Source organism: Lontra canadensis, unplaced genomic scaffold (assembly GCF_010015895.1).
Source record: "Lontra canadensis isolate GAN:19392208 unplaced genomic scaffold, GSC_riverotter_1.0 scaffold7, whole genome shotgun sequence".
NCBI lineage: Eukaryota > Metazoa > Chordata > Mammalia > Carnivora > Mustelidae > Lontra > Lontra canadensis.
The window spans coordinates 12178335-12246332 of record NW_022631001.1 but is presented as its reverse complement, the minus strand read 5'-3'; the positions used below and the strand labels follow the sequence as shown (position 1 = coordinate 12246332).

The 67998-nt window shown below is 37.8% G+C and overlaps 2 pseudogenes; both read right to left on the bottom strand.

Annotated features, from left to right (window-relative positions):
- Nucleotides 1-22664: 22664 nt before the first annotated feature.
- On the bottom strand, nucleotides 22665-23752 carry LOC116865254 (annotated as a pseudogene).
- Nucleotides 23753-31212: 7460 nt separating this feature from the next.
- Nucleotides 31213-31314, bottom strand: LOC116865442 (annotated as a pseudogene).
- Nucleotides 31315-67998: the final 36684 nt, after the last annotated feature.

Here is a 67998-nt window from a genome sequence, read left to right as displayed (position 1 = left end):
ATGTCTATACTGCCTAGAGCAATCTATACTTTTAATGCCATTCCGATGAAAACTCCACCGGTATTCTTCAAAGAGCTGGAGCAAATAATCCAAAAATTTGTGTGGAACCAGAAGAGACCCCGAATCGCTAAGGAAACGTTGAAAAACAAAAATAAAACTGGGGGCATCATGTTACCTGATTTCAAGCTTTACTACAAAGCTGTGATCACCAAGACAGCATGGTACTGGCATAAAAACAGACACATAGACCAGTGGAACAGAGTAGAGAGCCCAGATATGGACCTTCAACTCTATGGTCAGTTAATCTTCGACAAAACAGGAAAAAATATACAGTGGAAAAAAAGACAGTCTCTTCAATAAATGGTGCTGGGAAAACTGGACAGCTATAGGTAGAAGAATGAAACTCGACCATTCTCTTACACCGTACACAAAGATAAACTCAAAATGGATAAAAGACCTCAATGGGTGACAGGAATCCATCAGAATCCTAGAGGAGAACATAGGCAGTAATCTCTTCGATATCAACCACAGCAACTTCTTTCAAGATATGCCTCCAAAGGCAAAGGAAACAAAAGCCAAAATAAACTTTTGGGACTTCATCAAAATCAAAAGCTTCTGCACAGCAAAGGAAACAGTCAACAAAACAAAGAGGCAACCCACGGAATGGGAGAAGATATTTGCAAATGACAGTACAGACAAAAGGCTGATATCCAGGATCTATAAAGAACTTCTCAAACTCAACACACACAAAACAGACAATCATATCCAAAAATGGGCAGAAGATATGAACAGACACTTCTCCAATGAAGACATACAAATGGCTATCAGACACATGAAAAAATGTTCATCATCACTAGCCATCAGGGAGATTCAAATTAAAACCACATTGAGATATCACCTTACACCAGTTAGAATGGCCAAAATCAGCAAGACAGGAAACAACATGTGTTGGAGGGGATGTGGAGAAAGGGGAACCCTCTTATACTGTTGGTGGGAATGCAAGTTGGTGCAGCCTCTTTGGAGAACAGTGTGGAGATTCCTCAAGAAATTAAAAATAGAACTTCCCTATGACCCTGCAATTGCACTACTGGGTATTTACCCCAAAGATACAGATGTAGTGAAAAGAAGGGCCTCTGTACCCTAATGTTTATAGCAGCAATGGCCATGGTCACCAAACTGTGGAAAGAACCAAGATGCCCTTCAACAGACGAATGGATAAGGAAGATGTGATCCATATACACTATGGAGTATTATGCCTCCATCAGAAAGGATGAATACCCAACTTTTGTAGCAACATGGACGGGACTGGAAGAGATTATGCTGAGTGAAATAAGTCAAGCAGTGAGTCAATTATCATATGGTTTCACTTATTTGTGGAGCATAACAAATAACATGGAGGACATAGGGAGATGGAGAAGAGAAGGGAGTTGAGGGAAATTGGAAGGGGAGGTGAATAAGGAGAGACTATGGACTCTGAAAAACAATTTGAAGAGTTTGAAGAGGTGGGGGGGTGGGAGGTTGGGGGAACCAGGTGGTGGGTATTAGAGAGGGCACGGACTGCATGGAGCACTGGGTGTGGTGCAAAAACAATGAATACTGTTATGCTGAAAATAAATTTAAAAAATGATTAAAAAAATACAAAAATACTAATTCAAAGGGATACATACATCCTGATATTTATAACAGCAATATCTACAACAGCCAAATTATGGAAACAGCCTAAGTGTCCATCAACTGATGAATAGATAAAGAAGACGTGGTATATATATATAAGAAGGAATTTTATACAGACATATAATCTTGCCATTTTCAATGACATGGATGAAGCTAGAGAGTATAATGCTAAGCAAAGTATATCAGCCAGCAAAAGACAAATACCGTATGACTTCACTCTATATGGAATTGAAGAAGCAAAACAAATGGGGCACCTGGGTGGCTTAGTTGGTTAGGCGTATTGGCTTCAGCTCAGGTCATAATCCCGGAGTCCTGGGATCAAGTCCTGTATTGGGTTCCCTGCTCAGTGGGGAGCCTGTTTCTCCCTCTCCCTCTGCCTCTTCCCCTGCTCATGCTCTCTGTCTCTCAAATAAATAAATAAAATCTTTAAAAAAAAAAAAAGAAACAAAACAAATGAGCAAAGGGGAAGAAAAAGAGAGAGAGGGAAAACTGAGAAACAGACTCTTAACTATAGAGAACAGACTGATGGCTGCCAGAAAGAAGACGGGTGGGGGGATAGATTAAAAAATTGATGGGGATTAAGGAGTGCATTTGCTGTGATGAGCACTGGGTGTTATTTCACTACATGTTATCTAACTGTAATTTAAATAAAAACTTTTAAAAAAGATTGAAAGAAGATAACTATGTAGTTAGATGTAGGTCATTGTCAAAGTCCTGGATTATGCTTTCAGTGATGGATTTGCAGGTGTTTTTTAAATTGTCAAACCAACCAAATAAATGAAACCATGTAATTCATAAACCAATGTTGGCAATATGTCATAAAACAAGGGATACAATTAATAAAATTGTATGTTACTGAGTTGAAAAGGAAAAAATTAAAATGGATTAATGAAGCAGAATAAAATCTAGCAACAAACTTAGGTATACAGATATAACAGATGACGAAAATGACATTTCAAATCACTGGGAAAGAATAAACTATTTAACAAATAGTATGTAGCACAACTGGTTATTTATTATATATTATCTCACAATATACAACCAAATGAGTATAGTCAATGGTATTTTAATAGCCTACAGTGATAGACAGTAGCTACACTTGTGTTGGGCATAACTTAATCTATAGAATTGTTGAATGTTATGCATCTGAAGCTAAGTTAATATTATGTGTCAACTGTACTAAAAGTAGTAAAAGAAAAAACTTTAAAAATATTTTTAATGTTTCAAAAAGCAAATAGTAAATTTAAAAAATTGAGGATAAAATAAAACTTAAAAAATTAGGGACGTTAATATGATTTTTGGAAGAGCCTCTAAGCAAGACAAAAAAATGTGTCAACTACAGAGAAAATGATTGACAGATGTCACTAATAAAATTTTAAAACATCTATATGACACTACCATAAATAATATTTCAAGAAAGGAGGTCACTTAGAAGAATATATATTCACCTTATATAACAAAGGATGTATGAAGACCATCTGAAAATCATATAAATGATCTAATAAAAAAAGGAAAAATGTACAGTAAAGCCACAGAAGAAAAATTATAAATGGTCAAACATATATGAAAAATGATCAACCTACCTATTTATCAGATAATTCTGTTTGAAAAGATATTATTTTTTACTGTATTTTGTCAAATGATAAAATTGTTTATAATATTTTTGATAGAGAGGAGTTTGCTGTGTTTTAAGTTGGTAGTTGTTTAAGTTTTAATTTGGGAGGGCAATTTGTCAATATCTATAATAATTTTAACAGTTCATACCCTCCATGTCTGACACATATATGTCTAAGTATCTATCAGCAGCATCAGTAAGATATCTTTTGGTTGTGATCAACAGAAACGCTAACCTAAAATGCTGTGGGCAGAAAAAGGAAATGTATTGGTTCATATAACTATAAATTCTAGGGCTGCTTCTTGCTGGCATCACAAACATCTTGTTTCAGGGATTGACATTAGGTCGAAAGGACTTCCTTCTCTCTCTACTTCTTGGCTCTGCTTCCTTACTTTGGCTCCATTCCCAGGTAGGTTCATTCATAGCAGGAAGGTGGCAGCAGTTTCAACATTGTATCGTATCTGACTAAGAATAAGTGGAAGATAATGTTTCTCTTCTAAATTAAATTAAAGCCATCATGCTCATGGGGATGAAATGAGTCATTTTGAATAACATCGAAGAGTTGTGGAGGAGATTCAAACGAAAGTCACTTGGATTTCATTATCTAAAAAAAAAGAAAGGATGCTAGATGGGCTAATACCTGTAGTACTCACTAGTCTGTAGTAAAGAAAGATACTCACCATAAAAAAGAAAGAAATCCTGCCATTTACCACACCATAGATCAACCCTGAGGATATTAAGCTTAGCAAAAAAAAAAAAAAAAAAAAGTCAAGCAGAGAAAGACAAATATCTTATGATCTTACTTACAGGCGGAATCTAAAAGACAAAAATAATGAAACAAAATTCATGGATACAAAAAACAGAGTGGTGGTTGCCACAAGGGAGAGGGGTAGTGGTGAGAGAGATGGGAGAAGGGGATCTGGAGGTATAGACTTCCAGTTTTGAAATGAATAGATCATGACTTGGGGTGCTGCACAGTGATTGCCGTCAATGGTACCATAGTGCACATTTGAAGGTTCAGGAGAGTACAGCTAGAAAGTTATCTAAAGCAATGGAGCCAGAATTAAAAACCAAGTTGGAAAAAGAACTAGGATATCCAAAGCCTAAAAGGAGTGGGGATAGAGGAAGAGAGACTGAGAGTCACTGAATATCACCAGCATATTGAGAAAATGTTCCATAAGAAATAAATAATCAAGATCTCTTGGTCACGAGATGTGCATTGCCTTTAATTTGTGGCAATCTCTGGCAAGCCCTGATGCTATGCAATGGGTAGCATCTTTCAGCTGAGTCACCTTCAACACCATCGCTTTCTGTGGCTTGCTTGACTTGTGTCTCTGCAAACAGAAATAAGAACAAGTCAATTCACTCAGAAAATAGACCCCTACTCTGAAGAAAAACTTCTAGGGTAGATTTCTAATTGAACAGGGAGAGAATGTTGATGATAAAGAAGTTTCAAGTTTTACCGTGAGATGAGATGAGCAAAGGAACAACTTTAGTGAAAATTATCATAGAGAGGAGTCATATTATTTTCTCAAATACATTCATTTTGAGAAATTTCAAACTTACAGGTCTTCAACTAAAATGGCAAATTATTACTATTTTACCTCTTTTGCTCTCCTCCCACACCATATTTTTTCCCTCAAATCACTTGAAAGTTTCACATATAAAAATATCTGAACTCTGAGTATTTCACAGTTATCTCCTAAAAATAACTACATTCTACCATGTATTCAAAAAACCTTTGTTACACTTTATTATGGATATGCTATCCAACAATATGTGGCCCATATTTAAATATACCCATTATTCCACCATAGTCTGTTTAGCCCTTACTACCTAGAGTGCAGTCTGCAGACTGAGCAACTGTATTACCTGGGAGTTTGTTAGAATTGTAGAACCTCACACTCTACTCATTTAACAGGATCCCAGTGATTCTAAACACATATAAGTTTGGGAATCGATGTTGAATCTTTTTTTTTTTCTTTTCAAATCTAGGACCCAGTTGAGAGAATCACATAGAATTTAGGTGTCTTACCTCTTCAGTATCCTTTAATGCAAAGTTCCTGACTTTTTTATTCTAATGACACTGACATTTTTAAAGAATCCAGCCCAATCATCATATAGAATCCCCCACATACATATTTGTCTAATCGTTTTCTTATTAAAATCATGAATCTTCCATTTATCCAAAGATATTGCAAGGCTTTCATTAATACTTATTCACAAACCATGCTTCCTTCTATATTCTCAGAACCATCTATAATAGCAGCTGACATTTAAATTTGCACTTTTATATGTACCTTATTTGTTCTCCATAATCCTATAAAGAGCCAGTATTTTTAGCTTTCATTTGACAGAAGAAAGAGAGGTCTGGTGAGGTCTGACAACTGCCCAGAGTCACCATTACGAAGCAGTGCAATGGTCCGAGTGCTTTCCCCAGTGCATTCTGTGAAAACCTCCAAAAGTTTACGATGTAAATGGAGGAGGAATCAGGGATCCAATGATTATTGACACGACAATATACCTTAGTTACAAAGTGGATTTTTACCCTATCTTTACTCACTAAAAAGATCATTTCAAAGTAACTAATTGCTTAGATAACAGGAAAGACTAACTAATACCTACTTTCTTCTGAGTATAAATCTTGGTTAGGAATGAGACACAAAAGATGCTTTAGAGCCTGGCCTGGGCGTCTCTCCCATGCAGAACTTTGGTGGAGGGAACCACGGGGCAGTAGTGCTGGGCAGCTCAGGTAGCCCACAACTAGTAAATACGAATGAGTTGAACACCAAAACCTACTTTGTGACGTTTTTTGTGAATCGAATCCCTCCAAGCTTCAGTTTCTAAGTCAATGGAGATCATCTGTCTCAGGCTAAATTTCAGGATTAGGTGAGCACTGTAGTAACCAAACGGGTGTATATTACTTTTAAAGACTAAAATTTTATCTCCATTAGGTAATTTTAGCCTCAGTCTTTGGAGTGTGGGAGACAGCAGATAGGAGATGAAAAAGACAATGCCATAAAAAGAAAGGGCTTGGTCTAAATGTCACCCACTGCCTCATTGGAATCTCTTTCATATAGTAACAGAGGCCACTCTTAAGCTTTTCTGGAAATTGGTTATAGGCAGAAGACATTATTAAATTTCCTGACATTGAGGAAGAATTGAACCTTATATCCCAAACCACGCAAAAGTAGGATACAGCAATTTGGAGCTATGGAAATAAACAGAGAATGGAAAACAAAATTGATAGAATCCGAAGTTGAAAAAGGCAGCCTCTGTCCTTTGTGACTAGGAATACTTCATAGTTAATGAGTCCCCATCCTGTATGGAAGCTATTCTGAGTGATCTGAACGTATTAGCTCTTGGAATTATTGAAGAATTCTAAGAGGTGAGAAACATTACTATTTCTATTTTACAGGTGAAGAAACTAAAAGCCAGAGCTCAGTTCACTGAGCAAGTAAGTAGTAGAGACAAGTCTCACACCCACGTTACATTGCCTTACCCAGCACAGTCTGCAGTGCCACACCCTGTAAAAGGCAGACCACTGGAGTTATGGACACAGGTCCCAAAACCCTCTGCAGTGGACATGTCAGAGCAGACACAAGGAAATCACCAATCTGACATGGACTATTTGGAAATTGAGGACATTATGGTACAGAGACTATGACAATAGAAATTAAAGAGTGATCCAGATCAGGGAGAGGGTGAGATAGAGAAAATGAGAGAGAAAAGAAAAGAAAAGATAATTTGGAGGCTAGGCATACACCTGGGCCATATACTCCTTGCAGAAGGCTTCTCTGCTCCTGAGTAGTCCCCACTGAGGAAGGATGGGAGTCAGAGGGACATTGTTGTTGGTGCTCTGCTCCTATCTCCTTCACTGGCTGGTACACCGCAACCCACTGGCTTCAGGTATTGCCTCCTTCTCAGGAGAACTGCCCTCTACTAGGCAGCAATGCTCCCCAGCCCAGTCCCATCTCCTTTAGATCATTACATCATGGCCAACAACTCAGTGACTGGGCTGGTAGCAAAGACTTCCTCCACTGCCCCAAGTGGAAACCAAGACTATTGGATTGTTCATACTTCACAGCTCCCCACTTGGAAGAGACCGAAGTGAGTCCAAACCTGAGATATCATTGTTGATTCACTTTTTCCCACTGTCCTATCCTGTTCTCTTCTATCAGAATCCAGGAAAGTAAAACTACAAAAAGCAATCCTTTTAAATGACATTATTGCTTAAACTTACATTCTTGTGGCAAATTGTCTTTTACTATCTTCTCCTACATGATCATTTGCTTTCATCAACCAATTAAGTTCAGCTACTATTTCTTACATTATTAATTTTTCTCCAGGCACTGGGATAAGCACCCAACATAGTATTTCATTTAATCTTCTTAAGAAATCATGGGGCACCTGGGTGGCTCAGTTGGTGAAGTGACTGACTCTTGGTTTTGGCTCATTTCATGACCTCATGGGTCCTGGGATTGAGCCCAGCCTCAGGCTCCAGGCTTAGCAGGGAGTCTGCTTGAAGATTCTCTTCCTTTGTCCCTCCCCAACTTGTACCCACACACACACACTCTCTCTCTTTTACATAAATAAATAAATAAAGAAAGAAAGAAAGAAAGAAAGAAAGAAAGAAAGCTTGGAAAAACAAACAGAGTTTTAGAGGGAAGAGGAGTGGGGGGATGGATGAGCCCGGTGGTGGGTATTAAGAAGGGCACAGATTGCATGGATCACTGGGTGTTATACGTAAACAGTGACTCTTGGAACACTACATCAAAAACTAATGATGTACTGTATAGTGATTAACATAACAATAACAAATAAAATGACCACTCACAGTTATTTAGCTTGGGAACCCCAATGTGACTCATGAACATTTACCCCACGTTAGTGTCCTGCTCACCCCTTACAAAACTTCTGTAAGCAGGACTGAATTAACAAAAGTATCAATTCTCCTTGGAACTTGCAATAGTTTTGTAGTTTCGGACATACCACAGAGGCAATGTTAGAGTGCTGTTGTTATAGACTTTATATCGGGTATGTATTTCTTGTATTTTCAGTGATTTTTAAGGTCAAATATATGTGAAGGATTTACTGGAAAAACCCATGGGGATACATTCCAGATTATCTCTAATAATTTCACAACAGTGTGTATTCTGTTATGCTTTGCTGAGTGGGAGACAGCCCATAACCCACAACCCTCCTATCTATGCAACACAGCTCAACCAATTGCATTCTTACCCACCTGTTCTCTGATGGGTATCAGTGAGGGAGGTATGCAGGACCCTTCTGTAACTAAATTCACAAAAACATGTGAATGTTACCAAATCAAAGGCAACTAGACTGAGCTAATACCACGAAAAAAAAAATGAGTACTACATAACATGAGCTGAAAGTCAAAAATTCTGGACCACCGCGGTGTCTCAGTTGGTTAAGCAGTTAAGCATTGGACTCATGGTTTTGGCTCAGGTCATTCTCTCAGGGTCCTGGGATCCAGCCCTGTGTCGGGCTCCACGCTCAGCACACAGTCTGTTTGTCCCTCTCCCTCCCACTCTGCTCCACCCCCCACCCACTCTCTGTCTCTCAAATAAATAAAATCTTTTAAAAAGAAAATCAAATCCTATTATTCATCATAATTTTAACAAAATAAATTATGTGCTGATCCTGAAATGATAGAAAATTGTTCCTCTTAATAATACCTGTGGAACAGAAGCCTGAGGGAAAAAAAGGCCTTTCGAGAATTAATAACTTCAGACATGATATTATTTAGCCTTTAAAGTAAATACTTATTTGGTACTGATTTTATTATTCACATGCTGACAATAAATATTTTTTATGAGTGCTTCATTGAAAAGAAAAGATTTCTCTGGAGCTGTTTATTGTACTTCCTCACAAAAGCTTTTACAGTTCCATGAAAAAAAATCTGTATAGGCTCAGAATGTCAGACATATAAACATTATCCTCTATGAGTCATTGTGACAATGGGTCAGAAACATTGCTGTACAGGGTTATATAAAACAGTTGCAGCCCAAAGTTGAAATAGGCTTTATGCTTATGACGCACTAGGGTGCTCACATCTATTCTTAATTCAGGTTTTTTTAATGCCTTATATTAAATAGAAAAAAATCATAAAAAATCAATCATGGCAGGGTCTACACACCTATTGTCACCAGGGCCCCATCACTTCTCTTTACTACGGCCTTTGGCTCTGCTGGCTTTTTTGGCCATTCATGTTTCTTTATTCTTGTCTTTCTTTTTGCAATCACATACTAGGTTAGATAAAAGATACCATCCTTTGTATTTGCTAATAACATTCCACATAAAAAAAAAGATGCCCACATAAATTGCAGAATGAAAATAACCTGAGCAAAGATGTTACACAATGGCTCCCATTCTCTGCCCAAGCCAGGTTAGACCTTTCTAAAACTAATAGCTTTGGTTTAGATTAGCCATGATATTATTTAGCCTTTTAAAGAAAACACTTATTTGGCACTGATTATTATTCACATGCTTGAAAGTGACAGCCTCAGAATCATGTGGGATTTTTCTCAGTCTGGTGTTTGTGTATAGAATAATTATCATAATCTGTATGTTTGCACTTTGTGCTCAGACCAAATAAAAATGATGGTTTTTCAGTTGTAAGACAACTATTCAATCCTGTATTTTATGAGATTGAATTTTTTATACCATTCATAGCATTATGTTGTGTCTTACTTTATTATGCAAAATGTTAAAATGGTTTCATAACCATATTTTATGTACAAACCGTTCCATTTGTTCCAAACTTTAATCTGGATCCAAATGCTGGGTTTAATATATAATATGTAAAAATTAAACAAAACAATTTTGAGAAAATCATTTTTGTGTTTAGTTGATTTCACCTGAGAGTCCAAATATGATTCAAGTTTGTTGTTAGTTTGTTTGTCAAAGCATGTCATTGTGTATTCTGACTGCCTTCAGGACAAGCTGTGATATGTCTAGATTCCAGAGAAGCAGACTGTGATCCATTCACAACAACCCCTCCCCACCTTCTGCCATCAGCTCCTGTAAAGCAGGGATCAGAATTTAGCCAGCTCAGCTTAGGTAAGATGTCAGGCTTCATGTGAAAAAAAGAAAAAAAAAAAACTACATTTACAAAACAGATCCCCAAATACATGCTGTGTGCCTGGCTTTGGAAGTTGATCCAGAAGTCTGGGGTGTATACACACACACACACACACACACACACACATGCATTTTAAGTCCTTTTTAACATCTTCCAATAAAGATCATGAATTAGTCTATAAAAAAATCGTGGGCATTTTTAAGTACAATTTCATAGAAATAGACATGGAGAAAAATGGACAAATCATAAGCGTACAACCAATTCATCTTCCTGTCTCTTCCCACCAACCTTACTGAATGAGCTCCTTTTGGCTACTAGTGTGGCTTTCACCCTCACAGCTGATATCCTCAGTGAGACCTATTTTTCCACCCAGGTCTCTGTAGTAGTAATAAAATCACACTCTCCTCCTCCTACATCACCCTGTGCTCCCAGATTCTCCCCTAATTTTATCCCCTTCTTGAGTTCCTGGCCCATACCTATAACTGCTCCATACCGTAGTGTCTACTCTGTTTCATACGCTGCATGCATTACTTATCGTTATAACATGATGCAAAAAAGTGTTATTCCCATTTTGCATAGAGGGAAACTGAGCCCAAGAGAATTTAAATAAATTCCCTATAATCCCACAGCTGGCTTCGTTTTGCCTGACTAAAACTTAGGCTTTGCCCATTATACTCTCTCTCTCTCTGTTTTTTTTTTTTTTTTTGTTTAATTGTTCTTGTGTCCCCAATGCTTAACACATGCTCAAAGAAGTATTTAATTTGAGTTAAAAGATCTCAGTTTCTTACTTGTGAACCCCCTGGTTATGCCACTCAGAAAACAGCAGAGGATGGTACACAAGCTTCATAACATTCCAGAAAGTACACAATAAAACTGCAAAATGATGAGGAAGCCTTCCATGGTTTCCGGAAGAATTTATCCCAAGGCAATGTTGAGCATGTCGAAGAATGTTTTCATCAAGCATAATCTCAGTGTTAGAAAAGCAATTCCCATTGCTGACAGTGAGGCTATGCTAAAAATTGCATTTCCCACTCCCCAGTTTTAGCTCCTCTTTAATTCATGTACGACCACATATGGGTAAGCAAATCACAGCAGTTAAAGCCAGCTGCGTGCCACTTACATCTGCACAAACAGTGGGTTTGCTAGGTGAGCTCCTTGCTCAATCCACCTCTTTAATCCATCCCACAGAGAGAAAAATGAGATTTTGGCTCAAGGATGAAATTGTTACCCCGCCTCATTGTACCATTCTCATTAAATTGGTTATTTCCACATTATTGCAATGGAAAATATCCAAGTTGAGTATCCTATCCTAGCTGGGCTTCTCTAATTTGCAGAGCAATTATCGAATCTTTTTTTTTTTTTTTTTTTTTTTGCCTCAGTGGGAAACTTACATTGCCTAGGAATTTAAATTCTGGCAAAGGAGCTGGAAAGGTGGGAAGGCAGGTCATACTAAAGAAAGGCAGAACTCTAGCTTTTTTTTTTTTCTTTTTTACCATGGAAAGATAACATTTTTATATTAGGGATATCATAAATATAAATTACATTGTTTACTAATTCCCACATCAATCACTAAAATAATAAATTACTTGAGCTGAGCATAAAATTTCTTATTTACTTGCAATGGGACTGTATGCATTCACAAATATTTTCTTATTCGTTTATGTGGCTGTGTAACCACATTGCCAGGGCACAGCACATTCTAGCATAAGGGACAGATTTCAGAGGGAACACCTGCTTTGCTCTGCTTTGTTTCACTTCTCTTTCTAGGAAGGGAGGGTGGGTGAGGGGTAATAAGATAAATTAGAGGGAGGAAGAGAGAGAAAGAGAGGGATAGAGAGAGGAGTTTTGCAGAGACTGAAATTTCTTTAAGTTGTGACTACAAAAAACAAAAAGACTTGTTTAAAAAGGTAGCACCCATACTCTAGAATGGGAATTCTGGGAGTTTTGTTTTTCAGTGCAGCGGACTGAGAGGATATACAAAGGGTTCTGCTGTGCTCTCTAGTTCTTCATTAAGGACCTGGTGAGAACCTCTGTGTTGTCATGTCATGGAATCGTCTGATTGTTTGTCTCATGTGGGTTTTCTCCTGAGAGGTTTTTTTTTTTAAGATTTTATTTATTTATTTGACAGAGATCACAAGTAGGCAGAGAGGAAGGCAGAGAGAGAGGGGGAAGCAGGCTCCCTGCTGAGCAGAGAGCCCGATGTGGGGCTTGATCCCAGGACCCTGAGACCTGAGCTGAAGGCAGAGGCTTAACCCACTGAGCCACCCAGGCACCCCTAGTCTGAAAGTTTAAATTATTTTTATTCTGGGATAAAACCATCCAGCTCTTATTTTGAAAAACTTTCATTACCAGGGCTAATCATTGCTTATTCTATTATGCAAAGCGCATTAATTACTGTGTGACCTTGAGCAAGTTGCTGTCTTCTCTAAGCCGTAGTTTACCCAGCCATAAAACAACAGTAACAGTGTCTATGTCTTAGCACTGTAAAAAATAAATACGATAATATCTATAAGGTGCTTGTACTGCTTAAAATATCAGTAATTATTATTTTAAAATATAGCTTTTCAACATGTCGTATTTCTCTATCAAAGCACTCATCTTACTTCATAATGGCTCTTTCTTCCTCCTTTCTGGAGAGTGGAAACAGTGGTACAAAGTAACAATTTCATATATACCCAGTGATCGAGTTAACTAATATCTGACTATTGGATCTTTATCAAAGGATTTTTATTATTCTTTTAACCAGTCCACATTTATTTATTTATTTTTAAAGATGTTATTTATTGATTTGAAAGAGTGAGCACACATCCACTTGGGGAGGGCAGGGGTGCAGAGAGAGAGAATCTTGAGCAAACTCCCTGCTAAGCGCAGAGCTCAACTTTGGACTTGAACTCAAGACCCTGAGATCATGACCTGAGCTGAAATCAAGAATTGAACACTTAACCAACTCAGCCACCCAGGCACCCCACAGTTCACGCTTATTATCAAAGGGTTTCTTTGAACTATTTTATTTCCCATCTGTATTTTCTATACCTGTCAGCTATGGCTAGAAATACCACTATCCTTCTTATTTTTAAACTCAGTGTTGGAAATAAAACATGAGACAATGCCATGTGTGCACCAAACCACTTAATCTTCCTCCTTGGCACACAAGATGACTACAATGTGCAGACCTCTTACAACTCACCGACACCATGCAAATGGAATATGGCTGGAAGCCATGTACATCACTTCAAGTCCTGGCCATGACATGTCACACATAGCTTCCCTGCTCTGTCTATCCACATTTTAAAGCCTTGAAAAGAAAGATTTCAAGATGGTGGAGCCGCAGATAGAAAGAGCTTAGATCCCCAAGTCACAACCCACAGAGAACCACTCAAGGGACTGTGATATGAAAAACAAGTTATTTGTTATTGTGTTAAGTGGCTAAACTGTGAAGTTTATTTTTACCACATTTAGCCTAGACTCCACTGACTAGTATGTTGTTTGAAGCTGAGAGATTTTATATTCTATTTCGGTGTGAAGAGTCATTTTCTGTTTGGTGTGAAAACAGTAAGTATATATCTTATATGACCAGCCACACTATTCTTTCTAGGATTTATCCTCGATAAACTATCCCCCCCAGACAATGTTCAAAAGAAACTCAGAATTTCCTGCTTAATCATCTATGTCTACTCATATTTTTCACTCAGTCATTTCTTCACCAACTAATAGTTGACGAGTCGGGTTTACAAAAGGCATTGAGAATAGAGTGGTGAACAAGAAAGGTCCTTTCCCTCACAGAGCTTACTTTTGTGTAGGGCACTATTTCAGACAGTTGAAAATAATGAATTATTAGTAAAATATCAACTAGCATTGTGTACTCTGTTGAAAAATAAAACAGGGATGTTTTCTTATTTTAATGGCATCGCCAACGCATAAGGACACTGGTGCCTACAAGACGCAGAAGGGAAGGAAATGCTGCAGGCTAAGTGGGGGAAACACTGTCCCTTTTGCCCTCATGTTCACAGCTCAGGCCATTTATTGAGTCATATTTTATGGATAGTGTTGACTTACAAGATGGATTTCCGACTAGGCACTAAGGTATTGGATACTTGTTCACTTGTTAATAAGGCAGTCCTGGGTCTTTCATTGCCTTTTCCTTGTCTACCTTTTTTTTTTTTTTTATCTGGTTCTCATTATTTTTATTTCTGTCCATATCTTCTGGACATAAACTCATATTGACTTTAGAAACTACATCATGTCACTTAGTATTGTGTTTATTATCCTTTTGTAAATACTTATTTGTTATTCTCGTTGTTTAATTGTAACCAAGGTTTTTCTAGCCATACTATGAGTAAGAACAGAACTCAAAAGACAACAATATTTCTGTGTTGTAGGTATTTAAGAATTATTGGTGGGGTGTTTCTTATGAGAGCCATAAATCAGCTCTCTCTGTGATCAAGTTTTTTTTTTTGCTCTAGTTTCCCCCATTTTCTGCACTAGCTTTGTGGTCACATTCCTGTCACCCACCTGGGTGGCTCATTAGTCAGGCATCTGCCTTTGGCTCAGGTCATGATCCCGGGGTCCTGGAATGGAGCCCCACATCAGACTCCCTGCTCAGCAGGAAGCCTGCTTCTCCCTTTCCCACTCCCCCTGTTGTGTTCCCTCTCTCACTCTCTCTCTCTCAGCCAAATAAATAAAATCTTAAAAAAAAAAAAAAAGGCAAGGACTCTAGTTTTGCTCCTGCTAAAAGTATACCAGCCAAATCATGTGAGTGGCACTCATGCTGCTGCTCATGCCTCAGAGTCTACAGCAAGAACACAGCTGCTCAGCATACACAGGGCTGACTGGGGTCGGGTCACGCAGCACCACCTTCAATGGTAACTGCCACTAATCTTCCATTCCTGCCATAAGTTTGCACTGTCCTGGGAGAGGGTGGTGGGGTTATGGACACTGGGGAGGGTATGTGCTATTGTTAGTGCTGTGAAGTGTGTAAACCTGGTGATTCACAGACCTGTACCCCTGGGGCTAATAATACGTTATATGTTAATAAAAAAAATCTTTTTAAAAGTTTGTCTTTGAGCCAAATCAACCCTTTCCAACCACCATCTTTAACACAAATTATTACCTATAATTTATAACTTAGTGGATTTACTAATTATTACCTACAATTTACAAGTTTCCTAAGACAGACAGATTTGAGTTGTACAGATAGCTTTAGTTTTCCAGAATAATTTTATGTTTGAGAGATAGGGATCATCATTCTGGTATCCCTGACTTCCCCTGGCCCAGTTTGGGGCACCTAGGAGGCCCATAATGAAGGAAAGAAATTCTTCCTGTGCTTTTTCACAGGGGTTATTAACTTAAATGTGACTTTGGTCAAATGTGAGTCTAGCATGCTGCCTATGGATTTGTGTATAGGAATAACCATTGGTTCTAAAATTTGTGTGCATTTCAGAATCCCTTGCATGGCTTTATAAAAAATACAAGCATCTGGGCTTCCTTGTAGATTTATACTTGAGAACCTCTATGAGAACTATAGGCAACCTACATTTTTCAGATCTCCTCTGGTGATTTTAGATCTACCAGTCCACAGCTTACGTTGAGGAACCACTCCACCCGGATAATGTAATATTCAGTGGCATTCTACCAACACTGATGAAGCACATACTTCCTGTTAAACACTGGGCTAAATGATATGGATTCAAATTAAATAAGTTGGTTCCTGTCCTCAAAATACAATAAAGGGGGTGAGGTCTGAAATGTAAAGGAACAATTAGCATAAGATGTGATCATGAAACAAGATGTCTCTACAGCTACATTCATTTTGTGCTCTTGGTCATGGTCACTTTTTCCTGTTGGCCATAGAATCTTAACATCATGGACCATTCTCATGGAAACACAGTTAACCTATTTTCTTAAGGAGTGTCTGGGTTATTTTTCAGAAAATGGCTTTATAAAGCATGTTTTTTAAGCTTTCCTTTCTCCCCAAGTTGACAAAAAATCTGGCTGAGATTGAAGGTGGAATTTACTCTATTTTCCCTATATTTATTGCTCTGTAAGACAGCTTCAAGTTCTAATAAAGTTATTTGGAGAGAATTCATTTAATTTCCACTGATTTTTTTTTTTTTTACATTTGTTTTTCTGTGGGTGACTGTGGTGGACAAAGCTTCATGAAATCACCCTAGCAAAAGCCTAGAAACAGTCTTAGTGGATTTACTCTAATTACTGGGTGGTAAGGGGGGATGTCACTACTGACCAGATATGCCCCTCGAGTCAATTTTTGCTTTTTAGCATCCATTCTAAATCACACCATGCACCTCAGAATAAATCGTCTTCCACCACCACCACCACTACAGCAATCACCTGTTTCCATGGAAATTCTCTACTAAACCAGGGAGCTGGTTTACTGAATCCTTGACAGTGGAGACAACAGAGGGAGATGGATAAGAACACAGACTCGGGAATTAAATGACTTCAGCTCAAACCTGTCAAATGCTGGCTGGCTAGGTCACTTTTGGCAAGTTCACCTCTCTGAGCCACAGTTTCCTCATCTGCAAAGTGGGGATAAGAGTCTGCATATAGTGGTGTTGCTGAGAGGATAAGTTAATGCACAGAAAACATAGTAAATGGCTTCCAGTTGTGGTAGGCAAAAAAAAAATGGCCCCTAAAGATCTCCACTCTCAAATCCCTGGAACCTGGGACTATGCTACCTTACATGGGAAATCAAGGGAGGGGCCTGCATGCTCTCAAGGTCAGGCAAGAGAAACAGCCATCAGTGAGTGGTGCACTGGAGCTGCCTGAAAGATTTACACCATGGAAATCATCAACCACCACACCAGAGATTCCCTCCCCGCCGTCCCCCTGGACCAGAGAGCCCAATGTTAAGCATTTGCCATCATTTGATCGGTTGGTTTGCAACTAGTGCAACTAATTTGATTCTGGCTAGTGGCTCAATTCTACCCAAGGCTGTCAAGGTCAGAGGAACTAGCTATTACACTAACTCCTTCTTAGTGGAAAACATTAACTCTCCCAATCCTTACAGCTGCCCTGGAGAAACGACACTATTATTCACTTCACGTAAACAAGGTGAGGTTCAGGATAATGAGCTGATGATTGTCCACAAGTATAACGTGTGAAGGAGCCAGGGTTCTCACAAAACACCTTGATGCCAAACTCTTGCTTTTTTTTTTCTTTTTATATTGATGCCTGGCCCACTGTATGGCCTATCACTGTGCTGAATGAATATGTATTGAATAAATAAAAGATTACATGTGCCACCCAGTTTGGGAGCAGATGAAATAGAAAATAATTTTCCTTAGCCAGTTTAACTTTCTTAAATAAAAAGGACTAAGACTAAAATTAGATTGAGATACTCAGCCCAAAACTAATTCTACGAAAAGGGAAAAGAGAACTGTCTCCCTATGGTGACTTTGCGCTAGTCAGTGTGCTAAGTGGACAAAAATCACATTCATCATTTCCTCTAAGGCAATCAAAAACCCTGCTGACTTGTGATTATCATACCCCTTTTACATAAAAATGAGACTCTGAGAGGCTACTTGACTTGCCAAGTTCTTGCGGTCCATGAGTGGCATATTAGAGATTCAAACCTAGGTATGTTTGACTCCAAAGTCTGCCCGATCCCCCTATGCTGTAAAAAAGCTGGGGGTCTTAATCACTCACTGTTGCTCTGGCTACTCTTGCCTTCTTGCTCCAATGGGCAAAACAGAAATTTGTTATTTAATTGGCCAGAAAATGACTAGTACTTGCATGTGCTCTGCAAAGTGCTGTACCTCAAGGGTCATGTCCAGAAATTTTTTGAAATATAATAGAATGTGATTTTTAACAGCAGGATCGTTAAGTCTGAAAACCCTGGGTTAAAAATCCCATCGCTTCCTAGCTGTATGAATGTGGGCAAATTATATAACCTTTTTAATTCTAATTTCCTCTTCTGTAAAATCAGGAAGATAATAACTACTTGACAAGATTGTTGTTAGGATTAAAGCATACAATTTATGCTGCAGCACACCACTGGAAGACAATAGGATGTCAAAAACATGGTGGCTAGTTTTGTCATAGCCAGACTTGTTATGGGAAACACATCTGGCTAAAGTGAGACAGCAAACTCATGAATGAATCCGAGGACCATGTGGGGTCTGTTTCAAACATAGATTTTTAGCATATAGCAATTTACAAAATAAGAAAATAAAGGAACTTAGTAATACAAGCAAAAATATAGTAGCAATATGAGCACAACCAGTTTGACTATTCTCAGTAATTTTGGTCTAAGAATCTTTGTAATTACCGCTTTTCTGTACAATATTCTTGTGCAATCAAGGGCGTTGGTGATGCAACATTTCTGAAAAGTGCTCTAATATTTTCTTTGAGATTTTCTCCCAAGCTCCAGACTCTCTTTCTACATGTCATAATGGTAGCAATGGTATGAGGGAAGGTTTTCAGAAAACAACTAAGACCCATCCTTTCACTAAATGTTCCTTAAGTGACTTGTGGTAAAAACATCAAGTAGACTGCCATCATTAAATTGTGCTTTAAGAACAACACCCAAGTTTGTGCACACACAGGCAATGACATCTAACTCTCTTTTGCTAATAGCAACTACAGCATACTATATGTCCTTTTCAGATAGGCTCATAACATTAAAAATAAAAACAAAAACAAAAACAAAAAATGTGTCTTGTAATTGATGAAATACAGTACGTTATGAACAGCCAGGGAAAGGAGAGAGTACTGTGATAATGAAAAGAGTATCAGCTGTCGAGTTAGACAGCCTGTGTCTGAATACCAGTCCTACCACTAGCCTTGTGACCATGGACATACTGCTTAGTCTCTCTGACCCTCAGTTCTCTCTTTGTTGAATGAGGATTAGAATGCACACCTTGAAGGGAAGTTAGGAGGAATGAATAGATCGTGCATGTAAAGGCATCACTGTTACATAAACATGCTTTCCCTTCTTCATCAGCTGCCTTCTGGTAAACCTTCAAGAGCAAGGTGTTTAGAGAAGAGCCTTCCCTACCTACTCCTTCCCCACATCTGGCATCATGTAAGGAATAAGACCCAGCATTGCTATAAGGGAAGGAGGAGGAAGAGGCTTGGATTGTTTCAAAGATTACTTTGTCCCACATGTAATATATTAGAACTAACTTCTCAAATACTTAGTCCCATGCATTAGTAGCCTGACAGGTGGAATTAAGTACTGCACCACCCAACTGATAGAACAAAAGGACAACAAAGACAAGGGCTATGTAGAGGGAGATAACCACTAGCAATTAGTGCTGTCTGCAAGTACAGGGTTGCAGTGCTCGAAGTAGACAACACTACTTTAAGGAAAAGATTTCTCCCCAATTAGCTCTCATGTAGCTCTAAAGGGAAAACCACACAGAACATAGCACTCACTAATAGCTTTGTTTTCCCCTTACCAACAATAGTTTCCAAAGTCTGAAAATATATGTGTAAAAAGAATATGACCTTATGTTTTTCTCCAAATGAAAGTACTCTTGGTTGTTAGGTCAGGAAATCACTGCGGAGGCCTCTGCCCGGTAAGTACAGAAGGAAGAAAGAAGACGCAGGCAGAGGAGCCTCTGAGCTCACTCCGGCCTCCGTCTGCTCTCGTAAAGATTCCTGCAAGGAACTTTCACTTTGCTGGAGCCGAACAGAACTACCTGCCACCAACACCCACAACCTCCCAAAATGCATGTGCTCTTTCCTCTGCCCTGGATTAATGATCTGCTCTTTCCTGCCTTATTTCTTCTTACCTTTCAAGAATCAGCTCAAGATCTACTCATCTGAAAAGCTATTCCTCACTTGTTCAGACTAGACTTTTTCCCAACTGCGTGTGCGTTGGTAGTGATATTAATAATGATAGGATTTCTGCGCACCTGCGATGTGAGTGGTTAGCATGTATCATACAGTATAATCCTCATAACGTTTCTGAAACAGAAGTATAATCTCTAATTTTGTAAAAGAAGCATACAGAAAAGCCAAGTGAGCCTTCCAAGCTGACAGAGTAGCTAAATACCAGTGTCTAGATTCGAACCCGCATTGTTCTGATTCCAAAGCTCATAATCGTTCTCCTACATCATAGCAACCTCATACATGACAATATTCTATACTCTGTGTGTGTATTTGTTTTTCTATTATTTTTGCTGCCAGAATATGTTGTTCTTAAGGGCAGATAGCATATCTTTCCTCCAAAGTCCCACTAACTTATAGAACTTGATAATATTAAAGGCATAATGAGTATTTATTGGCTATAATAACTATATTAAACATATAAATTATGAGTAATAGAATATTATATTTTTTATTTATTTAACAAATATGTGTTAAAGACTTTGTATGTACAGGACATTACTCTAGGTATTAGATACAGAAAAATGAAGAAGAAAAAGTACCTGACTTCTAGGAGCTCACAGTCATGTGGGATTATAGAGAGAATCATTTTTATATATTCTTACATAACTTTACATAATCTAAAAACCTATAAAATCATGGAATCTTAAGACTAGAAAAGGTTTCAGAGATCATATAATTTAGGCTATTTATGGTACATATAAGGAAGTCAAGCTGAAAAAATTAAGTATATTGCCTAAGACTAAATAGATTTTATTTTATAGTGACACTTTCACTTCCTCATAGGTTCCATCTCATTCCTGCATACAGCCTACATCTGGAATTGCATGAGGAGAAATGAGGGAGTTCATACTTGGCCTCCATTTTGTACTGGAAGACATGGCGGACCAGGATACATATGTGAATATATAAAATATAAATACCCATATATATATATATATATATGGTTGTATATATATGTAACATATATGTATATATTACGTTTGTAATATGTATATGCATATGTGTATGTGACTCAGCATAACAGTTGAGAAGGTAATATAGATAAAATGTTTAGTATTATGAAAGATCTAGAACCATAAACATATCGAATTTCCTTTCTTTGCAAAGAAGAAAGGATTATGTAGCTCTGATTATAAATGAGTCTCCTGGAGCAGCCACCAGTTATCAATGTATAAAGTTATTTCAATTTCTGCAAAAGAAATGTACTGTCTTGCCAGCAGCCTCTAGTCTCATTTTGTGGGGTTGATAGAGTTCAAAAGAAATGGCTGCTTGGAGAACAGAATGAGTTTATTTAAAGAGAACAATAAAGGCACCCTCAGGTATGAATTGGGAGTGAATTGCTCTAGTGGGGACCTGGAAAGAAAGCAGCCTGTTTGACTTAAGAGAGTAGCAGCTAAGGTGAAGGCATGAAACATCCCCATCCATATTAGATAAGAGTCAAACAGAGCACAGATGATGGGGCAGGGGAGAAACACTTCAAAATGGCTCTATTCTTGGAGTCAAATGTAGTAGCCAATTGGGAGATGAAAAATAATTATAGGGAATGCAGGCTTGCAGTCCCTGCATGGGATGCTGAGAGAGGACAGTTTGGCTCAGTGAGAGCCAGACTCCTCAAGCCTTTGCTTTGAGGAGCAAGAAAAGAGGGCATGATAGGGACCCCTGAAATTTGTTTCATTCAAGTTTATGATGGGCAACCTAGCTAAGTGTTTCATTTCTCTCTGAGTTCTCTCAACCACTCAGCAAGCAAAGTATTATTAGCTCCATTTCACAGCTGAGCAACTAAGGCACACATCTAGATAAAGGAGAATCTCCTTAACTCAAAAACTCATACGCCTACAGTACCGCCCAGCTTCAGGAGAGGGTAGTGTTCACTGCCCTGCTTTGGCATACATCTATAATTCCAACCCCTGCAGTAAGCACAGTGAGAAAGTCTCTTTGTCCTGGCCACTTGGATTATGCAGAAATGAAACATGGAACATGCTGACAACCTAGTTGAGAAGATAGACTCATTATTATAAACGTATAGCAGAGTATGATGAATGCTGTAAATTAAGGTACAAATGAAGTCTTCAAAAGGAACATTTCTTGTGCACACTATTCCCTCATACCTATTTGGGTCTTTGTACTTGCTATTTTCTTCCCCTATTCCTTCTAAATGATTTAAGCCTGCTTACTATTTTGAAAGTCAGTTAATAATTCAAAAGCTTTTTTAAAATGCTATTTATTTTATTTTTATTTTTTATGGCTCTTTTCAGTTTGTTGTATGAAGGAGTTACACTAGTCCAAGTTAAAAGCAGACCTCAGATGGTTACATTATACAAGCTGTGAGGTTTTTAAGCTTGTGATAAGGGACAGAAGGGAAATTCTACTGATTGCAAGGAGATCCTCACTTAAGCTTCAGTGAGCCAAAGCCACTTAAAACCCATGAGCCTTCAGCTGGTCGTCCTTAGCCAGTCCAGTCTCTATGAGGAACCGGCATATGTTCTTGCGCTGGTCATCCTGTAGCTGAATTATTTCTCCATATTCTGGAGGCTCAATTACAGTGTCACTGCAGGCAAATTTGTTCTTAAACACCCTTAATGGTTTCTTTTTATCATAACTGAGCAGTCCCCTGGACAATGGTAAGGGTCTTCCTGCCATTTCTCTGTTGAATTTGAATTCTTATATGGATATAATCCTCAGCGACTGGAGGAAGCAGATAATCACCTTTCCTTGCATCAGCAAAAGGGTCAAAAGAGTAGAGATTCTGTGGGGTGCCTGGGTGGCTCAGTGGGTTAAAGCCCCTGCCTTCAGCTCAGGTCATGATCCCAGGGTCCTGGGATCGAGCCCCATGTGGGGTTCTCTGTTCAGCGGGGAGCCTGCTTCCTCCTCTCTCTCTGCCTACTTGTGATCTCTGTCTGTCAAATAAATAAATAAAATCTTAAAAAAAAAAGAGTGGAGATTCTGGATAGCGGAAATATAATAGGATTCCTTTTCCTCTGTGGAAATGGCCTACAGAAGACAGTAGTGGGAGAGGGAGGGAGGGGATAGATTTGTTGGGAAGTAAAGGAGCTCAAGGAGGAGGATCCTGAGTCCTTGGCTGTGGCTCAATGACCGGAGCTATTTTACTTTATTTATTTTAAGATTTTATTTATTTATTTAGGGGGGAGAGGGGAAGGGGCAGAGGGAGAGGGACAAGCAGACTCTGTACTGAGCAGGGAGCCTGAGGTGGGGCTCAACCCCAGGACCCCGAGATCATGACCTGAGCTGAAGTCAGATGCCCAACCAACTGAACCATCCAGGCGCCCCCCAAAATGTTATTTATTTAGATAGATGCCATGTAATCAAGCCTACTATGCCAAATACTTAGGAAAATACAAGAAAGTATAAGAGTGATTCCTATTATTAGGAGTTGGCAAAAAGGAATAAGAGATTAAAGTCAGAAAGACCTGAATTAAAGTCCTGGTTCAGCCACTCACCAGCTGTGTGACCACTACTGAGTCACAAGCTCTATGACCTTCCATTTCCACCCAGACATTTAAAAAGAGACCATGCGAAGGGACCATTAAATCCTCCTCCAGACACTCTTAAGAGTCCCTCATACTCTAGACCACAAGATGTCTGTACCAAAAGTGATAGATTATGAGGAGGTAATACCTGATTTGAAATCAGGAGAGAGTGTTTGTTGGAATCTGGGTCAACACATCTAGAAGAAAGAAAACTATTTCAAATTGGGGGCAGAGACATTACATCAAACATATTGCGCTTTGCTGAGAGTTATGACAGAAGAGTTGGACCCTTCAAGTCTCCAATAATCTAAAAAATGGTTGCTGAAAAATTTCCAAAGCAAAGGTCTCCTGTGGGTGTTGAGCTAGGGAACAGAAAAAGTACAGAGAATTAGTTGTCCTTTCATCAATACTTCTAGGCTGTAGAAAACAGAGAAGGCATCTCTAAGTCAGACAGACATCAGTTCAAATCTCCGATGTGCATGTTTTGCAAGTGACTTATCCTATCGGCCTTCAATTTCCTCCTTTGTAATCAAGGCTGGCATTGGCTGTATGAAGTTTCTTTGTGAATATTAAAGAGCCTAATATGTACAAAATAGGCAGCAAATAGGCACATATTAGGCACTCAACAGAACTAGCATATTCCTCTGCTATGCATCCAGGTTGGATTTTATCTTACTCTGCATCAGGCACTAGAGATTCATTAACAGTTTACATGCTTGTGGAAAGACTCCATATATATCTTTTATTTGTAGCCAATCTTACTGATCTTCCTTTTGCCTTTTAAGTACAGACATCTGAGTTACTCTATAGCTTAGAAGGGTATATTTTTTCATCAGTTGGGAAGTTCAATGCCTTTAAAATAAATAGAATGAACGTATGCCAGTATTCATTTAAAATACTTCTTCAAACTTGCCCAAAGGTTTACATAAACCATAAGTAAAAATTGGCATCATTCTTGGTAATTTCTCCCATGTGTCAAAAATCATGGAACAGCCAATATGACTCAGATCTGACCCCAAAGCTCTACCTGCTGATACTTTTATTAATATTCCATTTGGGAAGACTGTAAATATTTTACTATTATAAGTTTTTGCAAACACTGGTATTTTTCATGCCTCCAGCAATCTCTTGCTTCTAAATATTTCATTTTCTTGGGTAGCATGCGATATGTGAAATGAAGTTCTGTGGCCCGATTTCCCAGAACTTAAAAACCTGAAGGTCTTGAAGTTAATATTGAATAGTGTCAAGATAGGTGTTTTTCATTTATTCTGTAGGTTTGTTTTTGTTCTCCTTTAATGAAACTGAAAAGCAGCAGAGATGTTGATAAATGGAAGGGTTTCCTTTCAAATTTCTAAAGCAAATGTATGGATTTGCCTAAATTGGGCGTGGATTTGCAAAGCACCAGTTCATATGAAATTGTTTTTAAGAGCTGAAAAAGAAGAAATAGCTCTAGAATTTACTCAAGGCAGAACCATGTGCCAGGGTAAATGCCATTAATGGACACTTCCACTGTTAATGCACAAGAGGAAAGTGTATCTCAAAGTACTTTCTAGCATTAATAGGACATAGCCTTTCTTGGTTCCCAAGACAAAGGAGGAAAGTAGAGTAACCAAACATTAGAACTGAGTTAGAGACTGAGCACAGGAGAAGGAGGAAATAGGACTTGATAAAGACATGACTCAGAATCCCTGTCATAATGTGATTACAGGCAGCCACCATGAATCTATATGAGGCCCTTGAACATGCTGCTACCTTTATGGAAGGAAAAACTTTCCCATACCCCTGCCCTCCACTTTTTTCATAATATGCTTCTAGTCTTCTTCATATATCAGACAAATCAAATCCTCAGATTTCTTCCACTTAGCCTGAATCTTCTCAACATGCAAAAATCACTTTTTGAGACTACAAACCTCAGGTATAATTTCACATTTGCTTCTAATTTTTAAAATGAGTATCTGGTCTCCCTTCTAGACTGTGTACTCTACAACCACAGAGGCATGACTGGTTTTGCTCATCATTACATCCTCAATACCATATTTAACATGTGGCACTAATTAAGTGCTTAATAAACATTTGATGAAGGACTAAATGAGTACACTACCACGCAATTTTTCAGCATTTCTTATTTCAAGGCTTCTAACAAGGCATACTTTTTTTTTTGGTGCTGCCCATTTTCTAACACTTTAGTAGGATGGGGAATGCTAGTTTCTCACTAGTTCCCAGGTACATTTCTAGGTTCTTAAGTGGCCCTTACCTTAATAGGTATGGTAATAATTTCTGTTACTACTTTCCACCATGATGAGTGTGTAACTAAGATAGGGTGGTAGGAGAAGGTGCTGGGGATGAGGTCAGAAGACAGACTAGGAGTTCCTTATGTATTAAGGACTGAGAGGCTCCAGAGGGCAGTAGGACCCTAACATAACCCTTATTAGTCTACTGATGCCTGCTACTACTCCTCTATATATTTTGCTATGTTAAAGTATTTTGTGCTCTGGAAGCTTTTTTTTTTTTTTTAATTAAAATACTCTCAGAAATGATGGCACTGTCACTAACACTTAGGAATTGGGTTATCAATGCACATTCACTGTGCATTGTACCAGACATTTGTATGGAGGCAATAATAATTAGATCCATTAATAATGAATGGGGCAGCCCGAGGAAAGAATAAAGTGCCTATTGCTGGGATATTCAAATAAAGCAGGATGGATACACATGAACACAGTGTCAGGGATTACTGTACAGGGTACAAATATGGAGGGGTGGCCCCTAAGATTCTTTCTACCTCTAAGAAGCTATGAGTTTCTAGCACTCTTATGAATTGGAAAGGAGTGCCTTTTATTTTTTATTTTAATTTTTATTTTTTTATTAATTTCTTTTCAGCATAACAGAATTCATTGTTTATGCACCATACCCAGTGCTCCATGCCATATGTGCCCTCCATAATACCCACCACCTGGCTCCCCCAACCTCCCACCCCGCGCACCTTCAAAACCCTCAGATTGTTTTTCAGAGTCCATAGTCTCTCATGGTTCATCTCCCCTTCCAATTTCCCTCATCTCCCTTCTCCTCTCCACCTCCCTATGGCCTCCTTGTTATTTGTTATGCTCCACAAATAAGTGAAACCATATGAGACTTGACTCTCTGCTTGACTTATTTCACTTAGCATAATCTCTTCCAGTACCATCCACGTTGCTACAAAAGTTGGGTATTCATCCTTTCTGATGGAGGCATAATACTCCATAGTGTATAAGGAGTGCCTTTTAAATGCAGATGAAAGGCACAGGTGGGAGGGGGTCTTGTAAAAGTTTGGAAAATGACATTTGCTAACTAAATAACTTTGGCAAAAATAACTTCCCTAAGCCTGATTCCATTTCTTAATAATGGCTATTTGAAGAGCTTTGGAATAATTAAAAAAAGAGAGCAGCTGTAAAATTTTGTATGAACCATATAGCCATATGCACACGTTTCCTACTACTATATCAAGAAAAATTCCTGTATCTTCATTGCTATATACTTTGGTGGGAAGGAAAGTTTTAGGACAACTAGCATCAGGAAAGGGGCACCACCAGTCTTCCCTATCCCAATGTCTTAATGGCAGAGAGGACTGACTCATCCAGGGTACATGGATTCCCCTGTGAGTTCCATTAGGGCCTCTTTCTTGAGGCTCAGAACACAAGAGTATAACCTCTCCACCGCAACCTCTTGCAGTGAAAAAAAAGAAAAGTTTATATAGGATATATATATATTATTTTATTTTATTTTATTTTTATAAACATATAATATATTTTTAACCCCAGGGGTACAGGTCTGTGAATTGCCAGGTTTACACACTTCACAGCACTCACCATAGCACATACCCTACTCAATGTCCATAACCCCACCCTCCCAACCCCCCTCCCCCCAGCAACCCTCAGTTTGTTTTGTGAGATTAAGAGTCACTTATGGTTTGTCTCCCTCCCAATCCCATCTTGTTTCATTTACTCTTTTCCTACCCCCTTAGCCCCCCATGTTGCATCTCTTCTCCCTCATATCAGGGAGATCATATGACAGTTGTCTTTCTCCGATTGACTTATTTCGCTGAGCATGATACCCTCTAGTTCCATCCACGTCGTCGCAAATGGCAAGATTTCATTTCTTTTGATGGCTGCATAGTATTCCATTGTGTATATATACCACATCCTCTTTATCCATTCATCTGTTGATGGACATCTAGGTTCTTTCCATAGTTTGGCTATTGTAGACATTGCTGCTATAAACATTCGGGTGCACGTGCCCCTTTGGATCACTACGTTTGTATCTTTAGGGTAAATACCCAGTAGTGCAATTGCTGGGTCATAGGATAGTTCTATTTTCAACATTTTGAGGAACCTCCATGCTGTTTTCCAGAGTGGTTGCACCAGCTTGCATTCCCACCAACAGTGCAGGAGGGTTCCCCTTTCTCCGCATCCTCGCCAGCATCTGTCTTTTCCTGACTTGTTAATTTTAGCCATTCTGACTGGTGTGAGGTGATATCTCATTGTGGTTTTGATTTGTATTTCCCTGATGCCGAGTGATATGGAGCACTTTTTCATGTGTCTGTTGGCCATCTGGATGTCTTCTTTGCAGAAATGTCTGTTCATGTCTTCTGCCCATTTCTTGATTGGATTATTTGTTCTTTGGATGTTGAGTTTGCTAAGTTCTTTATAGATTCTGGACACTAGCCCTTTATCTGATATGTCGTTTGCAAATATCTTCTCCCATTCTGTCAGGTGTCTTTTGGTTTTGTGAACTGTTTCCTTTGCTGCACAAAAGCTCTTGATCTTCATGAAATCCCAATAGTTCATTTTTGCCCTTGCTTCCCTTGCCTTTGGCAATGTTCCTAGGAAGATGTTGCTGCAGCTGAGGTCGAAGAGGTTGCTGCCTGTGTTCTCCTCAAGGATTTTGATGGATTCCTGTCTGATATTGAGGTCTTTCATCCATTTTGAGTCTTTTTTTCATGTGTGGTGTAAGGAAATGATCCAATTTCATTTTTCTGCATGTGGCTGTCCAATTTTCCCAACACCATTTATTGAAGAGGCTGTCTTTTTTCCATTGGACTTTCTTTCCTGCTTTGTTGAAGATTAGTTGACCATAGAGTTGAGGGTCTATTTCTGGGCTCTCTATTCTGTTCCATTGATCTCTGAGTCTGTTTTTGTGCCAGTACCATGCTGTCTTGATGATGACAGCTTTGTAATAGAGCTTGAAGTCCGGAATTGTGATGCCACCAACTTTGGCTTTCTTTTCCAATATTCCTTTGGCTATTCGAGGTCTTTTCTTGTTCTATACAAGTTTTAGGATTATTTGTTCCATTTCTTTGGAAAAAAATGGACGGTACTTTGATAGGAATTGCATTAAATGTGTAGATTGCTTTAGGTAGCATAGACATTTTCACAATATTTATTCTTCCAATCCAGGAGCATGGAACATTTTCCATTTCTTTGTGTCTTCCCCAATTTCTTTCATGAGTAATTTATAGTTTTCTGTGTATAGATTCTTAGTCTCTTTGGTTAGGTTTATTCCTAGGTATCTTATAGTTTTGGGTGCAATTGTAAATGGGATTGACTCCTTAATTTCTCTTTCTTCTGTCCTGTCATTGGTGTAGAGAAATGCAACTGATTTCTGTGCATTGATTTTATATCCTGACACTTTAATGAATTCCTGTACAAGTTCTAGCAGTTTTGGAGTGGAGTCTTTTGGGTTTTCCACATATAGTATCATATCATCTGCGAAGAGTGGTAGTTTGACTTCTTCTTTGCCAATTTGGATGCCTTTAATTTCCTTTTGTTGTCTGATTGCTGAGGCTAGGACTTCTAGTACTATGTTGAATAGCAGTGGTGATAATGGACATCCCTGCCATGTTCCTGACCTTAGCGGAAAAGCTTTCAGTTTTTCTCCATTGAGAATGATTTTTGCAGTGGGTTTTTCATAGATGGCTTTGATAATATTGAGGTATGTGCCCTCTATCCCTACACTTTGAAGAGTTTTGATCAGGAAGGGATGCTGTACTTTGTCAAATGCTTTTTCAGCATCTATGGAGAGTATCCTATGGTTCTAGTTCTTTCTTTTATTAATGTGTTGTATCACATTGATTGAATTTCGGATGTTGAACCAACCTTGCAGCCCTGGAATAAATCCCACTTGGTCGTGGTGAATAATCCTTTTAATGTACTGTTGAATCCTATTGGCTAGTATTTTGGTGAGAATTTTTGCATCTGTGTTCATCAAGGATATTGGTCTGTAATTCTCTTTTTTGATGGGATCCTTGTCTGGTTTTGGGATCAAGGTGATGCTGGCCTCATAAAATGAGTTGGGAAGTTTTCCTTCCATTTCTATTTTTTGGAACAGTTTCGGGAGAATATGAATTAGTTCTTCTTTAAATGTTTGGTAGAATTCCCCCAGGATGCCATCTGGCCCTGGGCTTTTGTTTGTTTGGAGATTTTTGATGACTGTTTCAATCTCCTGACTGGTTATGGGTCTGTTCAGGCTTTCTATTTCTTCCTGGTTCAGTTGTGGTAGTTTATATGTCTCTAGGAATGCATCCATTTCTTCCAGATTGTCAAATTTGTTGGCATAGAGTTGCTCATAGTATGTTCTTATAATTGTCTGTATTTCTTTGGTGTTAGTTGTGATCTCTCCTCTTTCATTCATGATTTTATTTATTTGGGTCTTTTCTCTTTTCTTTTGGATAAGTCTGGCCAGGGGTTTATCAATATTATTAATTCTTTCAAAGAACCAGCTCCTAGTTTTGTTGATTTGTTCTATTGTTGTTGTTTTTTTTTTTTTTTGGTTTCTATTTCATTGATTTCTGCTCTGTTCTTTATGATTTCCCATCTCCTGTTGGGCTTAGGGTTTCTTTCTTGTTCTTTCTCCAGCTCCTTTAGGTGTAGGGTTAGTTTGTGTACCTGAGACCTTTCTTGTTCTTGAGAAAGGCTTGTACCAATATATATTTTCCTGTCAGGACTGCCTTTGTTGTGTCCCACAGATTTTGAACTGTTGTATTTTCATTATCATTTGTTTCCATGAATTTTTTCAATTCTTCTTTAATTTCCTGGTTGACCCATTCATTCTTTAGAAGGATGCTGTTTAGTCGCCATGTATTTGGGTTCTTTCCAAATTTCCTATTGTGATTGAGTTCTAGCTTCAGAGCGTTGTGGTCTGAAAATATGCAGGGAATGATCCCAATCTTTTGATACTGGTTGAGACCTGATTTAGGACTGAGGATGTAATCTATTCTGGAGAATGTTCCATGTGCACTAGAGAAGAATGTGTATTCTGTGGCTTTGGGATGAAATGTTCTGAATATATCTGTGATGTCCATCTGGTCCAGTGTGTCATTTAAGGCCTTTATTTCCTTGTTGATCTTTTGCTTGGATGATCTGTCCATTTCAGTGAGGGGAGTGTTAAAGTCCCCTACTATTATTGTATTATTGTTGATGTGTTTCTTTGATTTTGTTATTAATTGGTTTCTATAGTTGGCTGCTCCCATGTTAGGGGCATAGATATTTAACTGATAAGAACAGATACTACACTTGATCTTAGCCAAAAGGCCGAGAAGCGATGGGGCATAGATATTTAAAATTGTTAGATCTTCTTGTTGGACAGACCCTTTGAGTATGATATAGTGTCCTTCCTCATCTCTTATTATAGTCTTTGGCTTAAAATCTAATTGATCTGATAGAAGGATTGCCACTCCTGCTTTCTTCTGATGTCCATTAGCATGGTAAATTCTTTTCCACCCCCTCACTTTAAATCTGAAGGTGTCTTCGGGTTTAAAATGAGTTTCTTGTAGGCAACATATAGATGGGTTTTGTTTTTTTATCCATTCTGATACCCTGTGTCTTTTGATTGGGGCATTTAGCCCATTAACATTCAGGGTAACTATTGAGAGATATGAATTTAGTGCCATTGCATTGCCTGTAAGGTGACTGTTATTGTATATTGACTCTGTTCCTTTCTGATCTACTACTTTTAGGCTCTCTCTTTGCTTAGAGGACCCCTTTCAATATTTCCTGTAGAGCTGGTTTGGTGTTTGCAAATTCTTTCAGTTTTTGTTTGTCCTGGAAGCTTTTAATCTCTCCTTCTATTTTCAATGATAGCCTAGCTGGATATAGTATTCTTGGCTTCATGTTTTTTTCGTTTAGTGCTCTGAATATATCATGCCAGCTCTTTCTGGCCTGGCAGGTCTCTGTGGGTAAGTTTGCTGCCAATCTAATATTTTTACCATTGTATGTTACAGACTTCTTTTCCCAGGCTGCTTTCAGGATTTTCTCTTTGTCACTAAGACTTGTAAATTTTACTATTAGGTGACGGGGTGTGGACCTAGTCTTATTGATTTTGAGGGAGGTTCTCTGCACCTCCTGGATTTTGATGCTTGTTCCCTTTGCCATATTGGGGAAATTCTCTCCAATAATTCTCTCCAATATACCTTCTGCTCCCCTCTCTCTTTCTTCTTCCTCTTGAATCCCAATTATTCTAATGTTGTTTCGTCTTATGGTGTCACTTATCTCTCAAATTCTCCCCTCGTGGTCCAGTAGCTGTTTGCCCCTCTTTTGCTCAGCTTCTTTATTCTCTGTCATTTGGTCTTCTATATCGCTAATTCTTTCTTCTGCCTCATTTATCCTAGCAGTGAGAGCCTCCATTTTTGATTGCACCTCATTAATAGCTTTTTTGTTTTCAACTTGATTAGATTTTAATTCTTTTATTTCTCCAGAAAGGGCTTTTATATCTCCCGAGAGGGTTTCTCTAATATCTTCCATGCCTTTTTCGAGCCCGGCTAGAACCTTGAGAATCGTCATTCTGAACTCTAGATCTGATATATTACCAATGTCTGTATCGATTAGGTCCCTAGCCTTTGGTACTTCCTCTTGTTCTTTTTTTTGTGGTGAATTTTTCTGCCTTATCATTTTGTCCAGATAAGAGTATATGAAGGAGCAAGTAAATACTAAAAGTGTGTCAACAACCCCAGGAAAATATGCTTTAACCAAATCAGAAGAGATCCCAAGTCATGAGGGGGGAGAAAGGGGATAAAAAGAGGTTCAGAAAGAAAAAAAAAATGAAACAATTAAAAGAAGAAAACGAATAAAGAAAAAATATAAAAAAGGAAAAATATATATATATATTAGATAAACTAGCTAAAAAGCATTAAAAAAGAAAAGGTTAAAAGTTAAAAAAATAGCAGAAGAAGAGAAAAAAATTGAAAAAGAAAAAAAATTAAATTAACCGCAAGGCTAAAGAATCATGGGGAGAAAGCCATGAGTTCCGTGCTTTGCCTTCTCCTCCTCTGGAATTCCGCTGCTCTCCTTGGTATTGAAACTGCACTCCTTGGTAGGTGAACTTGGTCCTGGCTGGATTTCTTGTTGATCTTCTGGGGGAGGGGCCTGTTGTAGTGATTCTCAAGTGTCTTTGCCCCCGGCAGAGTTGCACCGCCCTTACCAGGGGCCGGGCTGAGTAATCCGCTCAGGATTTCGGGAGCTTTTATTCCCTGAGCGCTTTCCGTAGAGTTCCGGAGGACGGGAATGAAGATGGCGGCCTCCCAGTCTCTGGCCCGGAGGAGCCGAGAGCCCGGGGCCCCACTCCTCAGTGCGCCCTCAGAGAACAGCACCCAATTACTCCCGTCACCCTGGCCTCCGGCCGTGCTCCAAGCTGACCAAGCCTGCGACTGGTTCAAGGTAACCCTGAGCTGAGAGTCACTCCTCGGCTCTGTCTCTGTAGCCGGCTTCCCCGTTCTAATACCTGTAAGCCCTGCAACACTCAGACACCCCCGATCCTTCTGTGACCCTGCAGGACCTGAGGTCACACTGACCCCGCGTGGGCTTCACCCTGGTTTAGCCTCTGGAGTGATGTCCCTCCATGGAGCAGACTTTTAAAAGTCCTGATTTTGTGCTCCATTGCTCTGCCGCTTGCCGGGAGCCGGCTCCTCCCCCTGTGGTCTATCCTCCCGTCGCTTTGGATTCACTTCTCCGCCAGTCCTACCTTTCAGAAAGTGGTTGATTTTCTGTTTCTAGAATTGCTGTTCTTCTTCTCTTAGCTCTCCCATTGGATTTGTAGGTGTTTGCAATCTTTAGATAAGCTATCTAGCTGATCTCCTGCTACCTGAAGTAGTCTCAGCCTGCTACTTCTCCTCCATCTTGACTCTTCTCTCTAAACCTATATTCTTGAGGCTATTGGTCTTTGATAGGTTTTTGACTATAAATTTTTTATCTGATTTTGGTATCAGACAGTGAAGCCTCTTTTTGAAATATTTTGTGTAAGATTACCCTATTCCTTAATTGTTTCTTAGAATTTACCAGAGAATACATCTGTGCCTATAACTTTCTTTGTGGGAAATTTATGTATACCTATAAACTTAATTTCTTTAGTACATAAATATGATTCAGATTTTCTTTCTTTTGGGGTAAAATTTGATAGGTTGTTATTTTATTATTATTAACAAATAATGCATTTGTTTCAGGGTACTGTTCTGTGATTCATCAGTCTTACATAATACACAGCAGTCACCACAACACACACCCTCCCCAGCATCCATTACCCAGCCACCCCATTCCTCCACCCACCTCTGCTCCAGCAATCCCTTAGTTTGTCTCCTGAGATTAAGAGTCTCTTATGATCTATCTCGCTCTCTGGTTTCATCTTTTTTTCATTTTTTCCTCTCTTCCCATATGATCCTCTGTCTTGTTGCTCAAATTCCACATATCAGTGAGATCATATGACAATTTTCTTTCTCTGATTTATTTTGTTTAGCATAATACCCTGTAGTTCCATCCACATCATTGTAAATGGCAAGATTCCTTTTTGATGGCTGCATAATATTCCATAGTATATATACACCACATCTTTATCCATTCATCTGTAGATAGGTGTCTGGGCTCTTTCCATAGATAAGTTATTTTTTTAAGAACTTATTTGTGTATTTGAGACACAGAGAGAGAGCATGAGTGGTGGGGTGGACCAGAGGGAGAGGGAGAAGCAGGCTCCCTACTGGGCAAGGAGCCCAACCTGGGCCTCAGTTCCAGGACCCTCAGATCATGACCTGAGCTGAAGGCAGAGGCTTAACCAACTGAGTCACCCAGGTGCACATGATAGGCTATGTTTTTCAAGAACTTTGATCCATTTCATTGAAGTTTTCAAATTTAGTGGCATTTAGTTTTTCTGAATTCTGTTACATTTCTTTTAATGTCTGTACTATATAGAGTGATGTTCTTTTGTCCATTTCTCATACTGGTAATACACTTTATCTTTTCTTTCTTAATTTCTCTAAGCGTTTATTTCATTTGTTTTCAAAGAACCAACTTTGGCTGTGTTAATTCTCTCTGTTTTCTTTTATGGGTTTTTGCTGTCATCTTTATTATTTCCTTTCATCTTGGTTGTTACTTTAAAGACTTTTTGTTGTTGTTGTTGGTTTGTAACATTTTGATTATGATGTATATTGGTGGGATTTTCTTTGTTATATTGCTTGGGGCTTGTTGGACCTTGGAACCATGAGTTTTTGTTTTTCATGGAAACTGAAAAAAGTCAACCATTATTTCTTTCCATCATGGAGATTCTCTTTTTTTCCCCTCCCTATCTCACTTTGAACAATTTCTATTTTCCTGATTTCAGTTTCACCGATATATTTTTTTCTGCAGTTTATAATTTACTGATAAGCTATTCAGTGAATTTTTTCAGATGTTATATTTTCAATAAAAAGTTTTGTATTTTTTTTTAGTTTCCGTTTTTTAAATCAAATCCTTTATCTGTTCCCTCCTTATGATCTGTGTTTCTTCAAGTCCTTGAGTATATTTATAGTAGCTGCTTTATGTCCTGGTCAGCTAATTCCAATATTTTTGTCATTTCTGTAACTCCTTATATAATTGTTTTTTCTCCTGATTATGAGTCACGTTTTCCTGTTTCTTTGCATGTCTCATGTTTTATTTAATTCTAGATGTTGTAGAAGCCATATTTTGTCTTGTTTAAAGAGAGTTAAGTTTTTTATTTTCAGGCTGTTATTACTTATTTATCAGCTTGACCATTTTGAGACTTGTCTGTAAGTTTTGTTAGGTTTAGGCTTAAAGAGCTCTAATCTTGAGATGTGGCCTTTCTAAAGTGCCAATTATCTGAGGTATTCAACAAGGTCTTATTACTCTGGGTAGTTGGAACTCAAACTCTGAAATCTCCATTGACTTCTCAGATCCCTGGTAATTGTTTTCTGCTTGGCCTTTCAGAGTCTCACCCAATGCTGCGGAGCTTAATATTCAGCCAAAGACTAAATGGGAGTTTGATGCCATCATCTAGAGCTCTCTTTTTCTGCACCATTGTCTTCTTGCTAATACCCCGCCTGTGAATTCCAGTCTCTCACAGTATCTCCAAATTCATCTCTTTCTACCTCAGCAAGATACTCGTGCTCTTCTTGGCTCCAGCTCTAGGCACGAGCAACAAGAACATGCCTCTGAGCAGAACACTAGGACAATCATGAGGCTCATGTCATTTGTTTCCTTTATTTTGTGGTCTTGGTTTTATTCTGCCTATTGTACAAAACTTAAAAAAATATCTATTTTACCTGGTGTTATAGATGACAGAAGAACTCAACCATTATCAGCTGTGGTATCATAATAGAATTAGAAGTCATCTCTCCTTCCCATGAACATTTTAAAAATCAAATAATGAGCCAATAAAGCTTCAGGAAGTTAGCAAATTATTCCCATTTTCACAAATGTGCTAGGTACTGGTCCTTAAAAATCCAAACTTCCAACTCATTTGGTTAATGAGATTTTGAATGGAGTAAATGTAGCATTTATCAGTTATGTGAATTTTTACTAAATATTTAATAAAGATAGAAATAACTACTATTTCATAGTAGTGGTGAAGTCTAGAAATAGCATTTTTAAAACACATAACAGTCTTTGACACAAGCACTAACCAATGGATATCATTATTCTGTCATCAAATTTAAAATCTTCAGTGCAATGATATTTTTAAAATATTTTTATTATATAAACATAACATTATTATTTATATAATATATATTTATATATTATATATTTTATATAATATATATTATATAAACCTAACATTATATAACATAACATTTATTGTACATACAATACAAAGAATCTGAGTAGTATAAAAAGTTACACAATAAGAAGGGTCTGCCTGCCATCTCAGAGCTCTCATACTTCTGAGAGGTAATGCTAGCAACAGTTTCCTATGTATTCTCTCAAAATTTTGCCATGGTATATAGATATAGGAGTCTGTAGTTTCATGATATTCATGCAAAAATAAATGTTTTATACAATACATGCTTTTTTTTTGCTTTTATGCATTTGATGATATATCTTGAGTTCTGTTCATTTTAACACGTACAAATATAGCTCATTCTTTAGTAGATGCATCATACTGTTTTTCATAAAGGAAACACAATTTCTGTAAATACTTCCTATTTATAGAATGTTATTTTCAGATTTTTTAAAAAATATAGCTCTAATAATCATTTTTTACATATATCTTTCTGCATGTGGGAACATGACTAGATAAATTCCAAAAACTAAGATTGTTAGATTAGTTATGTACAGTTTTATATTTTAGTCAATATAGGTGTTTTCTTCCAAAGAGCTTCTCAATTTACACCTCCACAAATAGTGCTTATTTCTCTACATCATCCCTAACACTCTGTATTACCAAACTCTGGAGTCTTTCTCATTGGATATGTGAAACATGGAATCTTAATATTTTAATTTGTATTTCTTTTACTATGACGAAAGTAGAAAATTTCACTTGTTTATGAGTTATTTGTATTTCTATCCAAGTTGCCTATTTTTGTATTTTAAAGATTTTATTTATTTATTTATTTGAAAGAGAGAGCAAGCACATGAGCAGGGGGGAGGGGTAGAGGGTGAGAGAGGAAGAAGCAGACTCCCTGTTGACCAGGGAGCCCCACAGGGGACTCAATCCCAGGCCCCTGAGTTCAAGACCTGAGCTGAAGGCAGATGCTAAAGTAACTGAGCCACCTAGGCACCCTCAACTGCCTATTCATAATCTTGGCTCCTTCCCTATTTTTTTTTAAGTTGGTTTGTCTTTTACTTATTGATTTATAAGATTTTTTAGGTAGAATCAAGAAATTAGTCCTTTGACATATATTGCAAACATTACTTGACTTTTTTTTTCAAAGATTTTATTTATTTATTTGACAGAGATCACAAGTAGGCAGAGCAGCAGGCAGAGAGAGAGGGGGATGCAGGCTCCCCGCTGAGCAGAGAGTTGGATGTGGGGCTCAATCCCAGGACCCTGGGATCATGACCTGAGCTGAAGGCAGAAGTTTTAACCCACTGAGCTGCCCAGGCGCCCCTATTATTGACTTTTTTAAAAAAGACTTTTAATTTTTTTTGTCCCCTTGTTTTATTTGACTTTTTGACATTTTCTTCTCCTCAGAGGTTTAAAATGTTTATATAGACAATATTTTCAATAATTTCCACTATGATATCCATTTTTCCATGTCCTTTCTTCTCTATTTCACTATTATTTAAAAATTATCCTACAGGCAATTTTTGACACCGCTAGATATCCAATATGACACTTTTCAAATTTCCAGCATCTAAATTTTTATTCACGGACAATAGATTTTGGTATAAGGACTGAATTAATGACCGTTTTTATAGCTAGTAAGTTGTCTCAACGTCATTCCTTGAATAATTCCATTTTCTTAATGACTAATTGAAAATCCAGTTCAATGACATGTTTCTGTTTTCCATTATAAATGTTGTGTTTCTCTTCTGCTATAATTCTATAAGGCTTTATAAATCCAATACAGTGGGTTAAATTTGCTAACACTTGTTTTCCGGTGGAAATTTTAATAACATTTGTGCACACAAATATATATAATAATTATGCTGTGTTAGAAAATGGAGTGTGGTTCACTGATTCAGTCTATCTAAATTATACACGACACTTAGAGTAGTTATCATGTTCTCCCTGTCTCCCTTTAAGACTAAATTGTATTTTATAACAATCAATCTAAGTCATGAGACTTAACATGAATTCTCTTAGGGAAGATTTCTGCCTAGACATATAGCAGTTCAGAGGGATGCCATGCTCAGGAGTGGGAATGAGATCTGTGTGCTCAACAGCAAATGTGATTGGATTTACAGATTAACAAAATGAGAAAGATCAAAGCCTTATTATCAAGCAGACCTACATGCCTAGAGCTTGCTCTTGTAAGAAAAATTGTTCTGTGCCCCTACTCTTTCTAATCTTGACCTCACAGAAAGGGTTTTGTACTTAAGACAGTGTCATCAGGATGCAAAATTCAAGTCACATTCCACTTTCTCTTAATATGGGTGAACACTCCCTTGGTGACTAAATTGGTAACTCCATGAAAATTTCAGACTTCAAACAAATTTCTAATTCCATTAAATTGGTGTTCAACAGAGCACACTGACTTTTGTGGTTAGTAAAGGGAAAATTGGATGCACATACTTACTCCTCATTAATCAGTCTGCTTTTTCCCGAGTTGTAAGAACTTCGTTTTTCTTCTTTATATTTCTTTAGTGCCTAGCATTGTGTCTGTTGCATAGCAATTTGCTGGATAAATAATTTTTTTTTTTTTTTTACTCAAAGGAGTTGCAGCTTGTGTGGTTTTTAATGTTAGCCCACAAATCCATATTGACTCAGCTAAAGGAAATGTTTGGGAGGTTTGAAATTGATAATATGTAGGCAGATAATGAGGATCTCACCTTATGGATTCATGTTAATCAGGAACACCATTGCCTTAATTAAGATGCTGAGCTCTTTCTTATCCATAACATTAAAAAAAAAAAACTGGTGCTCTTTGAAAAGTCTGTTTTATAAGAAAATTTACTATGTAGGATTGCCATCTTGGAAAAACGTGGAATGCTTCAAAATGTTCACAACTGAAAAGTGATAAAAGTGATTTAACCTTATTGAAGCAGGGAATGCCTCAGTGTATTACAATTCCTCAAAGTCAACATAATGCTATCACAGATCCTTGTACTCACATATATCCCCTTGCCTCTACATTATTCTATTTAAGAATCATTTTCTCTATCTCAAGTTCCTAAATTGAATCATTCTCTCCTTTACCTTTGGGTTTCTGCTTATGCAAGACTCTCTGTAGGGGAAAACTTCATGTCCTTCTTTTCCTTTTCATCGAGCTTTTCCTACGAGTGTTTAAGGATGATCATAGGTATGATTTCTCTAAGAAGATATCTTGACTTTCCAAAGTTTGGCTTCCTGCCCTTTTCCTGTGTTGCCATAACACCTTGGCTTACTTCTCGCAGTCAGGAGGAATTAAGAGATTCATTTCTCATCCTTGAAGTATATTAGCTGTACTCCTCTTTTCTTCTTAACAATTTTATTGAGGTGTATTGACATACTATATATTTTATGATATATATGTTCAAACTGTAAAATTTGACAGATTTTTCCACCTGACCCATGAAACCATCTCTAAAATCAATATAATAAATATATTTTCAAACCCAAATGTTTCCTCATGCACCTCACAGTCTTTCCTTCTGCCTTCCTGATCCATTCCTCTCCTTAGGACTATATTGTGTATATTCTTTTTTCCCTTTGGCTTCTTTTATTCAGCATAATTATTTTAAAATTCATACTACTGTGCATAACCAATTGCCCACTACTTTTTACTTCACAAATCACATATTTGGGCATCTCAAAATTTTGATATATTGCATTTTCATTTAATTCAAAATGCTTTGGAATCTTCCTTTAGAATTTTTTACTTTGATTCATTGTTTACATCAAAGTATGTTATTTAGTTTTTAAATATTTGTGGATTCTCCATCAATCTTTCTATTATTGATTTTTAATTCATTTCACTGGAACTGAATACTTTGAAGGACATGAATCTTTTAATTTTATCAAGACTGGTGTGATGGCCAGATTGTAATCTGTCTTGATAAATATTTCATTTGTACTTGAAAATCATGGATATTCTGTTTGTCGGGTAAGTGTTGTATAAATGTCAAGTAGTTAAGCTGGTTTACAGTGTTTTTCAAATCTTCTATATCCTTACTGATTGTCTGTCTAGTTGTTCTATCAATTATCTATTTACTCATGGAGGAATGTGGAAATCTCCAATTTTAATTGTGGATTTCTTTCTCTTTGCAGTTTTATCAGGTTATTTCCCAAGTATTTGGAAGTTCTGTTATTAGGTGGATAAACAGGATTATTATATACCATTATATTAATTTACTCCCATCGCATTGTAAAATGACCCTCTACATGCCTGGTAATATTTTTTGCTATGAGTTATCTGATATTAATATAGTTATTCTAGCTTTCTCTCATTAGTGGTAGCCTGGTCTATATTTCCTTCTTTTTTACTTTTTTACTTTTTAAACCCATTTTTGTCCCTATACTCCAAGGGAGTGTCTTGTATGCAACATGTAGTTGAATCTTGTTTTTCTCTTTTTTGTTTTTAAAATCCAGTTTGTCAATCTTTGGCTTTTAATTGCGGTGTTTACACCACTTACTCTGATTTACACAAATCTTTAAATTTGCCATCTTGCTGTTTGTTTTTCATTTGCCCCAAAAGTTCTGTTTCCTTTGTTCCTGACTTATTTTTGGTCAACTGAGGGTTTTTGTTTGTGTTTTATTTTCCTGTGCTTTATGATTCTGGATTTTTTTCTCTTTGTTGTCTTATTAGCTATATCTGTGTTGTGTTACTTTAATGATTGCTTTAGGGGACATTATAGCTCTTTAACTTATCAGTCTATGTTTCAGTGATATACTACTTCATCTAAAATAAAAGAAACTTCTAGGGGCGCCTGGGTGGCTCAGTGGGTTAAGCCTCTGCCTTTGGCTCAGGTCATGATCCCGGAGTCCTGGGATCGAGTCTCGCATCGGGATCTCCACTCCGTGGGGAGCCTGCTTCTTCCTCTCTCTCTCTCTGCCTGCCTCTCTGCCTCCTTGTGACCTCTGTCTGTCAGATAAATAAATAAAAAATCTTAAAAAAGAAAAGAAAAGAAAAGAAACTTCTAACAGTATGTCTCATTTTTCCTTCCCAACAACTGTTATATTGTCATTACAAAATTTATTTTTGTATATGCTATAGGTCACACAATATATCATTATTTTACTTTAAACATTTCATTTTTTTCTGAAATATATTAAGTAACATGTAAAGAATCATTGTTGTATTTACTTATTTACCATTTCTGGTGATTATCCTTCCCTTATGTAGATTCAGATTTTTATCTGACATTACTGTCTGGCCTGAGGGATTACCTTCAAAATTCCTTGTGCAGGTCTTCTTATGATGTACTTTTCCAGCTTTTCCTTATCTGAAAATGTATTAATTTTGACTTTGTTTTTGAAAGATATTTTCATTGGGTAAAAAATTGTGGGTTCAAACTCTAATGATGCTATTCCACTGCCTTCTAGCTTGTGCTTTCTTTTTCTTCTGTCAAGAAATTCAGTGCTATCTTTATCTTTATTTCCTTGAATGTCATTTGTCTTTTATTCAGTGTCTGCCTGCCTCATTTTTTCCTATATTATTCATTTTAAGCAATTGGATTATCACATTTCCTGGTGAAGTTTTCTTCATGTTCTTTTTCTTTACTTTTTTTTTAAATTTTTTATAAACATATATTTTTATCCCCAGGGGTACAGGTCTGTGAATCGCCAGGTTTACACACTTCACAGTACTCACCATAGCACATACCCTCCCCAATGTCCATAACCCCACCCCCCTTCTCCCAAACCCCCTCCCCGCAGCAACCCTCAGTTTGTTTTGTGAGATTGAGAGTCACTTATGGTTTGTCTCCCTCCCAATCCCATCTTGTTTTTTTTACTTTTTTTGTGATTGGGTTTTATTGAGCTTATTGGATAAGTAGGTAATCACTTTTATAAATTTGGAAAATTTATAGCCATTGTTTCTTCAGATATTTTCTCCCATTCTGGGGCACTAATTATATGTGACTACCTCCCAGTTAGCTGATGCACCATTCAGTTTTCTTCTTTTCAGCTTTTTCCTCTGTGTGTTTGAATCTGGGTAGTTTCAATTGCTATGGAAATGAGTTCACCAATAACATTTTCTTGGGCAATACTTATTGGCCATTGACCCTATCCAATGTGTTTTCATCACAGGCATGTAGATTTTATCAGTAGAGGTTTGTATTCTACCCCTAACATGTTCAATCCTTCTTTCAGCTTCTTGAACATGTGGAATGAAATAATATTAACCATTGTAACATCCTTGTCTACTACTCTATTATCTGCATCACTTCTATGTCAGTTTCAATTGATTTTTCTCCTTATAATGAGTTTTATTTCCCTGATTTTTTTTTTTTTTTGCATGATAGCAGTTTTTTATTGGATGCTAGACATTGTGGATTCTACCTTATCAGGAATTAACTAGATATTTTTCCTGGGTTGTTATTAAAGTTACTTCAAAAGAGTTGGATTCAAAAGAGTTCTTTCAGGTTTTCATTTAAGTTTGCTAGCTAGTTTTTAAGCTTGTTTAATCTTGTACTAATTTTTTGCTGCTATCAAAGCTAGACCTGGGTGCCTGGGCGGCAGTCTGTTGAGCATCTGACTCTTGATTTTGGCTCAGGTTATGATCTCAGGGTCCCGGAATCCAACCCCAAGTTGGGCTTCCCAGTCAGTGAGGAGTCTGCTTGTCTTGCTCTCCCTCTATCTGTCGCCGTGGTCATGCTCTCTCTCTTTCTCTCTCTCTAAAATAAATACAAAAATAAAATGATATATTAAAAAACAAAAAAGCAAGACCCTCAGTCTCATTTGTTCCCTGTCTCTTATAGATCACTTTCCTTTAATGAAAGATTTCCCCTCTTTCAAAACTGCGGTTTTTTCCTATATTTTGCCTTCTTTAGTTTTTCAGTTAAGAGGCTAAATCTAGTTCTTATTACTTTATCTTGTTTGGGAAAGTAATCTACAAATCCCAGAATCCATTTTAACATTATGCTTCCAGTACTAATTGATAAAAGTTGCCACAGAGTGTGAGTCCAAAATGACCTCTTACTTTTCAGCTCACAAGTCATTTCTGAACTCCAAGCCAAGAAGAGTACCTTCTCAGTGCAACTCTAATAGAATGTTATAACACAAAATATATATAAAACTAGAGAACAAAGAGGATATGTATATAGAAAACATAACACAATTTTCTTTGTACTGTACATGCCTTTTTCTTTTTATCTCATTTACCAGCTATTAACAACTTGAGCTTAGGTATTGGTTTTATTCATCCTGCATTCTCAGGCACCAGTATATGTAAATATATGTATATATTCATATACAGTATAAATATATGTATATATATATATATATATATATATATATATATATACACAGTATATGTAAATACACATGTAAAGTCTTCAGTAAACAATTGTTGAACGAATGATTGAGTAAAATATTTGGTAAGCAGATGCTTCTCCTCAGATATCAAGAAGTTTATCACATCACTATAACTCCCATTTTTGAAGCAGCACCTTCAAGAAAAACTAATGAAGGGATGAACTTAGTCTCTAAAGCCATTGAAACACATGAGCATAGGATTGAACCTAAGCTAAGTCAGGATTCTGTCAGCCATGAGGAAGGAGCAATATGGCTACCAGGTAGAAAATCAAGGACATCTGCTACTTCAGATATATGCTCTCAAAAGCACCTGTATCCTTTGTTCTGAAAAGAATGTTTTAAATACACTCTAAGTAAGGATTTTGAACAGTGTTTTAGACTGGTTCATGACAGCATCTAACTTATATGACTGTAAATATTTCCAGAACACAATAAACTCCACTTCTGTGCCAAGATGCTTCATGCAGTGTGTCACTTTAGATGGTAATTATATTGCATTAGGGAGACAGATTGTGCAGCCTCAAAAGTGGAAAGAATATACTGGTAAATCTGTCATCTGCCCCCACAGTGCACACCCTCTAAGGAGGAGAATTCTTTTATTTCTGGGGTAACCTTCATTTAATATTCTTTTTTTTTTTTAATCTACCTGTTCTAAATATTGAGGTACAGGATAACTCCCAGGAAACACATATTTGTTTCAGTCACAGAAATCTTTGTTTTTCATGTGGAGTGTTTTTAAAAATATAATTTCCCCACTTATTTCTTTTCACCCTTTTGATAAAGGGCAAGGCTTAATTACCCTGTCATATTCTTATTAGACAAGCCATGCAAATTTTCTGAAACTCCATTTTCTCATCAGAAAAAAATAAAAGATACTCATGTCTACCTTACTGAGATCTCTTTCACTCTTAAAACGGAGGAAAAATTTTTTGTACTTTGTTCTTTCCAAATCACTGAGCAAATTTTCAGTACAGGCAGACCTCATTTTTTTGTTTTACTTGGTTGTGCTTTATAAATACAGTAGAAGTTTTGTGGTATATGAAAATTTGGTGGGTATTTATCTTTTTATCCCAACAATGCTACACTGAGGCTGAAACAGCCAGTCAGTACATATTTTAAAGATTTATTTATTTATTTACAGAGCACATACAAGTTAACGGGGGCAGGGGCACATGGGGAGGGAGAGAGAATCTCAAGCAGACTCAGTACTGAGTGTGGAGCCTGATGCAGGGCTCAAACTCCAAACCCGAAGATTATGATCTGAGTGGAAATCGAAAGTCAGATTCTCAACCTATGAGCCACCCAAGCACCCAGTACATATTTTAAAGGAATTGAGAAAAGAATGAAGAAAAGAGAATGGACAAGACAGAAGGAGAAAGGGAAGGGAAAGAGGGAAAAGAGAGGGAGCAGGAGGAAGAGAGTGAAAGAGGAGAGAACAACAAATAAGGGAGGGACAAATAAGGCAAGCCAGGAGGAGAGAAATACAAGAAGGAAGGAGGAATTACTAAAGAAAAAGGGAGAGAGTAGAAAGAGGAGATAAGAGGGACAGAGAAAGGAAGGAAGAAGAGAGGGAAATTCATGACTATTAAGTGACTGATTGACTAATTTTGACTTGAAGTTGTACCTGAACTATTGATCATTGCTGTGGCTGTCTCCCTTCTATATAACATAAATAAATTACAAAAAAGTGACTGAATTTTGGACACAGAGACCTTATTTTGGAATGATGGAAGTAGTAATATGTCCTATTGTATTAGTATTAATATTATCACCTTTGATGATAAAACCAGAAGAGGAAGACATCCCCAAAGCTGTAGCTAAGTTGAAATCCCAGAGAAGGAGACTGATTACCCTTTGTCTTATTTTCCAGAGTATTTATTCAGGAAACAGCAAGGTATTTTTCAAATCTTCTCAGATTCTGATACCTGAGTAAGATATAATTCCTTTATTTATTTTGCCCTTGAGTATAAACTTAACTCATTAGTGGGAATACATAAACAAACAGAATCATCTCAGGAAAAGGAAAGGAATTTGGATATTGCTCCAATAAGGAAAAATCAATTGATATTGTGTGTGTGTGTGTGTGTGTGTGTGTGTGTGTGTGTGTTAGCTTTTAGGGATCCTAACTTTAGCAGATAAGTTTTAAAAAGAGGTAATATTACTTCTCATGCAAACAAGTAATTTTAAAGTTGCATCAAGAAAGGGATGACTTGGTGCCATAGATGCATTTAATGATAGAATTAATAATCATTGCTACCATTAGTTAAGTGCCTATTCTGAGCAAGTCACTGCACAGATGCCATCTCATGTCATTCCAATGGCAACACTGTGAGGTTAGCATTTGCACCATGGTTTTGAAGTTGATGAATTATAGCCTTGGAGAGAAGAGTTAACTTTTCCGAAGACTCTAGCTAGTGCCTCTTCACATTATGTTCACCTCCCCAAGTCAGAGAGGGCCAAGAGAACTGTGAGATCAAAAGGAAAAAACAAAATATCTCAAGGCCTTCTTTCATCTTAGGGGACAAAACATAAAAGAGCTAAGGGTAAGCACCCAGGCACACATTCATTCTGAACGAGATGCCTGGCATTGTTGTAATAATGTCTTTGCTAATGGATTTTGATTAATCTTCTGACATTGACACTCTTGTGTGGAGGATACTGCTTTCCTTATTTGACTGGTAAGAAGAGGAAAGTTTGGGATGTTAAATCGCCTAGTTCCCTGGCAAGTGACGGAATATGTATTAGACTTCAACATATGACTGTCCTTTTTCCATGTCACACTGACATACCTACTCCATTCCACAAACACTTGTAGAGCACCTGCTGAATAAAAGCACTTTGCAAGTTCAGGGCACTTAATGTGATGCAAAGGTAAACAAGACATAACCTTGAACTCAAAGAGCAAACTCTAATGACAAAATATCTGGGCGAGTAGCATTTATGAGGAAATGGAATGTGGCTTGCGAAATAGTGAGGTCATTAACTGGAACATTACTGGTGTCCTTTATCCTGTTGGGCAAATCCTGTTGCTAGAAGCTGGGCCTTAATACTTAATACTTAATGCAGTGGTAGGAGAGGACCTAATCTTGGGTTCATTGTTTGTGTGGCCACCTCCTTCACTCCACTGGGCATGTATTTATGAGGTAAAAGCAAGCCTTCCTCTATCTCACAGAGGGAACGTTTTACATATATGTTCTCTCAGATCACCTTTTTCACAGCTGGCAGGTGGGAACTCTTATTTTCCTTTTCCTTGGAGGAAACCAAGGCTTGTAAAAATCAAGGGAATTTCTTTGGGTCAAACAGGTAGTAAGTGGCAGAGGCAGGGTTCAAGCCAGTGTCTATCCTATTCCAGAGAACTGATTTTTCCATTGTACCACACTTGCCTCCTTATGTATACAAATCCTCAAGTCTGTATGTGTGCATGTAGGTATATATGTATGGAAAATGAACATTTCCTGCTGATCCTGAAGCCTGATTTAAAAAAATATTCCAACTTTATTGGGGTATGATTGACAAATGAAATTTTAAGATACTAAAAGTGTTAAAGGTGATGATTTGATGTGTCTATATATTGGGAAAGGATTTCTTCATCAGGTTAATACACCCATCACTTCATATTTACATTTTTTTGTTGCAGGGGGGAGAGTGAGAACACTTAAGTTCTACTTTCTCAGCATGTTTCAATTATAGAATTAAGAATCATAAACTATGGTCAGGTTTTATATTTGTCGTTCTCATCTCCTGGTACTCTGCCCAAGATCTTATTTTTAACCTGCTGCTACAGGTGTAGGTGAGAGGGGGCAAATGTTTCATAAGAACATATAGATCAGTGCTGGGGACAACAGAAGAACTTAGCCTTTTGGAAGGAAGATGCTGGTTTTTTTTCCCTCCCAAGTGTGTGCACACTGTGTGGATGATAGAAATGGATTGAGGGGAGTTGGGTACGTGAGGGAGGTAGGGGTGGTGACATGTGTCCTCATTGAGGACAGCCAGGAGAGTCTGCTGTTGGTGATGGTTCATGTCTCCCATTGTGATCACTTGAAAAGCAGAAGAAAGGGATGTAGATCCTGCTTTGAAAATTCACTGAACTTGGCTTCACTGTATCTAAGATCCCAGTACTGGACAAAGGTAAGATTACATTCAGCTTGGTACCTCTTCACTGGTATAAATTATACATATTTAGCTTTCAAAGGATTAATTCAAATGCCAACTCATCCCACAAGCTTCTCTAATTACCCTTCCTTTACTGATAACACCAGGAATTTCTTTTCCTACAAATATTTATTGACCAGCTACCATCCATAAGACATTGTGTTAGCCATATTTGTTTATTCTTTAATCTGTATTTCCCTTTTATAATGCTCATGACTGATCATGTTGCTCTATAATTATTTTTCAAATATCCGTGTTGCAAACTAACAAAGGCAGTCTCTTATTTGCTTGGTAGGCTTAGCTTTTAGCACAGTTTGGACATAAACTGTGTGTATGGTAAATGTTTGTTTGGTGAAGGCATTCAGAGAAAAGACTAACTATTTCAAGTAGAGATACTCCTAGGTCCTGGGCTAGATGTCCCAATGGATAGTCTTACACATCCTGGAGGGAAACATGTGTCAGTGTTACAGGAAGCAGGAAGTACTACCACCATGCTAATGAAGCTTCATAGTTCATTCTTCCTATTAAGTTTTCCAGTTGCAGGATGGGCTGTCTCTGGAAATCATTCACTTTGGTTAAGTAAATAATGCCTTTATCTGTCTGGAGTGACCTGGAAAGATTTTCCATATTTACTTGACATTGATTTATCTCATTTAACATCAATATCTGCATTCCTATGATCAGCAAGACTTTATGAAGGGAATTGCAATTGTGTTAGGCCTAATGTGAAGCAGGCGAGGAGAGCTCATGTCAGCATATCCCACACTACTACCCATCCAGACTCTACACATGTAAGCTTAATGCAGCACTGAGAGGGGACCACTCTGTTTACCTACAGCCTACACTGACTCTGAGTACAGAGTTCTCATCCATGGATATGAGCAGAGAGGTCCAAACAATGGAAGAATATCCAATAGCCCCTTTGCTGTCATGATTGCTAACCTCATGTCTCCAACCTCAGGTCCTTCTCAACCTAATTTCTCTCACATCTGTGTTTCAAAAGCCCCAAACCTATAGTCCTAATTGACTTAAGTTCTGAAATTTCAGAAAAGTTAATGCATTCACTAAAATTTAAAAAAAACTCACAAAATGTTATTAAATTATTGTCAGTTAAAATGTAGTTGAAAACTATTGGCCCTGAAGCTAAGATATTCCCTGACCACAGCCAACTCAGCCACCAAAAAGCTGTGTGACTTTAGGACAGGGATCTCACCTCTCCAGACCTCATCTGTAAAATGAAAAAAACTAACCTAAATGATCTCTCAAGAATTTTCCAGCTTTACTTTAAATAAATCACATAGTATTCTTTCTTCAGCATTCTTAGTCCCAAGGAATAGCCATTTGACCCACTGAAGCAATCTAAGGAAGCCTGACTACCCAAGAGAGTTGTTAAGCTATTGCAGATCAGTCTAAATGAGAATTAGGAGAAGCAAACTGAGCTGGCAGGTCATGGGCTGGGGCTGGTCCTGCTGAGGAGCTGGGCATTATTATACGGTGATGAGCAACGCGTGGGTTTTCCTCACAGGGCCCCACTGGCCAAGCTGTAAAGGAGTGTTCATCCATTAATGCTAGGTTGATGGCAGCACTGAGCTACAGCTCTGTCTTCCGCTCAGGCTTCCTTTGCACAAGTTCATCTGCTTCCCTCTGGAGCCCTGTCTAACCTAGTTTGGTCCATTCTACAACAGGTAGCAGTGATAGCAGCTGCACGGAAGTGGATCCAAGAGTGCAGAGCTTCCTCGAAAGGAACAGATAGGAACATGATGGCATGTGAACTTGCATCTGACTGACAAAATGCAAACAGATTTTGGCTGTATCATCCCTGCTGTTAATTCCGCATATTTTCTATGTAGCCCAGGGGGCTTATAAAGAACTACAGGTAGTTATTGCTCAGGTAGGTACTTCTCCCTTGGATATTAATGTATTACATACCTATGACTATGTGACATTGTTGTAAGATTCTCAATTGTCCATCCCTAGACTGTGAGCTACTTGTAGGCGAGGTTTACGTGGAATCCATTGCTACCTTCCAGCACCCAGAAGAGAGCACTGATAGAGTTGGTCTCCAATATAGGCCTGAGAAAGAAAGAAAGGTTGAGAATCATTTTATTTGAAGGTCACTGGACTATGCATAACATTCTCTCTTTTCAGAAGCATCTATCATATTGTACCCTGATTTTTATCTTGAAGTGGACTGCCTATGGTGTGGTCCATCTTCTTGCACCTTAGTTCTCTAAATGGGATCTCCAACTTTGCCCAAATAGCAAATCCATTTGTTCATATGGCCCACATGGTACAAGGGAGCATCCAATCGGAGAAGCCTTCCTGGTTTCCATGGGGTAGTTGGCCTCTCCCTTCCTTAGTTTCCAATAGCTTGTGGTTCATAAATCAATGAAAACTTCATCTGTCCTAAAATCTCTTCTTCCTGTGTCCTTGTTATGCTGTACACCCTTGTACAAGTTACTTAACTTTCCTGTATCCTTTTTCTTTCTGTTTTTTAAATTTTTAAGAGTTTATTTACTGGGGCGCCAGGGTGGCTCAGTGGGTTAAAGCCTCTGCCTTCGGCTGGGGTCATGGTCTCAGGGTCCTACATCAGGCTCTATGCTCAGTGGGGAGCCTGCTTCTCCCTCTCTCTCTGCCTGCCTCTCTGCTTACTTGTGATCTCTGTCAGTCAAATAAATAAATAAAATCTTAACAAAATAAAAAAAATAAAAGAGTTTATTTGCTTATTATAATACATAGAGTGAGTTGGCAGGGGGAGAGGAGCAGAGGAAAGGGACAAGCAGACTCCTCACTGAGCAGCAAACCCTATGAGGGGCTTGATATCAGGACCTGAGATCATGGCCCTGAGCCAAAATCAAGAGTCCAACATTTAAACTACTGAGCAACCCGGCGCCTTTTCCCCAACCCCCTGTGTCTGTCTTCTGATCTGCAATATAGGGATAATAGGAATTCTAAAGTTTTCTAGTGGGGTTCTAAAATGCTTAATAAATGTAATGTACTCAAAACAGTACTTGCCAAGTAATGTGTTCAATAAGTTTTTACTATTACTTGTAGCAGTACTTCTCCTCCCCCCCTTTTTTGTGTTATACTTTTGGTAAAGCTATTTTGATAAAATTAGTTTATTTTAAAAATCAATTCCACAAGAGGATATGGGGGATCTCTGTACCTTCCCCTTAGATTTGCTGTGAATTTAAACTGCTCTAAAAATTGTTTTAATTAAAAAAAATAATTCTTCTGAAGACTAGTTTATATGAAATGAAAATCCTTGTGGAAGTTTACTTTACCTGACACATGTTCTTAAAATAAGTTACAAATTTTAAAGTTCTTCTGAATTCAATCTTCCCAGTAATACACTGTTCTTATAATCTAATGAAATAAGATCAGCCTTACTGTGCATGACTTATGTGGCTATTACAGAGATCTTAAACTGTGTTTGAATGTAACTAAATCTAAATTAAGATGATTTAAAGATTTAAAGTAAGTGCCATCAAGACAAACTGCGAACATTTTTTTAAGCGACCAAAGGTAAAAGAAGTAAAACACGTAAGGATACAAAACAATGCTTCCATTCAGTGAAATACTATGAATGTGATAGTTATTAGAAACTTAACAAAGGAATGGAAGTGTTCTTGATGAATTGACTTTTGAAAAAGTTTTAAGTTTTCAAAGAAAAAGGCCACAAGGAGTTGCAAGAAACACTCAATTTCTTATTATGAAAATAAAAATAAAGAGTAACAAAAAAAATCACACATTTCTCTATTTTTCAAACACTATAAAATAAAAAGTAAAAGCTCCTCATCCCCACCCACCCAACTCCCTTTGCAGAGGTAACCACTGTTAACTTCCAGACTATTTTTCCATAGTAATATAACATTGTCTTAGTTAGGTAGTAGGTAATTAGGTAGTTTAGTTAATTAGTTAGAGACATAATGCCATACACACCATTATTGTCACCTGTGTTTTCCTTTCAACAATATAGCACATGTATATTTTCATGTACATATGTATATGTCATTCTTATTAAAAGCCCTATACTTTTTCCTGCTAAAGATACACCATAATTATTTAAGTCCAACCTGAACGGGAGTTGAATTTTAGGTGATTTTATCTGTTGTTAAATTTCCTTCTACTACTCTTTTGCTGTGTTGTGCAGCCTTGGGCAAGTCATTGAACCTTTTCAAATAATCATTCATATCATCATTTCGAATAACCATTTGGAAAATTATTTTAGGTAGAGCTGTAATTAATTTTCATTTTTAAAACATTGAATGGGTAATAAACCCAACAAAATCTCTAAAGACAGGGATAACATTGTAAGCATCTGGGACCCTCATGCTCCCAAAGAGAATTTAATGCAAGTTACTAAGGAAGGAAGGGAAGGGATTGGGGAAGGTGCAAGATGGTTTGGCGTTTCTCTTTCTGGTTAAGGCCTTCTCATTTATCGTCTGTCCTTTTTGTCTGTATGTGCAGATGAGAGAATGTTGATAGCTTCAGGCCAACTGGGGCTATGCCCTGGGGGGGCGGGGGACATTTCTGCTTATCCCTGGGAGGCATGTAGTGGGAGGTAGAATTGAGAAATCATTTGGTCTTGCATAGGCCATTGGCCACCAGGTATCATATGGCTGCTTCCCTGTTGTAAATTCCCTGAGCTCCAGGCACACCAGCATTCAAATGTCAGAACAGAACAATTTTCAAAGCCAAACAGAAATTATATTTGGATTACCTATAGTATCAGTCCCTTCTGTTAACTCTGATGATTCAGAGGGAATGTATGTGTTCAATTAAGAAGTATATTAAGAACGGTTGACATCTGTAACTTCTCCTTACCTAGTACACGAAATGTCTCCATAATTCTGTATTTTTAACTCTTGAGTGAGAATAAAAATGAAATGTATATGTGTTCTCTGATTGAAGAAGCAGCACCTCCATTTGCTGTAAGCAAAAGGGGCAGAAAAATAAAGAGGAAAATGTGGGGCATTTGAACAATGCACAGAAGTGGGGTTGGGGAAGACCATCCTCATCAGCCTTAATGGTGTAACCATCAAGAACAAATGAACAAGGAACCCTGTGTCTACATGACCTCTTAGCTCTGGTCTTAAAGGGCTAAACTGTTCTCTCTCTATGTCTCAAGTCCAAATGCCAAAGTTTGGATCCAATATCTACCCTGAACCTTTCAGTTATGACCATGAACAGAGAAAATTTGCTAAGAAACAGATTCTGGTTGGAGGGCAATGATTGAAATCTTTTGGGACAGAGTTTAATACCATGAGAAGACAGGGAAAGATTTGGAAGGCACCAGAAGGGCAGCTTGGAGAGAGGTTTGTGCAGGGAATTTCTTCCCTGTCTGGGCAGGGTGGTCCAGACTGGTTAGCTGCTCTACCAGCAATAGCCAAGCCCTCTCTACAGGCTCTTCGTACAATCTGTAGGAAGTTCCTCTAATGGGTTTTTCCCCATTAAGTTCCTCTAATGGGCTTCTGCCCAGCAAAATAGGATACATCTTACTTAGATTCTGATATCATCATCCTGCTGGAAAAACAACAAACTGATTTCTCCAGAACCTGCTTTCCCATGTGTTAGGTAAACATATAGCTCCCATCTTTAGGCATTATCCTCTTCCCTCCCTTCTGTGTAGGAAGAGCTATAGCTAGTTGCCCAGCATGTGGGCAAAAATGCCCTGACTCATCTAGTTGTACCTTTAGGAAAGCTGAGCCGCAGGCTTCAAACTGTATTGTTTGCTGGGATCTTCTATATTGGACATCTTTAACTCCAGAATCAGCAACAAAGGGAGCTAGGAACAGGTCACGTTGCCACGTTTTTTTTTTTTTTTTAATTTGGACTCAAGACATCTTGGTTGCAATTATAATAACATTCATATTATGAGACTCTTCAGTCTGCAGAATCATATTTCCTCAAGAGCCCCATCAATGTCCTTAAAAAGGCAATAGCATAGCTTGCTACACACCACTCAAAGTACCACATACAGAGGTTCATCTTGTAACAAAGATGAATCCCCCCATGACTACAACAAGAAAGAAACTGACTCAAAACCCAGTTTAGCCATTTTTCAGGTAATGTTGGTTTCATGCAAAGGTACATCAGTAGGACATGTGGTTCAGACTAGCCTAGTTATCTCATTCCATCCTGCTTGCCACAGTATGGTTTTGAAAAGGTATGTGTCCCAAGGCAGGTCCTCCAGAGTCAGAGGACTTCTAGTGGAGATCTCAGAAAGGCAGAGTCTCTCAACTGCTGGATAAGGATGAGATAATATAAATGTGAAATTTCCTTGGTGTATCTGTGCAGAACTGAAAACCAAACCAGCAGAATGTAGGCAGAGCCAATAGATGAGTTCAGGTCATATTTTTTGAGTCCTGAGTTAAATGGTGCTTAAAGAAAAATTAGCTTTGGATTTTACAGTTTACATAAGGCAACAAATTTCCCTTTCTCATAAGCTAATACGTCAATGGCAGTAGAGGAAGTCCTATCAAGATGGGCAATTTTCATTTCAGGAAATACTAACTGAAACACCTTCCCACCCAAACTTCTCTGCCTCTCATTATATCCATTCTTAAATAGCCAATAACTTTTCAACACCTTTGCGAATTAATCTGTGACTCTTCTAGCCACCCAATGAAGCAGTTGAATATATCCCATGTTTGTATAGAGGTCTTTTAAATTAAACTGAAGTTTGAATGTATATCTCAGTTATAGCTAGCATGCCCATATGCTTGGGACAAATATTGCAGCAACTGAGAGGGGATATCCATAAAATGTAAGTGCTTATTTATTATCTACAATAGTATGTTTTAAGAAAAACTTGAAGGCTCAACTTCAGTCTTCCCAACACTCACCCCATTTGCTATGACTATTGTAAAGTTGTTAGTGAAATCTTTTTTTTCCATGTTATCATAAAAGACTGGATTAGAAGATAAATAAGTGAGTTATGTGTTAATCTCATATGTGGCTGCTGGGATATCTACCCAAAGTGTTATTTTATAACTAATGGCAAAAGCTGACCCAATTAAATCCATTCTTTGGGAAAATATAAATATCACAGTAACATAAAAGATTACTGAGTTGAGGTGGTTCTCCCCAAAATCCCGAACTCCTTTCTGAATTCTGCTTATTGTCCATCTCTATCTTAAAGGAAGTGAGGCATTCACTGTATACATCTTCCAAATCTACTACTTGTTCCCAAGTGTTTTCATAAAAATTCTCCATCTATGAGTATCATTTATATGAACACAGTATAATTTTCTGACTAGGGTCAGGTCAGGAAAAAATGAAAACATACAAAGTATTTCAATTAAATGTATTTTTAAAAGAGTTAAAATTAAAGTAAAAGAACAAAAGGGGGAAAAGGAATGAACATTAAGAGCATATTTGTGGGAAACAGCTACCACCTGGTAGGAACGGGCAACAATGGGAGACACATTGGAGCTATCAGAATTTAGAAGCTTGAGGAAGAAACTATGTAGTGCTGGGACTAGATCCCTGAGGAGGGGTTGCAACCTGGCTAATTCTGTTATCTTTGAGAAAACAATGAAGTTGATTCTGAGAGTGCTGTGGAGAACAAAAAATAGAGACCTAAACAGTCCCCAGCTGCCAAAGGGAAGAGCCTTTGCTAGAACAAGGTTGACAGGAAGAACAAGCATGTGGGAAAGGGCAAGTTTTTTCTCCCTTCCTCCTGTTTTCGAGTCTCCTGAGGTGGCCTAGAACTCCGCAGGGAGCCCGCTGGTAAAGGAGGAATGTGATATGAAGAATTCCAGCTCCTATATCACAAAGAAGAGCAAAGAACAATGTCCTGGGAGCTGAGAGGCCATAGCTTAATATCTGGCATATGATTATTCTTGTAACTCTACAGGATTTGACCAATGCTCACATTCACATTAAGTTAAAAACATAAGTATGCAACCCAAGCATCTGTCCTTAGGAAATTCACTGTCTCTTCAATCTCCTGGAGATACTTTTACTTTAACAATATTTACAACATGGCAGTAATGGAGGTTGGAGCTTTAATATTTCTTTTTCGTATGATTAGATCAATATCTATGGACTTAATTTTTTGCACAACTCAGGGGACTTATTTTCCTGGTCAGCTTGGCTTCCAATTTCTTATTTTTACTGAACCCTTCTTTTCATTGAAATCTGGCCTTAGAAAGACTTTTTCTCTGCCTCGCAGCATCCCAAAGAACAAATGGGACCTTTTCTCCTTTAAAACCCCAAAGGAACACTAATAAGAATGTCATCAAAGGTTTGTAGAAACAAAGGGTTGTTACGTGATAAACAACCATAAAATTTTATATTAGATAAACATTTTTAATAGCTCCTCTATCATTTCATTCATGTGGAATTTCTCTCTGGCTTTAATTCCTTTTGGAGGCTCTCCCAACAAGCTTCTGGTCCTCTGCCTCTCTCCTTTTTCTTCATTTCCTGATCTGTTTATTGCTTCTGCCCTGGGATTCCTTGAAAATTCAAAATTCTTTATTATTTATTGCTTTCAACAAATCAACTCTCACTGCCATTTCGCATTCCAGACCACACCTTTTGAAAGATCTCATTTTTTACATTCAACCTCTATGGAGGTTTGTTATTCTGCCCTGAGATTAATATTATTATTATTATTTCTTAGAACCAGCTGCAGTTTGCTTTTTCTACTTTTGTCCTTCCTTTCTTGCTTCCTCCCTTCTTCCTTCCTTCCTTCTTTCATTCCCTCCTTTCATTCCTTTCTTTCTCATTATTAATCTTTTTGTCTTGAAATAATTACATATGTCTGTGCAGTGTAAGATCTAATACAAATAGACGCCACATGCCTTTACCTGATGTCCTCCAACGGCAGCCTCTTACAAAACCGTAGTACAGGGTGCCTGGGTGGCTCAGTCAGCTAAGTGGCTGCCTTCAGCTCAGGTCATGATCTCAGGCTCCTGGGATCAAGCCCCATGTCAGGCTCCTTGTTCAGCAGGGAGTCTGCTTCCCCTCTCTCTCTGTGCGCTCTCTCCCTCCCTCTTGATCTCTCTCAAATAAATAAAAATCTTTAAAAAAAAAAACATAGTACAATGTCATAACCATGATATTAACATGGATATAGACAGATATAGAACATTACTATTACCACAAAGATCCCTGATGTTCCCTTTTATAGCCACACCTGTTTTCCTCCTACCCTAACTCCCTCTACACTCCTAACAGCCACTAACCTGTTCTTTATTTTTATAATTTTGTCATTTGAAGAAAGTTATGAGTGGAATCAAACAGTGTGTAGCCATTTACGATTGATTTTTTTCACTCAGAGTGATTTTAATTTGCATTTCTTACATGGCTAATGATGTTGAACATCTTGTCATGTGCTTATTTGCCATCTGTATATCTTATTTGGTAAAATGTCTCTTCGTGTCTTTTACTTATGTTCTAATTGGATTGCTTGCTTTTTATTTTTTTTGGCTATTGAGTTTTGAGTGTTCTTTATATGATCTAGATAAAAGTCCTTTGTTGAATATGTAAATTGAAAATATATTTTTCTTCTCTCCTGATTGTTGTTCTTTCTAATAGGGTCTTTTGTCAATTAAAGTTTTTTTTTTAAATTTTGAAGAAGCCAAATTTATCCCGTTTTTCTTTTATAGATCATGCTTTTGGTGTCAAGTCGAATAACTATTTGCCAGCTCTAAACCCTCAAGGTTTTCTTTTACATTGCCATTCTAAAAGTTTTATATTTTATATTTATGGCCATGATCCATTTTGGATTAATTTTCATAGAAGGTATGAGACTTACGTCAAGGTTTATTTTCTTCCCTGTATATGTCTAGTTGCTGGCTTCTTTGGCTTCATTTCAGGAATATATAAGGCAAAAAGAAAACTCAAGAACTCGCCACTGTGAGTTCAGGACCACCTCCTAAAGTCCTGAAATCCCTAGGTCATCTTTTTCCTTGGTACCTTTCAGAGTATTCTAATGTTTGTTTTATGCATAATTTATAGGATTTTTAATTGTACTTAGTGGGAAGAATAGAAAAAAGTATGTCTATTACATGTTCCTGAAGGTGGAAATCTTTGTTATTTTTTTAAATTGTTTTTTTACTTTATGAGTTAGTTTTTTGTGCCTGCCAGATACCAAGGAGAGATTTTAACATTACCTTTTTTTTTTTTTTAAGTTTATTTATTTAAGTAATCTCTACACCCAATGTGGGCCTTGAACTTGTGGCCCCAACATCAAGAGTCACGTGCTCTTCTTTTTTTATTATTTTTTAAAATTTTTTGTTAAATTTTTTGAAATTATTTTATTAACATGTAATGTATTATTTGCCCCAGGGGTACAGGTCTGTGAATCAGCAGGCTTATACATTTCATAGCACTCACAATAGCACATACCCTCATAGCATTACCTTTCATGACTGAGTGTGTTTATGGTCACTCAGTTCCCAGCCAAAATCAGCTTATAATTTGTGTCTTTGAATTAGCTGTCATGGTGAACCTACACCTAAAGAAAGACTCTTGCCTTCTGAAGACACTGAATTTTAGATATGGTGATGTTTAGACACAGATCAATTATTTGCTGGAAAAAGCACCTTCCAACCCTCTTTACCCTGTGCCTTTTTGTTAACAGCTCTACCCTGCTTCAATCACAGAAATGGCCCAGTGCCTCAAACTGGCCCAAAGTTTTTTATCTCCTGGCCACAGTGATTGGCTCATAAGATGGGAAAGCAACTTAGACTCATAACAGTTTTGTCTGGGTTTTAGCTGGCTGGAGCTAGCTAGACAATTTTCTTTTGTTTCTGATCAGGAAGTATAAATTTGGGTTCTTTGAAAAACAAGTAAGCACAGGTCCACATGACATAAGATGAATAAGATGATATTATTGACTGAAGGTTGGCTGAAGTCATCCTTCTACTTGATTCTCTTCCCCCTCCATCATAAGGCAAGAATCTGTGTCCTTTGTTTTAATATCCCAGGCATCAGGCATCTATCTGCCCAGCAAATGTGGAATGGATGAATGAAGGAATAAAGGAATGGGGACTTCTAATTCCAAGTTTTTCCTATAAGTCAAAGAATAACAGGAAAAATATCAAATGTTCTCTCTTTTTTAATTACTGAGGATTATTGAGGCCAACTAAAGAACATGGCTAATTACTATTTGGATGATATTATGTTTCCAAATTTTGCCCTGCTCTTCTTCCTTCTGTTTTACTGTGGGAATAAAGCTCAAGGTCAGGCCCTGAGAGGCACACAGTTCCCCTCACCTGTCAGCAGAAAGAAGCCCTGCTCTCGGGATCATCCTCAAGAAGAACAATTTTTACCTCTGTTTCTCTGTTACTCCTTATGTGATTGTCCAATGGTGAAGCCACTGACAGCCCTGACTCCCTAATTTGTGGCCTACAGCTTTCTCTTCAAGAAAATGGTGCACAGCCTGATTTTAAGTTACTGGTTTCAATGATTTATCTTCTTGTAAATTATTTCTTCATTTCTTGATGATTTCACTCATTATTTAGCATTCTATCACTATGTAGGACCTTGGGAAAAATCAGAAAATTGTGTGCTTCTTAAACTTTAAAGAGAATTTCCAGAGATCTTGTTAAAGTCCAGACTTTTTCCAGTAGGTCTGGGATGGGGTCTAAAATACTGTATTTCTCAGAAGTTCCCACTGATGTGACTGGTTTATCCATCAAACTTTGAGTAAGAGAAACATGGCCATTTTGTGCCTCAATATTCTACTGTCATACTTTGGATAATAACCTCCCACCTAATGATTCCCCAGGGTGGAAGAATTGACACATATGATGTAAATAAAAGGATTAAAAATTTACAACTCACAATACAAATCTAAAGTTTATGCTGATTCTGGTTTTGTAGTTACCTTAATTTAGCTATTCACAACACCAAAAGTCAATGCTGTAGGAAGATAGTAAAGTAGGAGGATTCTGAGTTCACCTCATGCCACAGATACCAAAGCAACAAACTATGTCTATACAACTAACCCTGAAAATAACCTAATGATTGGCAGAATAGATCTTCCACAACTAGTTGGAGATAGAAGGTCACACTGAAAAGGATAACGGGTGGAGACACAGCTGGGAACCAAAGCCCCAGCATAACTAACCATAAATGAGAGGGACATCACAGGCATAGAGAAGCAAGAGGATCAGACCCCACATTTGTGACCCCTGGCACTAGGAACTCACACTGAGAAGACAAGTTCCCATAATATCTGGCTTTGAACATCAGTAAGGCCTAACTCCATGAGCTTTAAAAATCAGTGGGCTTTAAAAATCTGGGACAGCTGGAGGACAGTAGGAAACCAAGTCCCTGTCCCTAAGGAGCCAGCATACTAAATAATTCAAACTGAGATACCGCACAGAAGCAGCAGTTTGAAGAGCCCTTAGAGTGTATGTGAAGACTTACTGATTAATCTTAGAATATGTGCCAGAGCAGCAGGGATCTGCAGATTTATCTGAGAAAAAAACACTAACTAGTTACCATTTTTCTTGCCCTCCCCTAGCCTAGATAGCCAGATGCTTACAAGAGTCAATGCTAACACGCTAGCACTGTGTGCTCCGCCCTGACATTTCCCAGTGCACCAATCCCACCCCATCCACCAGCTCATCAGGTGTTCTTTCAGAACAGTCCCTGCTCCACTACACCCAACAGTCAGCTTCAGCCACAGTGGTACCTCTCCAAAGTTATTCTTGCCCTGTACAGAAGGAGGGAAGACAGCCCCATACACCAATGTACACACAATTCACGTAGTCAGCCCTCTTAGCTGGCTGCATGGAAACAAACTCTGACCTTCAACTCACCAGCAGCTGTGTCAGAGAGGCCAATTGCAGATAGCTAGGCTAAGTATAAGCCCTGCTCACCGATCAGCCTATGGCACCTAGAACTAGGCTGCTCAAAAGCAGGGAGAGCAAAGCCTACTCCCTACACCCATAGCAGGCAAAGCCAGTTATGGCAGTTTGCTGAGCTGAAGGTAATCACAGCTCAGCCACAGAATAGGGCACACAAAATCCACACAAGGGACACCCTTGGGGTGCCTGATTCTGGTGAACAGGGGAGATAGTGCTACAGGGCACTTCAAGACCTCTTCTACATAAGGCTACTACTTTCAAGGCAGGAGATGTAGTTGACCTACCTATTATATGGAAATATATATATATATATATATATATATATATATGGAGAGAGAGAGAGAGAGTTAAACAAAATGAGGAGACAGAACATGACCCAAATGAAAGATCAAGGTGAAATCATAGTAAAAGAGCTAAATGAAGTGGAAATAAGCACTATCCCCTATAAAAACTTCAAAGTAATGGTCATAAAAATGCTCACTGGATTTGAGAAAAGAGTAGATGAATTTGGTGAGAACTTAAAGAGAAAATGTTTTTTCAAAGTCAGAGCTGAAGAATGCAATAGCTGAATAAACAATAGAGAAAATCAACAACACATTAGAGAATATAGAAGAGAGAGTCAGCAACTTGGAAAAAAGGTAAGGAAAAGCTAAAAGCAAAAAGAATAGTAAAATATGAGAATAGGTTAAGGGAATTCTGGGACGTCATCAAGCATAATAACATTTGCATTATAGGGATTCTAGAAGGCAGAGAGGGAAAAGGGGGCAGAAAACTTATTTTATGAAATAATAGCTGAAAACTTTGCTAATCTGGGGAAGGAAACAGATATCCACATCCAGGAAGCACTGAGATCCTCTAACAAGAATACTCCAAGGAGGTCCACAACAAGACACAAAATAATTAAAATGGAAAAAAATAAAGAAAGAGAATTTTAAAAGCAATAAGAGAAAATAATATAATTACATACAAGGGAAACCCCCTAAGGCTATCAGCTGATTTTCACCAGAAACTTTCCAGGCCAGAAGAGAAAGGCATGATATATTCAAAGTGCTGAAAGGAAAAAAAAAAAAAATCCTGTAACTCAAAATACTTTATCTAGCAAGGTTATCATTCAGAATTGAAGGAGGAACAGATAGAGTTTTCCAGACAAACAAAAGTTAAAGTAGTTCATTATCACTAAACCAACCTTACAAAAAAAGGTTAAAGGAATTCTTCAAGTGGAAGAAAAGGTCCATAACTGGAAATAAGAAAATCATGAAAGGGAAAAAATTAACAGGTAAAAGCAAACATATAATAAAAGTAATTGGTTAATCACTTAAAAAGTCAACATGGAGGTTAACACACAGAAGTAGTAAATCAATTATATGTATAAAAATTAGAGAAGGGATACACAAGATAAAAACATGGAAAATATGACATCATATATATAAAATGTGAAGGGAGAATAAAAATTTAGTGCTTTTTTAATATGTGTTCAAACTTATGCAACTATCTATGTGTATAGAGACTACTATACACATAGGATTTGGCTTATGAACATAATGTTAGCCACAATTCAAAAACCTATAATACCTACATAAAAAATAAAGAGAAAGGATTCCAGATATAATACTAAGGAAAAGTATCAAACCACAAGGGAAGAGAACAAGAGAGGAAAAGAACAGAGAAGAACTGGGGCACCTGGGTGGCCTAGTGGGTTAAAGCCTCTGCCTTCAGCTCAGGTCATGGTCCCAGGGTCCTGGGATCAAGCCCCACATCAGGCTCTCTGCTCGGCAGGAGTCTGCTTCCCTTCCTCTCTCTGCCTGCCTCTCTCCCTACTTGTGTCAAATAAATAAATAAAATCTTAAAAAAAAAAAAAAGAACAGAGAAGAACTACAAAAACGATGAGAAAACATTTAATAAAATAGAAATGACACATACCTATCAGTAATCACTTTAAATATAAATGAACTAAATGTTCCTACAAAGACTGAATAGGAAAAAAAAAAACAAAAAACAACACTCATCTACATGCTGCCTAAAAGAGACTCACTTCAGACCTAAAGACACATACAGACTGAAAGTGAAAAGATGGAAAAATATCATGCAAATGGAAGCCAAAAAAAAAAAAAAAAAAAAAAAAAAAAAGAGGAAAAAAAAACAAAAAAAAGGAAAAAAAAAAAAAAAAAAAAAAAAAAAAGCTGGGTTAGTAATACTCACATCAGACAAAGCAGACTTTAAAACAGACTGTAATAAGTGACAAAGAAAGGCATTGAATAACAATAAAAGATCAATCCAATGAGTATATAACCATCGCAAATATCTATGCATCCAACACTGCAGCACCTAAATACATAAAAGAAATTTTAACTGACATAAAGGGATAAAAATGACAGTAACACAATAAGAGTAGGAGACTTTAACACCCCACTTACATCAATGGATAGATCATCTAGACAGAAAATCAGTAAGGAAACTGTGGCTTTGTACAAAAAATCAGACGAGGTGGACCTAACAGAAACATATAGAACATTTCGTCCCAAAATACCAGAATACACATTCTTTATAAGAATACATGAAACATTCTCCAAAACAGATAACATGTTAGATCACAAAACAAATCTCCATAAATTTAAGATTGAAATAATATTGAGAATCTTTTCTGAACACAACAGTAGGAAACTAGAAATCGATTACAAGAAAAAAACTGGAAAGACCACAAACACAAGGGTCTAGACAACATGCTACTAAAAATCAATGGATCAAAAAGGAAATCAAAGGAGAAATTGAAAAAATACATGTAGCCAAAAATCTTTGGGTCCGAAATCTTTGGGACACAGCAAAAGCCATTCTAAGAGGGAAGTTATAGCAATAGAAGCCTACCTCAAGAAATAAGAAAAATCTTAAATAAGTAACCTAACCTTACACCTCAAGGAACTAGAAAAAGAAGAACAAAATCCAAAGCCATTAGAAGGAAAGAAATAATAAATATTAGATTGGAAATAAATGGAGACTGAAAAAAAGATAGAAAATACCAATGAAACCAAGAGCTGGTTCTTTACAAAGATAAATAAGTTTTATAAACCATTTGCCAAATTCATCAAGAAAAAAAGAGAGAGGACTCAAATAAAATCAGACATGAAGGGGAGAAATAACAACTGACACCACATAAATACAAAGAATTATGAGACTATTATGAAAAATTATATGGACAACCTGAAAGAAATGGATAAATCCCTAGAAACATATGATCTTCTAAAACTGAATCAGGGTGAAATAGAAAATTTGAATGGTTCGATTACTAGTAACAAAAATGAATTGGTGATCAAAGCACTCTTAAATAAAAGTTCAGGACAAGATAGATTCACAGGTGAATTCTAGCAAATGTTTAAAGAGTTAACACCCATTTTCTTCAAACTGTTCCAAAAAAAAATAGAAAAGGAAGGTAAACTTCCAAATTCATTCTATGACATCAGCATTATCTTGATGCTCAAACCAAACAAAGACACTAAAAACAAACAGCCCAAACAAAACAAGAAAACTATATACCAATATCTCTGATGAACATAGATACAAAAACCTTCAACAAAATATTAGCAAGTCAAATTCAATAATACATTAAAAGGATCATTTGCCACAGTCGAATGAGATTTATTCCAGGGATGCAAGAGTGGTTCAATATTCACAAATCAATTACTGTGATACATCACATTAACAAGAGAAAGGATAACAACCATACGATCATCTCAGTAGATGCAGAAAAAGCATTCAATAAAATATAACACTCATTCATGATAAAAATCCTCCACAAAGTGGGTTTAGAAGGAACATACTTCATAATAATATAGGCCATATGTAAAAACCTCACAGCAAACATCATACTGAATGGTAAAAAACTGAAAGCTTTTCCACTAAAATCAGGAAACTCCAGGGAGAGGAGAGGAGCTGGAGGTTGAATCAGTCACCAATGGCCAATGATTTAATCCATGAATCATATCTACATAATGAAGCCTCCATAAAAAGCCAAAAGGAAAGGGTTGGAATAGGTTCTGCGTTGGTAAATACATAGAGGTTCAGGGAGACTGTTGTGCCTGGGGAGGGCATGGGAGTGTGTCACCCCTTCCCACATACCTTGCTCTATGCATCTCTTCCATCTGGCTGTTCCTGAGTTATACCCATTTATAATAAACTGGTAATCTAGTAAGTAAATTGTTCCTCTGAACTCTGTGAGCCATTATAGCAAATTCATCCAATCTGGGGAGTGGGTGTTGGGAACCTCTGGTTTATAGCCACAGATTAAATCCCAAATAGAGATTAAATCACATAGATAGTATATGGGAAACCTGACTTTAAACCCTGATTTGTCTGATTTCATAAACACTCACAGTTGACTAGTAGGGAGATACACACCGACCATGTATCTTAAAGGATTGAATTTCTTCTTCTAAAACCTAGACAGTGCCTACTAGTTGAAGGCAGGGAAGAGGGGCATGGGGGCGGGGGAGAGGGGGGATGTTTCAGTGCCCCTCACTGCCATGGTCAGTTATTCAGTTCTTGAGGATTCACCATTCCCTTCAAGCCACGCGGGCAAGCCTTAGGTCTTCTTTGATGTATGAGAGCACTTGGAAATCAGTTTTTGATTTTAAAACCACAGCTTTTCCCACAGAGCCCCCAAATCCCGTGTTGATATATGCATTTAAAATAGCTCTTTTTAGGGAAGGTTAGCAATATAATGGCATTGGCAAAATTAAACCTGATCAGTAACTGCTCCACAGCTCCTATATGCACACACATGCACACACGTGTGCTCTTATATCTGTACAGACACACGCACATGCACACACATACGCAGGCACCCACGTTGTAGTTCACCCTAACTAAGCCCTAAGCTGTAGAGATGGTGGCAGAGTCCTCAAATGCTACAGTAAAAACCCTGTCCCCCAAATAAAATACTACTTAAGCCCTTCCTCCGTAGGACTAGGTGATATCCCCAAAACAAGGTACTGACCCTGACTTATGTCAGGCATGTAAATTCAGTCCTGCCTGGCTTCTTCAGTCTCTGGAAGATGCATTCCATCACCCGGGCACCTGGAGTCTAAGGAATCAACCCCTAGCCATGCCTAGGGGCTGTCTACCTGGAGATGGGAACTTTTGGGTCCACAGACTATAGACCAGGGCTGGTTCCTAATGGAATGCGCACCAGTCCCTGGCCACAGGAGAAAAACAAAATAAACAAGCAGTTAATTTTTTATATTATATAATAGATTCAATTCAAAGGGGTCTTTTTTTCCTCCTAGGATTATATCCTTTTTATTTTTTGTTGTTAAAGATCTTTTCCTTTGTGAAATGATGGTTATAGTAGATAGCTTTCATTTTGGGGGGAAATATCTTTACATTGCAAAGGAAATACCAATCCTCTCTCATTCCTCCATTAAAATAATGTTATTGACCCATGAAATACAAAAATCTGGGAAACAGGGTCTCACCTACCCATGAGGAGGAGGAGAAAGAAGAGAATGAGGAGGAGACGTTAGAGACTCTGCATTAGTTTAGAGGACTGTCTGCTAGAATATGAGCAAGGAGGACGGAGAAGGGTAAGACACTGACAGAGAAGACGCCATGTTCTCACTGCTGTAATGAGCATCTATATATTCATTATCTTGGTCCACTATTAGAGAAACTTCTAAGGGCGTTTGTATTATCTCTGTTTTACAGATTAGTAAACCAATGTACAAAAGTTAAAAGGAGTTGACTAAGGGGACATAACTGATAGTGACAAAGCTGTAACTTGTACCCAAGCCTAAGGTTTTGGTTTACTCCCCTAAAAACTGTGACACTGCCAAGTGAAGCCCATATTAATCTCAACAACCTGACTGAACGGCTTGCCGCCATGTTCGTGCACTGCTGCAGTATGCGGCAGGAGCTCTGGGATGTAACCCCTTTGACATGCCTGTATTTATTCACATTGGAATCACTCTGGGTTGAGGACACTGAAGAGCTCTGTAAAATTCCATCAGCTGTAATTCACCTTGCTTTTTTGACACTAGTGTTGCTGGTTGTTTTTAATTCCAAGGAATGAGTCCTTAATTGGATCTGTCTTCACCATTTCCAGAGTCAATTAAAGGGACTATTTCAGAGAAAAAAAGTCACCAATTAAAATGCACAGGAGCATGGACTGTTTCTAGGTATTAAATGCCACAAATAAATTTCATTCTAATGGTTCATAATCACAGTTTAGAGATCTCTAGAGGATGAGATCTCTGAGCACATAGAATCCTTAATCTAGGTTAAGAAATCTTTGACATCAATTCCCATTTAATGAAATGACTGTATTTGCATAGTGTTATTTTGCTAAAAAGAGAACTGTGGCATTGCAAAGTAAAATTAATTTTGCATATTGACATAAAGGGAAAAGCCTAGGTCTCCCAAGAGATATAGGGCAGCTCTAATAATACTATAACTGAATACAAGGGAATGAATGCAAAATATTCATTCACTTATGAGTTATTTGTTCAACAAATTCATGGAAAATGAAATTGAGAGATTATACTATTAGGTTATTTGGGATCTCAGAGAAGGGACAGTGATCCAATTTGGAATGGGGGAATTATTAAGGGAGGTTATCTGGAGAAGGTAAAACCTAATCTGAATACTAAAGAATAAGAAGGAGTGAGTTAAAATGGGGAAAAGTGGACAAATCCAGAGTGGTGAGGATAAAATGTTGCAGGAACATCAACCATTTAAACATAATACAAGTAAAAGCTGGACTAAGTCCAGTGGGCACCCGTGGCAAGCTGGTAATGTGGTGTCCTTTCTTTAAGAACATGCTCCTCGGGGCGCCTGTGTGGCTCAGTGGGTTAAGCCTCTGCCTTCGACCCAGGTCATGGTCTCAGGGTCCTGGGATTGAGCCCCGCATCGAGCCCCACATTGGGCTCTCTGCTCAGCGGGGAGCCT